Source organism: Helianthus annuus, chromosome 3 (assembly GCF_002127325.2).
Source record: "Helianthus annuus cultivar XRQ/B chromosome 3, HanXRQr2.0-SUNRISE, whole genome shotgun sequence".
In the NCBI taxonomy this organism is placed as follows: domain Eukaryota; kingdom Viridiplantae; phylum Streptophyta; class Magnoliopsida; order Asterales; family Asteraceae; genus Helianthus; species Helianthus annuus.
Genome location: NC_035435.2, coordinates 175,657,820 through 175,729,908, shown reverse-complemented (window position 1 = coordinate 175,729,908; position 72,089 = coordinate 175,657,820). Strand labels below are relative to the sequence as shown.

The window sequence follows — 72,089 nt, the reverse complement described above, 5'->3', positions numbered from 1 at the left end:
AACTACATAATTACAAATTTACACTAGTTTTCCGAAGATTTATGAAACCTAAGCATATTTAACACTATGAAATCCCATTTCAGTTTCATTAAGCCTCTACTCCTTCTTCTCCTCTCCTCATAAATATAAAGATTAAAAAAAGCAAGAAAGTTAAAAGGGGAAAAAAATTATGAAACCTAGAAGCATATTTAACACTCCCACAACACAAGTTACATGGGAGTTGGTACTCATTCGCGCAGTAACCCCAAATTAGTTGCAGACTTACTGTAGCGTCTCCTTCACACTTCCTTCAATTTTGGCGCTAAATTCCCTCTCACACATAAATTGGGGCTTTCTTCAACATCCCCCGCCACTTCCAACAGTTAAATCCTCCAATTCAATCTATGGCTACCAATGGTGACGACAACAATCTCCAAGTAACCCCTATATCTTCTAAACCTAGCCCTAGCCCTAACCCTAGCCCCATCTCCGGTGCTGATTCATCATCCAAATCTCCCAGCCCTCAAGATTTCATCCTATCCGTTGCTTCTAAAATCGCATCTCAACCATTACAGTACTCTGATCCCGATGTTTGGGCCGTACTCACTGCCATCTCCACTAAAGCCCGCCAACGCCGTCAGGTTTTCCCTTTTTCATCAAATTGTTCCATTGTTTTAAACTGAATTGTTTAAATTGTGTAAAATGTGGCAGTTACCTGCCAAATTGAGTAAGAAAGTTCTTCAATTTGTATCCAATTGTGTATTGGTGAAGTTGATTCGACACCGAATTCGACATGCACTGTTTGAACATAGTGTATAACTTGTTTACTAAACTGGTCATGGTTGAAAGTAGTTACTTTTAACGGTTTCGTATAGTTAATGAAGTTAGGCTGATGACTGTGTTGAACCATTGATAAACCAGGGAATAAATATGCTTTTGACTAGTGATGAACATCTCATCGGCCGAACTGTAGCTGACACGCGGTTTCAGATTTTGTCGAATCAAATTAGTCAACAGCATTGCAAAATATATAGGAAGAAGATTGCTACAGAAGATGCGGAGGGTCAATCCAGACTTTATAATTGCGGCTTTTTGAAAGACACCAGGTTGTTGACTTGTTGCCTTATACGTAAACGGAGGTTATCTGTTATGCATTGGCGTATGAGTTTTTGACATGTTAACTTTCTGCAGCACGAATGGAACGTATCTCAATTGGGAAAAGTTGAATAAAAATAGTCCTGAGTCGAAACTACATCATGGGGACATCATATCGTTTGCAGCACCTCCTCAACATGGTCAGTTCATTTTCTCTTTTGAATTTTTGTCTTCTGTGTTGTTGATGCTTTGTTTGAAGTGGTAGTTTTCTCGTGATTGCAGAAGTTTCTTATGCGTTTGTGTTTCGAGAAGTTCTTAAACCTACTTTAGGGGCAGATAGCCTCCCTCTAAAAAGAAAAGCCGGTATGTAATTCCTTTGGCTATTCTTGCATTATTCTTTATACCAAAATGTTAAATCATCACTGTTCTGTTTATTAAGTTATTAAAGTCTTTATTGCTAAAGTGTATAAAGCCAGTGTAGCACCCTATTGTATGAGAGTTGTATGTTTAGTAGGTTCAGTTTAATCCTTGTATTTTTATTCTCATCGACGGGAATCATTATTTTATAAGCTGTACACACACTCTTTTTTCTGAACTGACTTTTTTTTTTTGTGGTACAAAGATGAGTTTGGCTCCGAAACCAAGAGGCTAAAAGGAATTGGTATTGGTGCTTCTGACGGTCCTATTTCCCTTGATGACTTCCGGAAACTTCAACGATCAAACACGGTATTATTATTTTAGTTTGTAAATTATCATTGATGAAATAGATATTTGACTCGGTACGCGTAATCGACATGTAGGAATTAAGGAAGCAATTGGAAGATCAAGTTGCAACCATTAACCAATTACAGAATGAACACCGTGCAGCCACTGAGCTTCATGAAGTTGTATGTTCTGTTGCAGCATACTTATTAAGTTTTTTGTGTTATCCAACTTAACCTACATGCGTGTGTATTCTGTGGGTTGTATTTGGGTCAGGTGGTAACTGATCTTTCTCTTCCATATTTTCCAGGAAAAGAAAAACCTAGAGGAGTCCATTTCAAAAACTTATGTAGATGAACTCAAGGAGATACGTGATCTGTTTGAAGCAAAGCAGAAAGAATTAGTTGAAGTTAATAAAATAAATTCTGAACAAAAACATGCTATGGTGGACCTTAATGAAAGACTTAATGCATCCATTCAGTCCTGTACCGAAGCAAACGAAATAGTGCGTAGCCAGAACGCATCCATAGCTGAACTCAAGGCTCTTCTAGATGAAGAGAGAGAACAGAGAAAAGAGGACAGAGAAAAGGCTGTAGAAAACTTGACAGCCTCAATACAGAGGGTTAAAGCAGAAGCTCAGGAGGAACTAAAACGGGTTTCAGATGCTTCTCTTAGACGAGAAAATGAACAGCAAGAAATTATTAATAAGCTTCAGGTTTGAGAATTGTTCTCTGAGGATAAAATTGTTTATTTTCATTTATTTCAACCTAATGTCAAATAATAAAAAAATGAATGTTAATATTTTCAGGAATCGGAGAAAGAGAGGTGCTCATTGGTGGAGACTTTGAGAACCAAACTGGTAAATTTGCATACAATAGTGTCGGCATAGATTTACTATTTCTTCATACACTTTATCTTTCATCAGGAAGACACTAGGCAGAAACTGGTTGGCTCTGATAATAAGGTCCGGCAGCTTGAATCTCAGCTTTCTCAAGAGCAACGGGTTTCTTCCACTACTAATAAAGTACGGATATCTCTAGATACTGCTGCTATAACCAGTTGTCTTATAATTTTATGTTGTATATTTAGTTTCTTCTGTGATTATGCACTTGCAGAGGGTGCAAGAACTTGAGCAAGAAACTAGCAGACTGAGAAAAGAACTGGAGAGTGAAAAGGTAGGGATCTCTGTACATCTTAAGCCCATTATCTTCATAGGATGTTTTTGCTTCAATACTTATAATCAACACCATTAAGAACCTAAAATGAATGTCCCTCATGTACAATTTACCTTCTCGAAACTGTTGTATGCGTGACATGCTGCTTGCTGACAATGCTTCTTAGTATTTTCTATCAACCATTTTATTAGTTATTTAGATCATAGTAAACTAACTGACTTTGTAATCGAATGCAAAGCTGTGGGGGCAAGTTATGTGCAATTCATGCGAAGTTCCTGTGGTTAAAAGCGTTGAACTGAGGTTTCTTCTTTGCGTTTAGCAGGCAGCTAGGGAAGAAGCATGGGCCAAGGTTTCGGCCCTTGAACTTGAGATCAATGCTGCAATGCGCGACCTTGAATATGAAAAACGCAGGCTAAAAGCTGCCCGCGAAAGAATAATGCTCCGGTAAGTATTATAAATTTCGATTTGGATACATGTTTAGCGAGTGTTGATCTGTTTAACACTTCTGGCCCGTTTCATTTTTGTTTTTTGCTTTTTTATATTTACTCTGTTTGACCCTTTCTCAGTTGAAACCCAAATCCAACGTGTTCATAGTTCATACCAACTCTCATGTTGGATTGTTCTTTAATTGAGAGTTCATTTGTCTATATTGCATGCTATTCAGGGAAACTCAGCTGCGAGCATTCTATTCAACTACAGAGGAGATCTCCAGTTTATTTGCAAAGCAGCAGGAACAATTAAAGGCGATGCAGAGAACACTAGAAGACGAAGAGAATTACGAAAACATATCAGTCGATATTAATCCTAATACTGATAACACAAACCAGATAGATTCTCACCACCAAAATAAAGAAGCAATCGGGTCTCAATGCAGCGGCGGCATGAAGGTGGCAGATTCAACCACTTCCACCAAGAAGAGACGCGGAAATCAAGCTGAGACATCAAGTGATGAAGCTAGTGTAACCGAGAAGCATGAATGCGATGCCCGAAACCAAGAAACTTGTGAAGAAACACAAGAAGCAGAGTTCCCCAGCTTTGATCCTAGTGGTAAGGGTGCTTTTGGATCTGATATCGACGGCGGTAATGCGGCTGCAATCGAAACCGAACAAGTTATGGAAACCGAAACCCAAAATATCGACTTGAATAAGTTAGCCGGTGATACAATGGTAATCGACGATGAAGAAGAAAGGGTTAATAATACCAATGGCGGTGAGAATCTTAACCAATCTAAGGACCCGATTGAAGAAGATACAGAAGCAGGAGACACTATTAGAACAACCGACCTTTTGGCTTCTGAAGTTGCTGGGAGTTGGGCTTGTGATACCGCTCCATCATGTCACGGAGAGAATGATTCTCCGGGAAGTGGGGGTGGCACTCGTGCCGGCGGCGGCAGTGGCGGTGGCGGTGTGGTATTGCATGATTCCGCTAGTGTGGCGGCCGAGAGCCAGACTGGTGTTGTAAGGAATCCTGAGCATGAAAAGCTTACTAAGATGATAGAGATTGTTGAACCGGAAATGAAGGGCCAGTTTGGTGGTACTATAGAGAGTGATAGTGAGAAAGATGTTGCGTCTAACTCAGACACAGAGGATTGCACCGGGGATGATGGTGGCGAATCTGATGAGGAGATTGAGGGTCATCGTAATCTGTCAAAAAATGATCGTAAAGTGGATGAAACAATGGATGAAGATGATGATGACGATGAAGCAACCCAGCAAGATTCTGGGTAAATTTGTATCAAATGGTTTCGCCTGAGGTATGTTAAAATTACAAGTGCTTTTGAAGACGGTTTAATTGATTCTGTCCGATCTACTTATGAATGGATTGGTTTGGTTTATTTTTTTCCTAACGAGTCAAAACGAATAAAATATAAAAAAGGTAGGCTAAAAGGCATTGAGTCAAACTAGTCAATCGTTGGCTAAGGTGTGTATATTTGATGATAAAATCTCTTTAACTTATGTTATTAAAAAACTTAAATTCTTGTCAAATAATGTATGGTAATAATCATACCTGACATGAATTATTTATAAAAAAAACATTTGTTTCTGGGAAAAACTGTTTCAGAACAACGCTTCTTGACCAAAACCTTTTTGACTCGGACCCGTTCATTTTGTCATCTCGAATCTTAAAACAATAGATCAAGCTAAACCTGTGCCAAACCTCTTTATGTTATTAAAAAAAAATTATTTTTGTTAAAATAATATATTAGAATAATTATGTTTTACATTAATGATTAGAAAAAACTTTATTTATTTATTTATTTATTTTGGAGATGAAAGTGTTTTAGATCAACCATCCGTTTGGCTCAAACTTCTTTTGTCTCATACCGACTCAATTCATTTTGCTACCTCAAATCTTATAACAATAGACAAACCAGATCATGTCAAATTATTGGTTTGTTTCGGGCTTGCTTCCTTTTCAAAAATATTTTGGTAGTTGTCGAGCCTATAGGTTTGTTTCAGATCATGTTAAGATAAATTTCTGTCTTAGATACATATTGAACTTTATTTGTGGTAAAAATGATGTAAACCACTAAATCCTGCCATTGAACGGAACCAAACTGGGTCATGTTTTTTGGTTCGGTTCGAAGGCTTTTGTGGTGCGGCTTGGTTATAGAAGTTAGAGCCAAGGAATCGGTCTGGTCTTCGATGGTGATTGAAAGCCGAGCTAAGTTGATACGCATGCTTTGAAATGCTGGAAGCTAATATCTGTGTTGTTATGTAACAGATCTGATGCATCTTTCAACTGAAGAGTAGGGAGGGAAGTTCAGGGGGCTTATGCTACCTTTTTAGAAGCTTTGTTATGTACCCTTTTAATTTTGAGTTTGTGTTTATTCTTTGTAGCTTGTGAGTTGTAAATATGAAAGCCAAGGGAAATCCATTTTTTATGAATTATACATTCGTTGCAAACGAAAATAAACTGATGCATGATTATGAATTCTGTCATTGTTTTTGCAGAAAAGAATAATTTTAGGGAAAATATCACAGAATAGTAACCAAGTTTCAAAAGTGTTCTAATTAGGTCTCTCGTATCGTTTTTGTCTCAATTAAATAACTTAACATTGAAATTGAGTCATGTCTTTTTTTCCATGTGTCAAGAGAAAAATGGAGCACAAGATGCTAGGGTTTAATTATTTTAATATAAGAAACTATATTTATTAAAAATAAAAACACTTTAATTACATTAAAATTTAAAAAAAAAAACAAGTTAAAATCTACGTTATCACTCGACGTTAGCATCAAATACAAGGGAAAAAAGAAACAAAAATTAACAGCTACCTATGAAAACACTTTTGAAACTTAAATGACCTAATTGGAACACTTTTAAAACTTGGTTACTATTCTACAACGAATCTAAAAACCAAACATAAGATGATTAAGCATTTTCAGAAAGATTTTAATCATCTTATGTAAATCCTTATACGGGCCGTATTAATTAATGAACATGACAATGGGAATTAACCACTAACTCATTAAGGCATTTTAACAAACAGTTTACAAGCAATGTCCGAATCTATGAACCAAACACTAAACATCTTTTTTAAAGAACAGGCTAACCAACTTCACCTAGTAGCAGCTCTAGCGCTCATGGAGGAATGGTAATTCGTGCTTCTCTGTTTCCTATACGAACTGTAAACATCATCGTACTGCCCGATTTCATTCGGGTTAGCCGTTGCCCCAAGCCCCAGCCGACCCGAACTACTTGATCCGGGTTTCTTCTCCACACTTCCATCCGCAAAGGTCCCAGTCTCCGGGTCAACCTGTAGGTTAGGTGGTGGAGGTATACAAGCACCACCTTTACGAACCACGGGCTCTCTTTCATACTCTTCTTCATCATCACTGTTACTGTTACCAGCACGCATGGGCCCTTCAGACGGGTTCACTTCACCAATTTCCTTAAAGAACTTTGACACTTTCTCTAGTATTTCCGATGGGGGTATAGTGGATGGCGGTATAACGGTTGGAATATCTAACGGGCTCATCGGAGAGTACGGTACTCCACTACCAATCTGCATCTTTCTAACCATTCCCGGAATCAAACCAGGTGGGAACAAAGGGTATGGCGATAACTTCTCAGTGCCAGCTGGCGGTGGCAGAACATGAGGTTGATTCGGCAGTTGAACAGTCCCACCGTAACCGCCAGGTGGGATTGATGGTGGTAACACAGGTGGCACTTGTTTATCATGGTGATCTTGTTTATCAGGCTGCCAATGCACCGCATTTTGTCCTGCAAGAGACGGCAAAGTAAACAACCAACATTCATTCGACGATTCCAATTAAAAAAATCTACCGCACATGTGCGGTTGACAAACCTGGGATGGTAGATGACTCGATCTTATTTAACGGGCCATTCAGCATCTCATTCTCAAGTGCGCGAATTGTGTCGGGATCATAAACTTCTTTTGATGCCCAAAATTGGACAATTTTCTGCAATCGTGATTGATTTTCATCCTTATTTAAAGGATTGTGGTAAATTCTTGCAAGCATGGAACCTAAAACATGCCTAAACGCAAGTGCCTCGTTATCAATCTCATGAGGATTTACACGTCTTTGCAAGCTGCAGTTTCCAAAACATAATAGTATCAAAATTCAACGGAAGTTAATAATAACTAAAAATTAATAAGTAATAATAATATTGATAATACCTGTCAAATAGGATGTCATTAGCAAGGTAAATAATATGCAGCTGTCTTTCAGGGTCATCTAGTGAAAACACTCTATCTCTAAGTGCCTCTGCTAGAGCCGGTGCAAATGGAGATCTCTGCATGAACCACATTTTGGCACCTTTAATCGACTCTTTTGTGCCTGTGAGACTGTTGAGCACATTATTCATTTCTGCCGCCACGTCAGCAGGAAGCGGGCCAGAGAGACCTTTGAAAGTTCTAGAAGACTGATCAAACTCTGGCCGACCATGACCATCAAAAGGCTGCGAATGTTGATGCTGTTGTTGATCATAATACGGTGGATAAGAATGTTGCGGTATTTGATGTCCACCGGGACCAGGAGGTAAGTGTGGGGAATTGTAAACCATAGGATTCGGAGTATGCAACATGTTAACAGATGGTGACGGAAAAGGCGGTTGGTTGAACATGCCACCAGGCGGGCGGGTAGCTAACCAAAGTTTGTAGCGGTAATAACCGTGACCGTCACCGCCGAACAAGAAACTATAAGCGGGATTATCTTTCTGTTTTTCGCGGATCATAGCTTCAAACTCAGGACCGTTTTTAACAGCATACTCAACAAGTTTATCAATGCATTTTTGTTGTTCAGGGTCAGATGGTGGGGGAGCAGGTGGTGGAGGTGCATCATTTAGGCCATGGAACGGAGGCGGAATATGTGGCGGAAAAGATGGCGGCGGTTGCTGGTGAAGAAGGTGAAGATGGGGTGCAGGGTGAGGGTGCTGGTGGATTTGTGGCGCTTGTATGAGGGGATGGCGGGGAAATTGTTGCATAGGAGGATGCGGTGGTAGAAAAGGAGGGCCATGAACTGAAGGTAGGAACTGCTGATGTTGTGGGTGAAAAGCGTAAGGCGGTGGCTGCTGTTGCTGCTGCTGGATATTGGCAGCTTGTTGCTGTTGTTGTGCAAATGCCATGGCGGCGGCAGCAGCCGCAGCATAATCATGACCCTGTCGATCCATTAATCTTCAACAACAAGATGTATCCACCTAACATAGTTCAGCAATAGATGATTCATGATTACATTTTGGACTAGATGATTAAGCAATTCACAAGCGACCTTCAATTCTCTATCATTTCAAGTGTTAAAGCACTATGTTATACAATTAAAAACTTCCAACCGTAAACCGAATTCAAGCAAAATAATATCTTGATAGATAGGTGAAGTTATGCACACATGTTCCAAATCTATGTAAACAGTTATACCTAACAGATTTCATAAAATCATGGAGTAAACCAAAATAATAATTTCTTGAATTTAAGCATCATGTATGTACCTGATTGAAACTACCACACCGGAAGCTGTGAAGCAAGAGACCAGAGAGAGAGAGAGAGAGCGCGTAATCAATGTTTGATCTAGGGTTTGGGTGGGGACGATGATGGGGTCGAAGCCAGAGAGGGGGAGAGAGTGCCGATCTATGGAGACTTGGGCTCATTAAGTCAGTCAATTGGGCTACTGGTTATGGGCCGGGTCAATAAAAACTTACAAACAAAGTTACATTTATCGGTTAATTTGGATAATCACCGAATTACGAATTCGGGCACGGTTAGAAACCAGAACTAAGTCTAAGACCAATAGGGTGGTGGTCCATTGGTAAAGACAAACCCTTTAAACAACTTGAGAGGTGGAGGTCTTGAGTTCGAATCCCACAGGAGAATAAAAAAATTCGTCGTTCAAATAATAAAAGACAGGAAAAAGAAACCGGAACTAAAAGCCAACTTCATATTTTGGATTGCTTTGTTGGGTTATGGATATGATTTGGTTTTTGTTTTCGATTCTTTTGAACACCCCTAAATTGCGGATAATTAATTTATAAAGTTTTGATTGGTTAAAATTGATGCGTTGAAAATTTCGTAATAAAATTGAAGGTTAAGACGATTAGAACAACAAAAGAGTGGTTGTAGTTGCCATTGTTGAACTTTTTTTAATATATATATCTAGTCCCACCAATGTTTTTATATATCTAGTTCCACCAACTTTTTTAACATCAATTTATTTTTTTATACTACATGTTTTTCTTTTTAAATCATACCAGTGTAGCAGTCAGGAAATTCATTATGGGATTGTCATCTTTTCACGAGTTGTGGCTTGCTGTGTGTTTGTTGACTGTCCACAACTATTTAAGTACAAGTCATAAATATTATACCTATAGTTTGTTATGTTTTACCTTGATTTACATGATTGTAAATTGTTGACTATCTTAACACTAGTAATACAATTTCATTATAAGTAGGTGGCATCTTTTGGACGAAGCTTGATTTATCATCGTCATTTGTTCAGGAGAATGATGAAATTGCTCTTGAAGAAGAAAAGGATCTCCTAAAACAACAAATAATTGTACAACCCAATACAGTGAAAAAACTTTCTTGGTGAAGATCAAAGTGGTGGTGTATCCAATCAAAATGATAAGAAATAGAATGTGATACAAACAAATGTTGGATCAGTTCTGTTTAAACATAATGGAAAACATGAAAACATACCTGTCACCGCAGACAGTGCAGTGGAGAATCCAGTGAGAGAAGACGACATGGAGTTCGACATCTTTGTCAAGGTGATCTGGTTCCTCCTTAGGGTGCTGACGGATGATGGTAACTAAGAAAACCGAAAAGGGTATCGGCCGCAGGAGAGGGAGGTCGAACGTGATGATATTATGCTTATGGGGTATCTCTAATTGTGTAACTGTCTAACCCCTTAACCTCCACATAAGTCTCTTTATATAAGCACCCATGAGGAAACCTAATTAGTTAATAAGGGTAATATGGTCCATCAACAATTACCAACTAATTATTTAATAGGTTATTATATATTTTGATCTATATTATGTAAATGATTATAATGGCTATAGATTAAATATTAATACATAATATATTTAATCTTACATTCTCCCACTTAGCCGAGTAATCATTTACTATGAGTATTAGATAACCCTGATCAGGAGTTAACACTCATTTTAGCCTTAAACAAGTACTATAGAAGAAAAATACAGCCGTTGAATCAATATGCGACTCAGGACCCCCATTAATCATATTATAGCCTTAATTTAAAACCTAATCGTTATGATCAAAATACGCATAAGCCATTTGTTTGATTTGTAACTTTATTCGTCTATATGCCATTATACCGGTTGAACATATTCTAAGAGACATACAAAATCAAACTGAGGAAATTTCATTAATCATAAAACATAAGCTAGTACAATATGCTCAAATAAGGTCTTTGCTAAATCCCATATTCCGAACATGTTCTTCATAAACCTTAGGAGGGAGACCTTTAGTCATCGGATAGCATATCTTTAGTACTAATATACTCGATACAAAGATTATTTTCCTCAACTCGTTCACGTACGAACATATATTTTGTATCGAGATATAAACCAGCTCCAGTCGAACTATTACTGTTCGAGAAACTAACGGCAGCTGAATTATCACAGTAAAGCTTCAATGGTCTAGAAATGGAATTAACAATTTTGAGTCCAGTGACCAGATTTCTAAGCAACATTCCATGAGAGGTTGCGTTATAAACAACAATGTACTCTGCCATCATTGTGGAAGTTGTGGTCAACTGTTGTTTATGACTCTTCCATGAGATAGGGCCACCTGCTAACATAAAGATATAGCCCGAAGTGGATTTCTTGTCATCTTTGCATTTTGCAAAGTCAGAATCAGAATAGCCCACCACTTCTAAATGATCACTTATTCTATAAGTCAGTTTATAGTCTTTCGTCCCTTGCAGATATTGAAGTACCTTCTTAGCTGCTTTCCAGTGATCTAGGCCAGGATTAGTCTCATAACGGCCTAGCATTCCAGCAATATAAGCGATATCTGGGCGAGTACAGACTTGAGCATACATCAAGCTCCCGACTACTGACGCGTAAGGTATCTGGCTCATTTGCTCCTTCTCAACCTCTGTTGTCGGACACTGGAATGAACCGAAAACATCTCCTTTAACTACTGAAGTGACGGAGGGTTTGCACTGTTGCATGTTGTAACGTGTAAGAACACGATCTATGTAAGCCCTTTGCGACAATCCTAAGATCCCTTTGAGTCTATCTCGGTGGATTTCGATGCCAATGACGTAAGAAGCTTCTCCGAGATCCTTCATGTCGAAGTAATGCGAGAGTAACCGCTTCGACTCGTGCAACATGTCTAAACTATTACTTGCCAATAGAATATCATCTACATAAAGGACAAGTATAGTAAAGTTGCTCCCACTCATCTTGAGGTAGGTGCATTGATCCACTTGATTCTTCATAAAACCTTGCTTCTTCATGAATTCATCAAACTTGAGATACCAGTGACGTGATGCTTGTTTTAACCAGTAAATGGATTTCTTCAACTTACAGACTAGATGCTCCTGACCTTCAGGTTTAAAGCCTTCAGGTTGTTTCATGTAAACATCTTCGTCCAAGTCTCCGTTAAGGAAAACGATTTTAACGTCCATCTGATGCAGCTCTAAATCAAAATGAGCTACTAGGGCCATGACGATCCTTAATGAATCTTTACGAGAGACAGGTGAAAACGTCTCTTGATAATCAATTCCCTCTTTCTGAGTGTAGCCCTTTGCAACCAATCTCGCTTTGTAGCGTTCAACGTTCCCATTCGTATCCAGTTTTGTTTTGAACACCCATTTGCATCCTACGGGTTTGACTCCGCTGGGTAATTCGACCAAATCCCAAACGTCATTTTTCTTCATGGATTCAAGCTCATCAATCTTTGCTTTATTCCATTCAGAAGACTGATAACTGCTAATGGCTTCATTGTAAGAGATAGGATCATTGAGCTTTCCGGGATCCATTTCAGTCAGGTAGGTAACATAATCATCCCAATTAGTAGGCCTTCTTTGCCTAGATGACCTCCTGAGTAGATTACCGGGTTCAGTGTTGTCTTGGTTTTGAGCGTTTGATGTGCCTTCGTCATAAGGTATAATGGGTTCTGATTGTAGAGGTGAATTTGGAGTTGGTGCAGTAGCTTCAGGTGCAGTAGTTGCATTGGGTACAAGAGGAGTAATCGAAGTAATGGCAAGCGACGAATCTCCCCCCCCCCCCCCCGCGTCTTGTACTTCTTGCAATTCTTCGTAAGGGTTGGTACTGCTCCCACTGACCTTGAAATCCTCCAGGAACGCGGCACGCTTGGTTTCAACAATACGGGTGACATGGTGTTAATCGGTGAACCCATGTGTGTTTGTCTTTCTACTTGCTTCATCCCGGTTTGCTTGCTAGCTTGGATTCCGCACTCGCTAGTAGGTTTGTATAACAAGGTTTAGGTTCGTCATCCTTCGGAAAGGGACCTACAAGTGGTATCAGAGCCGTGGCTCTTTACCTTGTTTAAAACCAGGTTTGTTCAAGTTCTTGGTGTGTTTGGACACTAGGTTTAGCACCCGTTTTGGTGGTTTTTCCTGTATCTTAAAACTGAAAAACGAGTTTTAAACCTTTCGGGAGTGTTCAAGGTTGGGTTGGGTAACTTAAAAATCTTGTTCTAAAAGTTTTGGTTATTTCCGGCCAAGATTCCGGTTATCTCCGGTGACTGGACTTGTTGGATAAGGTTTGCCTTTTTGGGAAATCTTATTTGAAAGTCAAAAAGTTGGTGAACAATCGTGTGCAGAACATCCCTTCTGCCGAAAGTTGTGCACCAACCCATCACCTTTCCCACCTACCCGTCAACTTTTTGTCAGTGTGTCAGAGCATTCGAAAGACATCCTTCGACATCGAAAGATAATCTTTCGATCAAGGAGGCTCGACAGATATCCATCCTTCGAATATCTTTCGAAGCCTGTGTTCTATCTTTCGAGCCAAGGAATCTTTTCGAAGGATACATCTTTCGAACTACTATTACTCATCGAAAGATAAGGATCCTTCGTGTTGGTGAATCTTTCGAGATCTGTGTTCGAAATATAAGGAGAATCTTTCGAAATCATCTTTCGAAAGATAAGGATCCTTCGTGTGGTCAGTCTTTCGAAGTCAATCTTTCGAAGTCATTGTTCGAAACTCAACAGTGATCGTTCGAACACTGTTGATCATTCGAACAAGTATTGATCTTTTGAACCAGATTGTATCTTTCATTTCGGGTCTGTTTGCATTTAACAGTTTGTGTTTGTGTAGGTTATCTATTAATATTTGATCAAAATGAGTTGTACAAGTCCTTGGGATTGGAGTTTGAACTCACAATCTAGTCAAGAACTAACTTCTGCTGATGCTTGGGCAAAAAGTATGTTTCCACCGCCATCAATCAGTCCAAGTCAATGGGCTTTGGTATCCAATCAAAGTCAAAGCATTCAAAACCTTTTGATTAGTGAAAGCGAAACGGGAAGCAACAATCGTCCACCGAAGTTGAACCATATGAACGATTTTCCATCATGGAAAAACCGTTTTCACACGTATGTTCAAGGGCGGCACCGATCTTTGGACGTGTTTCATCAATGCGTTCAATACTAATCTTGAAACTGCTGCGTCCACTTCAGAAGGTTATGCCAACATGCTGGAAAATGACAAGAAGGCTTATGAATTGGAGAAAAAGGCCTTTGCTACACTTACACAAGCACTCAACAAAGATATCTATCATCAGTTCTCCTACTGCAAGACCACGAAAACGTTGTGGGATGCCTTAGTAGCTAGAGGAGAAGGCAATGCAGCTGCTCGAAAGTCTCGTCATGATTTGTTGAAGAAAGAGTTTGAATCGTTTCAGTTTTTGTAAAACGAAACTCTAAATGATATGACAACCCGTTTCTATCATCTGATCAGTGAAATGTGTGCTTATGGGGTTGTTTCTACTCAACAAGACATGGTGAATAGGTTTGCTGACGCTTTGCCTCCAAAATGGAGTTCATTTATTGAGTTGTTGAAGCACACTGGAACTCTAGACACGGTTAACATCTACGAGTTCATTCAGAAGCTGGAACATAAAAATGATGAAGAAATCAGGAAAGCAAGGCGTGCTCCAGCTCCTCAGAATACAGAAATGTACCTTCCAGGCTTCGATGCTTTGGCAAGATCCGCTGCAGCTCAGCAACAGCAACCTAAACTGCAAACTGCTTTTGTGTCCAACACAAGTTCCTTTCCGTTTCCTCAGTCAACAGCTGCTCCACCACAACCTCAATTCGATCCGAGGTCTTACATTCCTGTTCCAACACAGCCACAAGTTCAACCTCAACAACAACAACAACAAGCTCATTATACCAGCAATTCTCAACCTCAACCCCAAAATCCTAACACAATCCGGGTCGACAATTCAAATCTTTCACACCTTAGCATTGAAGTTGCTAAGGAGCATATGGAAATTATCAATACCATGGTCAGTGCTTACTGTGGTTTGGTAGCAGGTCAGCTTGGAAACATCAACATGACCAATGAAGATTATCAACAGATCGACAAGGAAGAAATGGAGTTGATGGATATTAAGTGGGCTTTTGCAAGTGCGGTTAGAAGGGCCAAAGACTTCATGGCTCGTACTGGTAGAACTTCGTTGGAAGGAAAGAAAGATACGAAGTATGGGTTTGATATCAACGCCGTTACATGCTTCAACTGTGGTAACAAAGGGCACTTCAAACGTGAGTGCACTCTACCAACAAAACATGGCAATCACAACCCTTTCAGAAACCAGACGAGTAATACAAATGTGAATGCCCAGCAAGAGAACCGTGAGAGGAGGATGGTGGCAGTTAATAACAATCAGGGCCAGCCTGGAACTTCAAATCCCAATCGGGCTCTGGCTGTTCAAGCAGATGAAGGATGTGACTGGTCAGTGCAGTTTGGTGATGATGATCAGAGAAGTGGAACAGCTTGTTATGCAAAGATCATCGAGCATGTTCATAAAGAAGAGTCGTCTGGAAGTGATGACAGTTCTGGTTATTCTGGAAGCTCAGATGAAGAAGGCTCTGTTTCTGGGGATAATCACTCAGAGTCTGATGTGAAGGAGGAAGGAGATGATGATATTCAGGATCTACTGAATGAAGCTGATGAGCTTAAATGTCAGAAATCAATTCTGATTAGAAAGGCGACTACTGCATCAAAGGAAATGGAGAAGTTATTTTCTGAAGATGGAGCTTTTTCTTTTCAAACTGCCTTTATGGCAAACGGTTCAGCCTCTTCTAGTCAGGTAAATTCTGAACCTCCTGCTCCTAGTGTTTGTAAATCATGTGCTGATATGAAGCTTGAATCAGAAAAGCTTCATAGTCATAATCAGAATTTGGTTATTGAACTGTCGAAATGCAAAGAGGCGAACATGGCTTTAACTCGGAATGAAAAAGAATTTAAATCTGTAATAGAAACATTAAAGAAAAATGTGTCCGAGGTTAACAAAGTAGTTTACCACAAGCAAGTAAGTATAAATGAATATATTAACATTGTGGAAGAAACTAAAAAGCAATTAGCCATTGCCCAATGCGAGCATGATGCGATCAAACAGAAATTGGATAGTTATTCTAACTCCCAATTTGTGCTTGATCACATCATCGATGTTCAACAACCGAAGGGAAATCAGAAAGGCATAGGGTACAAGAAATGTCCGCCCCCTTTGATGAACAATTATACCAAGATGCCTGATGAGGAGGAAATGCCTCGGTATGAACCCAGTGTGCCTCTAGATGTTGAGGAATTTGCTGCTGGCCTAGGGTTCAAACCGGAAAATTCATTCTCTAAGCAACCAGAAACGTCATCATCCGTGAAGCAAAGTCCTCCAATCATTGAGGACTATGATTCTTCAGATGATGAATCAGATGTGAATGACAAGGATGAATCACTTGATGAAACAAAAGGAGTAGAAATTCCAATTGAGAATCATATTCTTTGTGATCCTCCTACACCTGTCGTGCAATCTTTTGTCAAGCAAGTGATAGATCCTGTCAAAGCTGTTAAAGATGTCAGGAATGACAAGGAAAGTATGTCTGCTGTTAAAGGTGATAATCTGTTGTATACTTTGGTCGGTGATAGTAAAATTTATTCAAACAAAGTTTTTCCAATCAAAAATGTCAATCAATCTTTGATTGACAAAGTATTTGAAGATACTACGAATAAATTTTTGGGAAAGACCATTCCAGGAGTTGTGGTAACACAATGTGATCCTGTTCCAAAATCAGAAATTAGAAAACAATTTGGAAACCAACAGTCACCGACAAAGCAACAACCAATTGCCTTTAAGGGTAAACAACAACAACGAGCTCCAAAGCCACAGGCTAATGTTGAATCAAAAGGAGCTCGTTACAAAAAGAAAGCAAAAGATGTTAAATTTGTAGTATCAAAAGGTACGGATAAAATTGAGACTTTTGAAAACAAATCAAACACTGATTTTGTACAACAAGTCAAGATTTTGAAACGTAACAGTGATAACAATTACACCCAACACACAAACGGGTGTGATGAAAGAGCAAGTACCTCAGGTTCTACAGGTTTGACATCTGCTAGTCAATCAAGTTCTCCTAAGTTTGTTGAAAGGAGAACTTGTTTCAAATGTGGGAAGGTTGGGCACATCATTAAAGACTGCACAAACTTGCCCAAATCAAATTTTGTTGAAAGAATCCCTTCTGAACAAGGTCACTCACAACGTCGTCCTGTTTCTCCAAAACATGATAAAAGAACTGTTAAGGAACAAGAAACGAAACAACGACGTCATAACATCAAAGCTGTTGAAAAGGCTTTAAAATCTGAAGTCAAAACGGTTAAAAGAAAACCTAGTTTGTCACAACCATTAAAGTCAGAAACTGTACATAATACACAATCTGGTAAACAAAGACAAACTTGGAGATCTAAAAGGAGTGATAGTTCAGGGGGAGTTAATGTGTTTGAAAACCATCAACAGATCGAGCTCACGTTTCGAGATGCTCAGGGACGACCCAAGACCACTAAGGCTTGGGTCCCCATCCTCAACTGATGTTTTAAATGACATGTGCAGGATGTTCTAGGAGGAACTATTAATAGTCACTGGATTGTTGATAGTGGAGCATCCAGGCACATGACTGGCGACCTACGGCTCCTATACGACGTGAGAAATATTAGAGGAGGGTATGTTGCTTTTGCGGGTGACAAAGGAGGATTTATCACTGGAGAGGGAAGTATCTCCAATGGCATCGTGTGCTTCGATAAGATCAATTATGTTAAGCAAATTGATCATAATCTTCTCAGTGTGTCGCAAATCTGCGATAAGAAATTTACCGTGCACTTTGATGATGCCGGCTGCTATGTGCTGAAACCTGGATTCAAAATTCCACAAGAATGGATTCTCTTATCGGCTCCGAGAGTTAATGATCTTTATATTCTCGACATGAGCCAAGCGATTACTACATCTGCACAAGTCACTTGCTTCGTCTCAAAAGCCACGGAAAAGGAGTCTATATCTTGGCACAGAAGAATGGGACACATTCACTTGAGAAAGATGAACCATTTGGTGAAATATAATCTTGTGAATGGTGTGCCTGTAAGAAGTTTTCATTTACAAGATATCTGTGTCTCGTGCCAAAAGGGGAAGCAAACAAAGAAGTCTCACCCTTTGAAGAAAATCAACACTGTCAGCATGCCTCTCGAACGTCTTCATATGGATCTTTTTGGACCTATGAAGCACAAGACTACGTTCGGTGATGCCTATTGTCTAGTTGTTACTGATGATTATTCTAGATTTTCTTGGGTATCCTTCATGGCACACAAGAGTCAAACTCCTGGCATCCTCAAGGATCTTCTTACAATGTTGGAGAATCTCTATTCGTTGAAAGTAAAAAGGATCCGAAGCGACAATGGAACCGAATTCAAGAATCAAGTTATGGATGAGTTTTGTACTTCTAAAGGCATTCTTCATGAGTACAGTTCTCGTTATACTCCACAACAAAATGGTGTCGCGGAGAGGAAGAATCGGACTATTATAGAAACTACAAGAACAATGTTAGTAGAGTCGGAACTCCCTATTCAATTCTGGGGGGAGGCTGTATCGGCTGCATGCTACACGTTAAACAGAGTTCTTACAGTAAAGAGACATGGCAAGACTTGCTTCGAACTCCTTCAGAAAAGGAAACCGGATCTTTCTTACCTAGAACCGTTTGGTGCTCCATGTACTATGATTGAGCCGGATGGAAAGTTTGGAGCAAGAGCTATCGAGGGTTTCTTCCTTGGATATGCTACTCCGAATTTTCGCGTTTGGAATCTAGCTACCAAAAAGATTGAGCTATGGAGTGAAGTTAGGGTTCAAAGGTACACGAGTCCTGTTAGGGCTCCGGGTGATCCGTGGATGTTCGATTATGATGGACTATTTGACTCCTTCAATCTGCCAACCTTTGACGAAGAATCAGCAGCGGCTAGGATGTTGTTGGAAAGTGACAACGCTGCTGTCTCGCCTTTGGTTAGACCTATTGTTGTTGACCCCCAAGTTTCTTCGTCTGTCAACAATATGGTTCAAAATGAGGTTTATGAAGATGCTGCTGATTATAATGATTCTTCTGAAGATGATGAATATCATGATGCAGCTGAAGGATCTTCAGCTCCAGCTGCTCCTGTTCAAGGTGCCTCTGGTGATACACCTCATATGCAGAATGTAGACACTGCTGAAGGGAATGCATCCACCTCTACCCACATTCCGGGTGTGGAGTTGGTTGTTGATCTTAATCTTAATAATTTGGGTATCAATGCTCGTGTGCCAGATAATCCTGAAATGAGGATTCACGATACCCATCCCCAGCAGAACATAATAGGAGATGTCCATCGCGGTGTGCAGACGCGTAATCAGCTGAGAAACAACCGGAATGCTGGTTTGTATTCAGCTATAAGAGAATCTGGCCAACAAAATGACTGGTCCTTCGCGTGTTACGTGTCACAAGAAGAACCAAAATCGTGGAAAGAAGCATTGAAAGACAATGCTTGGGTTGAAGCCATGCAGGAAGAATTGCAGCAATTTCAAAAGCTTGGTGTTTGGAAGCTTGTTGAAAAACCTGAGAACTACAAGAAGATTGGCACTCGATGGGTCTTCAAATGCAAGAAAGACGACCGTGGAGTGGTTATTCGGAACAAAGCTCGTTTAGTCGTTCAAGGTTTTCGTCAGATTGAAGGGATCGACTACAACGAAGTGTATGCACCTGTTGCACGTCTCGAAGCAATTCGAATCTTTCTAGCCTATGCGTCTTTCAAAGGATTCAAGGTTTATCAGATGGACGTCAAAAGTGCATTTCTACATGGTGTGGTTGAAGAAGAGGTATATGTCGAACAGCCTCCAGGTTTTGAAGATCCTGTCCATCCCGATCGGGTTTGGTTGCTCAACAAAGCTCTCTATGGTCTTCATCAAGCGCCACGAGCTTGGTATGCAACCTTATCTACATATCTGCTGGAGAACGGTTTTCGTAGAGGTCTTATCGACTGTACTCTTTTCATCAAAGAACAAGATGGAGATCTTCTTCTGGTTCAGGTATACGTTGATGATATTATTTTTGGTTCTACTAATGATGTCTTGTGTAGGAATTTCGAGCGCATTATGCAGGATAAATTCGAGATGAGTGCTATGGGGGAAATGACCTTCTTCTTGGGCCTACAAGTGCAACAAACTGAGTCTGGGATATTCATCCATCAGACTAAATATGTTGGTGACATCTTGAGCCGGTTCCAGATGTCTGATGCAACGCCCATTGGTACCCCATTGCCAACTAATCACGGAATTACTCCTGACTTGAAGGGTGAAGCTGTTAGTCCTTCATACTACCGCGCAATGATCAGATCTCTTATGTACCTCACAGCATCAAGACCAGACATAATGTACCCAACGTGCCTGCTTGCCAGATATCAAGTCAACCCGAAGGCCTCACATCTTGCAGCTGTAAAAAGGATTTTTCGTTATTTGAAGGGTTACCCTGACACCGGTCTATGGTACCCTAGGGATAATAACTTTGACTTAGTCGCATTCAGTGATTCTGATCATGGCGGATGCAAAATCGACGGCAAATCCACAACGGCTGGATGTCAGTTTTTAGGAAATCGCCTAGTCACATGGCAGTGCAAGAAGCAGACATGCGTCGCTACATCAACATGCGAAGCTGAATACATTGCTGCCTCAAGTTGTTGCTCCCAAGTTCTTTGGATCCAACAACAATTGCGGGACTACGGTTTTGAATTCCTAACTACTCCTATTTACGTTGATAATTCTGCTGCTTTACAGATCACTAGAAATCCGGTGCAGCACTCAAAGACCAAACACATCGAAATCAAATATCACTTCATACGTGATTGCTTTGAGAAAAGGCTAATCGATGTTGTTAAGGTCCACACCGATGACCAACGTGCCGACCTTTTTACCAAAGCGTTTGACAAATCTAGATTTGACTTCTTATTATTGGTAAACGGCATTAAGGTCAAGCAAGAGTAAACCAACATCGGAAAATCATTTTTGTAAATACCTTTGTGTTTTAAATTTGTCTTAGTTTGTTGATTTTAGGGGGAGTAAATCCAAAAATCGGAAAATCCAAAAACATTGAAAAATTTCAAAAACACAAAAACAATAGAAAAACAAAAATGAGTTTCCTGGCGAGCAAAAGAGAAAATGATAGTACATCAGTGGTCTATCCAAACCTCTTTAAACCTTAAAATGAAAAACGATAAGCAGCTCTATATAAGATGTATCGGTAGGCTCACAATCATTTTAAAGTGTGCAGGGTGATATAAATCTTAATCGACTGAAGACCAGGTGGGAACCATTCATTGGCATATGGTCTTAGTACCGAAATTTCGTTTGATAGATTGCCGAGGTTCTGAGATATTCGGTCTTTATGCTGCTTATCATCTGGGTATCATGGTTGTATCTTTTACCGAAAAATAACGGGGACGCAAGTCTAGATCTTCCATGATACTATACATACGTGTACATATTACATACTGCATTCGACCTCAATAAGTGATAAACAATCACATGTCCAAACTAATAAGTGATAAAATATCACATTTATCCGGGTGTCAAGTTCGTCTCTCTGCTGTACGGAAGTACTGACCTGTTCACGGACTTGCACCTGTGCCCTCATGCATATGAAAATCAAGTTCCTCATCAATAAGTGATTATATCACATAGGGCTTGTTTTCAATCAAAATAAGTGAGAATCTCACATCATATACGGTCAAACAGATGATAATCGGTATACTCACCGGTAAGATGAACCCTCGTGCATACCTTGATACGGGAATGTGTCGTGATGAGGATGAACACCGGTCGGTAAGTATAAATCATACCTTAACGTATCCCCTCGCCATGATTACATCTGATAAGTTGAGCTTAAGTGGACAACAATACCGATAATTGTTATAGGATGCTTATCTTAATATTAACTAACTGAACAACAAGAGTGTTTTGACATGACCGTACACTGATATGATTCTCTTACCCTCGAAACTCGCAAAAAGAATGTCTGTATATATTTATTTATTTACTGCTTAACTTTTATTGTTTTCTTTTAAACAGTTTCGTCGTTTGGTGCATATCAGCACGACATTAGCGGTGATGTCGTTTGATAACACTCAAAGGATATTAAAATTGTTGCCTTTTAATTTCAAAAATACCAAAAAGATTTTAAGTGAGTTTTAATATAAACTTTATAAAAGCCAAAAAGATTTTCTTTCTACTTTATTTTCGATCGTACGATGTTGGAGCTCGAGTCTTCGTTACCTGAAACCTGAACGAAAACCGAATTGACTAAATCTTCATAAACGGTCGAAATTTGCAAGTTTTGAAAGTTAAATCTAAAATTGAGAAATTTATAAAACTTTCAAACTGTCGGACGGTGTTTGATTGTGACATGGTCATACGTGTGTCATTTGTTTATGCTAATAATTCCAAGCAGTTGTTCTCATTATGCGTTTAGATTTCTTGCATGTGCAGATTCTAAAGGCTAGGAGAACATGGTCGATGACAAGCTTTGGAATGAAGACACGACGAGAAGGCGCTCAAAAGATGAAGATGATCGAGTTGCCGCTGGCCATCATCAACACCACAAGGATCTCACTTCATAAAGATCAAGTCATTCACGAGCATAACTCAAGGGGGAGCTTATGTTAAGGGGGAGTTTGTCAACACACTTCCTACATGATACGGGTAGTTTGTAGATACACTCTCTGCTTTCAAGACGTGAAGACTTTGAAGATCCTCCGACATTGAAGACTTGAAAGGACATCAGAGTTTTGAGAACTCGAAGACCAAAGACCATCGAAGTTCGAGACAAAGCTACAGCCAAGGGGGAGTTTGTTGGTGCACTTGTGTCTGTACTTTGTCTGTATTCGGTCTATATGTAAACGATGCCTAGTTAGTCTGTAAGTTGACCGAGTCAACCATCCTCCTGATTGACTTGGTCAAACAGTTAGTTATTGGTTGTCATTTGTCTGACTCGAAGGATGCACATCGAAGGATAATACTGATCCTTCGATGAACTCGAAAGATGAACCTTCGAATGGATGATCGATAGATCATCCTTCGAGGTGAATACTGATCCTTCGAAAGCTTTGTAGTCGATAGATGATCCTTCGACCATGTATCGAATCCTTCGGACATGACAACCTGGGCTGGGTATATATATACCCATGCAGTGTATGTGAGTAGGAGATGCACACATAGAGAGTTGAGAGCATTCTGTCCGAAACACACACACACACTTTGAGAGTTTGCAAGTTATATTTGTAAACATTGTGCTTGTAACCGAAACCTTCATACGTATTAATACAGTGGTGTTAATCGGTGAACCCTTGTGTGTTTGTCTTTCTACTTGCTTCATCCCGGTTTGCTTGCTAGCTTGGATTCCGCACTCGCTAGTAGGTTTGTATAACAAGGTTTAGGTTCGTCATCCTTCGGAAAGGGACCTACAAATTGATCTTAAATGCTTCAAAGGACGAAGGAAGCGAAGTGATGATAAAATGAACGAGGAAACCATCACTGATTTCCATTTCCAGCTCCTTCAGCTTATTGGCCATGTCATTCATCATCATGATGTGCTCGCGAATGCCGCCCCACCCATCATACTTAGTTATCACCAGCTTGAGGATAAGGGTACTAGCGTGTGCTTTAGACGTCCCTTTGAACTACGCCTCCACATGTTCCAAGTAGGTTTTAGCATCTTCAGAATCCGGAATAGCTCCCCTGATTGCATTGCTTATGGACTGCTTCATAAACATGAGAGACATGCGGTTACACCTAGTCCACTTTTCATGAGTTAACTGCTTAGCAGCAGTACTTTGAGTGGTAAGGTCCGCTGGCTTATTCTCTCTTAGAGCATAATCAAAATCCAGCAATCCAAGTGTAAGCATGAGAGCATCCTTCCATGCAGCAAAGTTATCACCGGTCAAATGTGGAATCCCGCAATTGGGCGCTGATTGTGGAAATAAGATGAGCAAATTATGATACTAAGGAATAAGTCCTAATGTGATCTAAAGGCACGTTAAACTAAGGCAGGTGAAGAAACACTGACCTTAACAACACCAATAGCTTCAATGATTAGTGACTTGAACGAGTGGCTGCAAAACAGAAACACCGTTAGGACTCGTTACAGGAATGGGGTTATTCCTGTAACCACCCTCCGGCGTGAGAATAAGTATTTGTTCTTGGGAGAAGTATATGGGAGGAAGATGTAGGGGAATTAGATAATCATACCTTACGCATTTGTCTCTATTTATAGGTTTTCCATTAGGGTTTCCTTTATTTCAGGATACGTTCCGATAAACTGGAGATTTACACGATCTTCCCAAAAAGTGGGAGATTTAGTTGTGCACCTTCCATGTAGATATGGAAGATTCTAGAATAAATCTTTGTATTTATACTAATGTAAAAGGTTGTAACCGGGTCGGGTGACCGATGCGGGTCACACCTCGTCATGTCCCCCCAGTCCGAGCTCATGGAGGTAGTCCATTAGGTCGGACTAAGAGAGAAAGAAAAAGGTGAACTCATGATGATTCTTACAACGACCTTTGGAAAATACGGCGAAAATACAGGATGTGACAGTTGGGTCACCATGTGAGTGACAGCTGTCTTTTCCCTTGGTTGACACGTGTGTCGGTTCGTACACATTTTTGAATTTGAAAAGTTTCTGTAGCTTATAAAGGACGATACCTTATGTGGGGGTTCAAGAAATCTTCCCCAAATCACTCCATCGTCATCCTCTCTATTCCATGGCTTCGAAAACGAACGAATCATCTTCCGCCACTGCCGCCTCTACGGACGTACTACTTTGCAAGTGGGGCGTAACATCCTTCAACAATCTTGTTCATGATTACGGTATTAGGGCTGAGTGGAATCCTGTGTTGCCGTCGAAAACCGACCCTGCCTTCCCCCTGAAGGTGGGTAAAATCACTTTATTCAGTGATTTTTTCAAATTTTGCAATTTCCGACTACCCATCACCAAATTTTTGAAATTGGTGCTTGATTTCTACCGTATCCACATTTCTCAAGTACATCCCCTTGGCCTTGTAAAACTTCGACAATTCGAGTATGCCTGCGTAGCTCTGGGCCATATCCCGGAACTAGTTGTTTTTAGGGCTTTCTTCGTACTTGTGTGGAAATCCCCTTTCTTTACGTTTGATCGGAGGGATACAGATGTATCATGCCTAAGGGAGATTCCCACTAGTTCTAGGGACAAAGATTGGAAGAAAAGTTCTTCTATCTGGACGCCGTTGCCATCCCTGGGGAGATGCATTGGCAAGAGAAAGGACCGAAGGATAAAGTGAAGGATGATGCTCCTCCTGAGGATTTGTACGCGTCGAACGCGCTATATGTGAAGTTATGTGGCCGCCCCTTCGAGTGCACCATCATTCCAGAAGGTGCACTGGTGATGGCCGGCATGAGTCTGTTATGGCCGGATATAAAGCGTTATCCCTCATTTCAACGGGAAGATGGAGGTATGCTGTCATCATCGTGCCTGGTTAACTTTCATGGTGTGTTTTTTGCGTATTTATTATTATTATTTTTAATCACCTATTTCGCGCAGGGGAGTGGGGGATGTTTGACTTTATCGATCCACCTCGTCATCTCGCGTTGAAATCCACCGATCGGATGCTGAACGAAGGGGAGCCTGATGTGCTACAAGTGCATTTGGAGCAATTTCTTCTACCCGCTGTGCCAGCGGACCCCTTGGCGTATATTGCTCCCCTATCGGGCATGACGATCGCTGTCGTGTCGTCGTCAGAGAAAAAACCTGCCCGAATAAAAACGTCTGGGAAAAAACACATAGCAACTCACGCGAGTGTGCCCACAATGGAGGAAACGCCCAATACGGGGCGTGATGTTCCCTTGGTCTCCGACCTGACCAGTCCTGGTCGTGTCTCGAAGAAAAGGAAAATCTTCGTAGCACCTACTCTGAGCGCGTTTCAAGCAGTGCAAGCCGCGTGTGCTTTTTCACCAGGTATCTATTGCTAATTATCCTTATGGCGTATTGGCGCTCATATTGATAACGTCCCTCTGGGTTTATGGTGCAGGTACCTTCGTGGGAGTGTCATCCGGAGTTGTGACATCCGCTATTGTGTCGACCATAGCGGCGTCATGCCCTGGTAGTAATGTCAGCATGTCTATGGGACCACAATCTTTATCTTCCGTTGCTCCCGCTGTGAGCTGTGTCATGCCACCCCCTGGTCCTGCGGCGTCGGTAGCTGTATCTGTTGAGCCGCTTCGATCGGGCGGTCTGGACACAGTCTTACTTGACTCGCCCAAAGACATTTTTGCTGGTGTTGACACTAATGCTGCTGCCACGTTGACCGCGCATGAGGCGACTAGCATGGGTGGAGGTGACAATCGCGCGTCAAGCAGCGGTATTGCTGACGATGGTGCTCGTTTGATTGACGACCTGTTTATACCCACCGTTTGCTGGGATCCTCATGCTCAGGATAAACGTTACCAGCCTCAATGGAAAATTGCTGAATCCTCCCGACTGATCTTTCCTCCAGTGGTTCAACATTGGATCGAGGGGGCGTATCCACCTGCCGAAGCGGCGTATGTTGAGGGGTTAAATAATGAAGATTTGATGAATTCGTCCATATCAGACTCTGTGACCCTACCTCGCAGGTTGGTAGAGATTCGGCGTCGGTGGGTGCGTGATAACACCCAACTTCATGAGGCCCGGGCGACTATCCAAGAACTGAGGGATGACAAGCATCGCCTCGAAAGTCAACTGCAAACTGCGGGTATGAAAGAGGCCCGATTTTTGTCAGAGAAAAATAAGGCCGAAGAAGATTTGCGAAGGGTGACCAATCATCTTGCTGAGGAAAGGATCTTATGGGCCCGCGATATGGCGGAAAAAGATCGGGTTTTGGCTCAGGCGAAAAATGTGCAAGAGGAGTTAGAACGTAAGGCTGTAGCGGAGGCTCAGAAGGTGAGACACGAGTTATCAGCCCAACTGGAAAAATTTCGTGTTGACACTGATTTTGTGTCCCAGGTTTAGGAGCGGTACCAGGATTTGACAGCTGAAGTAGAGGCTTGCCATACCAAGATCCGACTGATGCAAGGAGAGCTGGAGGAGCGTGAAGCAAAATTCAAGGAGATGCAGGATCATTGTGACTCCCTTGTCACCCAGAACAACAAGCTTGCTGCATCGTCGTCTTCAAAGTTAAAGGAGGTGGAGAACGCGCTGGTACAATCCCATGCAGAGATCGATGATTTGACCAGCCAGCTAGCGGCTATGCGGGGAGACAGGAATTGGTTGATAACTAATGGGCTAGTGGGGGCGTTCGAATATCTGCGTGAGTCGTCCCATTTTACTAGCCTGATTGACCGTCTTTCCGCCGCTGCCTACCAATCCGGGCATCATGATGGTGTACTTAAAGGTTACATGGATTGCCAGCAAGTGGAAAGAGTGCCGCCGGATTTCCAAACTACCAAGAATAAGTTACAGGCTGATATGGCGAGTGCTCTTGAAGCGGCGTATACCGAGCCTTTACCGTGTTATGGCGATCTGATGGATAAAGTTAATGAGGATGGAATAGAATCTCTGCGTCTGATGCTGGACACCGCGGACGAATCTGAAGAAGACTAACTACTCCGTTATGCATTTTGTTGCTTGTTGTGTACTCTTGTTGACACTGTTTGAATTGGGTTTAGTGCCCATTTTCTGTTTTGATTTGACAGTTAAATTAATGCAGATGTCATGATTTCTGACACCGCCGGCTTGTAAAATATGGCTCTGTGACTTGTGATGATTACTTTTAATTAATATATCTGATGTCACCACTGTCAAAACTTTTTAACTATTGCTATAAATTTACCCTTCGTTTCCATTTTTGGTTATGTTTGTGCAATGGAAAGAAAGCGATACAGGCAAAGACTTTCCGAAATCTTTCGGGTGCTTGATGCTGCTGATGGCCTGTTGATGTTACAGCATCCGGTAACAAGATCGATGCTTAGGGGCAGGCGACCCATTCCAAATGCTGCTCCGGTTCGTGCCAATCGAGCATGTCAAAGCCTTGTTATTTTGGATCCTCAACCAGAGGATCCCGGAGTGCAGCTATCGGCTGATGTGCTGACTGGTTTAATTCCGGTGGACCCTGAATGGCGATATCGTCTGACATACCAACGTCAGTCCGGTGGTCGGACGAGGAGGCAGCAGATGGATGGCTCTGGCTCGGTATCCCAAATGGTTGGTGGCTCAGCTGGTCATTTGGCCGTCAACCCTGTGGTGGTGGTGGAGGAAGACGACGGTGATGAGGTGGGGGTGCCTACCCCTGCAGTGGCGATGGCACCCAGCCTTCCTCAATAGGTGTTTATGAACATGTTCTGTATTTTGGTTCCCTTATGTTTGGTTTTTTTAAAAACAGGGACAAGTACTTGGTTTTTAATTTTTTGAGATAGGTTATGTATATGTGACGATGCCTATCTATTTTTGGGGCGGTTTATGTATCTATCACCAAGATACCCGCCGTAAGCGCTTGTTGTGGTTACCCTATGACTTATAATGAAAGATATTTCGTGTTTAAGGGTTTTATTTTTACCGGTTAATGCATTCATTGTGCGATGGTAACTTTTGTAGTAGATGAATTTAAATCTTTATTAAACTTGCATTAAGCAAAAAAGGAAAAACAGAGAAAAGTCCCGTCACGGGTTACAAGTGTGAGCTGGAGGAGGTGATTAACTCTTGCTGTTAGGAGCAAGGCATTACAAATAGCATTTCTTCAGCTGGGCGATGTTCCAACTGCGCGGGACCGGCGTGCCATCTAGTCGGGACAGGCGATAGGCCCCTTTGCCCAGGTCTTCTTGTATGACATAGGGGCCTTCCCAGTTGGGGCCCAGTTTTCCCGCCGGTTCCATTCGACTTGCTTCATTATCGCGCATGACGTAATCGCCTACCTTGAAACTTAGTTTGGCCACCCGTTTGTTGTAATATTTTTCCAGAGCTTTTTTGTATCGCGCCTCGCTGATAGCGGCCGCCTCGCGCCTCTCTTCCAACAAATCTAGGCTCTCTCTCAGCGATTGATCATTGTTGTTGTTTACCTTGAGGCGGCGTAACGACGGCAACCCTGCTTCAGCAGGTATCATCGCCTCCATTCCATAGGTAAGGCTGAATGGGGTTTCGTTGTTGCTAGTCTTGGGCATTGTTCGATGCGCCCAAAGGACATGTGGCAACTCCTCCACCCACGAGCTTCCCTCGTGTCCTAGCCGCTTTTTGATACCCTCTAGCAAGCTCCTGTTCGTCCGCTCCACCTGCCCGTTACCCTGTGGGTGTGCTACCGATGTGAAGATCTGCTGAATGTGGAGGTCGGCGCACCATTCCTGGAAAATTCTATCCGTGAACTGCGTCCCATTGTCACTCACCAGGTAGAGTGGTAAGCCAAACCTGCATACAATGTGTTCCCAGAGAAACTTTTTGGCGTTTTCCGCCGTTATCTTAGCCAAAGGTTTCGCTTCCACCCATTTGGTGAAGTAATCAACCGCCACGATTAAATATCTTAATTTCCCGGGAGCTGGTGGGAAAGGTCCCACGATATCTACAGCCCATTTCTGAAAAGGCCATGCTGATGTCACTGGTACCAGACTATTTTTGGGCCGAATTGTTTGAGGGGCGAACTTCTGACAGCTGAGGCATCGTCGCAATTCTCTGACAGCGTCTTCGTGCATCCCGGGCCAGTAGTACCCCGCGCTATGAATTTTGGCGACCACTGCTCGAGGCCTGGCGTGTATACCGCATATACCCTCATGTATTTCGCTGACGAGGTATTTCGCTTCTACCGGGGAAACACATCGCAACAGCGGACCCAAGTAAGATTTTCGATACAGGACACCATCGTTGACTTCATATTGCAGCGCTTTCGTTTGTACCTTTCGTGCTTCGCCCTTGGCGGGGGGTAGCTCGCCTGTTTTAAGAAAAAGTAGGATCGGGGTATACCAACAGGGTTCTTCTATTGTGACAGCGGAAACGCTCCGTGGTTCGATTGAGGGTGTCTGTAATGTTTCAACTTTGACTTCCCTCTCCATGCCGGAGGTGGCGAGTTTGCTTAAGGCGTCCGCTATCTGATTCTTCCCTCTGTGCACGTGGTTAAGTGTGACTTTGTCGAAAGAATTCATGAGCTCTTTGGTTTTTGCCAGATATTTTGCCATTGCCTCGTCTTTTGCTTCATATGTTTCGTTGACTTGATTGTTGACCAGCAGCGAGTCGACGTACGCGTCTACCCTGGCTGCCCCCATGGATTTTGCCATTCGCAACCCTGCCAGTAACGCCTCGTATTCCGCCTCGTTGTTAGAGCACTCGAAGTCAAAACGTAAGGCGTACATTAGCCTGATTTGGTCCGGACTTATCAGCATCAGACCTGCCCCGGATCCCTTTCCACTGGATGATCCATCTGTGTACAACTTCCAAGTCTGCCTCGCTGTGCTGGTCTCTGGTATATCTTGGATGACCGGGTCCGTAACTACCTCTCCTTCCGGTATTTCGGCTAAGAAATCAGCAATTACTTGCCCCTTAACCGCCGTTCGTTTCTGATATTCGATATCTAGGGCTCCCAGCTCGATAGCCCACTTGGCCAACCTACCCGAGACCTCCGGTTTGTGCAGGACCTGCTGTAGCGGATAGTTAGTTAAGATCTGTACACGGTGTGCCTGAAAGTACCTTCTTAATCGCCTCGTGGCGTGTACCAATGCTAAAACCAGCTTTTCCAGCGTAGGGTAACGCGTTTCAGGCCCTGCTAATACCCGGCTTATGTAGTATATTGGCGTTTGTTTTCCTTCCCGTTCAACCATGAGCACGGCGCTTACTGCAGTGTGGGCCGCCGCTAGATACATTTTTAGCACTTCACCGTGTCTAGGTGCGGTCAGCGTGGGTAGCCTTTCTATGAAGCGTTTCATCTCCTGCAGAGCTCGTTCCGCTTCGCCGGTCCATTTGAAATTCTTTTTGTCGAGGCAATCTTTTAGCGTTTTGATGAATGGCAATGATTTTTCAGCATGCCTTGCTAGGAACCTGTTGATTGCTACCAGTCGTCCATTTAGGGCTTGAGCTTCCTTCAGCGTTCGGGGGGAAGGCATTCGCGATATGGCGGTTATTTTTTCTGGGTTAGCTTTAAAGCCGTCGCGGGTGACTACCACCCCCAGAAATTTTCCCTCTTCCACCCCAAAAGAACACTTTTTTGGGTTCAACTTTATGTTGTACTCTCTGAGCCGCTGGAAAGTTTCCTCTATATCTGCCAACATTTGTTTTTCTTCGCTGCTCTTTATTACCAAGTCGTCTACATAGACTTCCAAGTTTCGCCCGATCTGTGTTTCGAACACTTTGTCCATGAGCCTCTGGTAGGTAGCTCCTGCATTCCGTAGCCCAAAAGGCATTTTGGTGTAACAAAAGATGCCAACGTCAGTGTGGAAGGCTGTTTTCTCTTCATCTTCTTTGGACATTTTGATCTGGTGGTACCCTTTATACGCATCCAAAAAACACTTGTATCGATACGGCACCAGGGAGTCAACCTTTAAATCAATCTCGGGCAACGGGTATGCGTCTTTTGGACACGCCTTGTTCAGATCTTTGAAGTCGATACACATCCGCCATGTGCCGTCGGGTTTCTTAACCATGACCGGGTTAGACACCCAAGTATGGTACTGTGTTTCCCTGAGGATTCCAGCTTCCACTAACTTGCGTACTTCCTTAACGACCGCTGCCCGACGATCCGGGGCCATGCTGCGTTTACCCTGGGCGACTGGCTTAATGCCTGGGAGCGTGGCGAGTTTATGTTCCGCTTTATCGCGAGGGACTCCCGTCATATCAGCGTGCTCGAAAGCGAAAATGTCTGCGTTTCTTTTTAGCAATTGTTTCAAATCGCTTTTTACTTCTGGGGACAGAGTGTCGCCGATGGTGACCATTTGGTCCGGGTGGCGTGTGCTCAATACCCACCTTTCTGGTCCTGTGGCCCCCGCGGGCCCTTGGCGACATCGTTTGGTATCCAATATTTCTCCAACTCTGTCGCGAAATACGGTAGCAATACCTTGCGGTGTTGGAAACTTCATAAAACCTCTCGCCGTGGAGACTATGGCATCTAACTTTCCCAAGGTGAACCTTCCGATAATCACATTGTGGTATGACTCGGCGCGGACCACGAGGAAAGTTAGTAGTATTGTTCTTTCTTTGGGTGCTTGCCCGAAAGTTACCGGGAAAGTGATTTGACCAATAGGATCCACCTTTTCTCCTGTGAAACCCTTAATAGGAGCATGTACTGATTTGAGCAGCTTTTTATCCTCTGGTTGCATTCTATCGAAGCAATGCTCGTAGATGATATCTTCCGAGCTTCCGGTGTCGACCAGGATTCGCCTCATACGGTAATCTCCTACCGCCGCAGAAATGATCAGGGCGTCCGTGGTGAGATGTAAATCTTCCATTCGCGGTTCGATAGTCATTGTTGCCAACATCCAAGGTTCGAGCGTGGAGAAACTCCGCTTCGCCCCTCTTCTTATACCGGCATGAACCATGTTCAACTCGCGCGGCCTTTTTCCTGCCGCCTTATCGTTCTCCTCCTTGACCACGGGCGGGCCCTGCTTGATATCTCGCACTAGGTGTGCTAATTTTCCTGACTTCACAAAATATTCGATCTGTTTCTTAAGCTGGAAACAATCGTTAGTGTCGTGTCCGCTCCCCTTGTGATACTCGCAGTATTTGCTCGTATCTTTGTTCGGGTTGTCTTTTAGTGGTTTTGGTGGATTGAGCCTGAGGTTTTCTGAGGCAAGAATTTCTGCCGGGGTCTTGCTTAGATTGGGATATTCAGACCGAGGTTTTGACGTCTCATTCCTTGAGTAGGAGCTCCGGTGTCTATCATACCGCGAGTCTTTGTCGTTTCGCTGATATCGGTCTCCCCTGTGCTTGCTCTTGGACCCCCGGTTATCTTTTTCCTCCTGGTTCTTCAGGGCTTCTTTCTTTCTGTTAGCCGCGTGGCTGGCCGCTACCGCTTTTTCCTGTATAACGTAGACTTTGGCTATCCGCAGTATCTCGTCTATGGTCGGGGGTACCCCGTCCCTTCCGTGCAACGTTCTCAGTAACTCGTCATCATTAACCCCTTGGAGGAAAGCTCCACATGCCAAATCGTTGGTGACGCCTGGTATCGCCAGGCTTTCTTTGTTGAATCTGATGATGAAATTTTCCACCGTCTCATTGTCTCGACGACGGATATGGAGTAGTTCGTTCCTATCTTTTGTGTGTCGGCGCTGTTGACTGAACTCTAGGATGAACTTTGATTCCAAATCTTCAAAACTATCTATTTCACCCGTGGGAAGGCTGTCCCACCATACTCGTGCCGCTCCCACTAAAGTTTGTACGAACATTTTGCACCATAGGGGCATGGGCCAGCAGGCCACTTCACCCGCGCTCTTAAATAAATTAAGATGATCGTCCGGGTCAGTGAGGCCATCGTACTTGCCGACTGTTTGGGGCATCTTCGGTTTTTCTTTGATAGGGGCTTCAGCGATCCTACGCGTGAATTTGGATCGGAATGTTGCATCTACTGGTTTGTACGGCTTGGTTAACTCGTCATCTTCTACATTCACTGGCTGTGTAGGTGGGATGTTCACACCCGGGGCGGGACCTGTTCCTAGACCGGAGTTTTCCAAAGGAGTCAACCGGGGTCTGACCGTATTTTCTCTGTTGTGCACAGGTTCAGTTGGCGCTTGGGTATACATTGGCTGTGGCGTCGGGAAGTTCCACCACGGCGGCATGTAGGCCGCGTATGGCGATTGAGAGCTTCCTTGCGCTGTTCCCTGAGGCGGATAAGTTGTTCCCCCGTATGAGGGTAGATACCCAAAAGGGGGCGCGTAGCAATACCCCGGGAAATACATTTGGTTTCCTGGTGTAACAGGGGCATTCATTACTCCGGTTGGCATGATGACCGGCTGATGAGGTGGGGTAGATAACGCCGCCGTAAGTGCGGCTGAATACAGCGGTGGCATTGGATTGGAGACCAACGGTTGGTAGTATTGGGGGGTATTGGTTTCAGATACTAAGATACTGGGACTCGCCGAGGTGATGACTGGAGTGGAGTAAAGGCGCGAAGTCTGTGAGAAGACAGCAGTCCCTGGGGCAGAGATGCTACTGCCTGTCCCCTCCATCCTCCCAGGTGGTGTTTGTGAGGGCATATAGAGGAAAGGGTTTGTAACCACGGCCTGGGAAGAGACGGTGGTGATATTATCAAACCCCGGTGGCGGCCCTTCTGCCTCGAACTCTGGATCTAACGATCTGGTAACGGCCGGGGACGATAGTGGGGTGGTTCCGCTTCCCGCCCCCAGCGCCAAGTTATTATTTGTCAACCTTTGACCAGCCATGTTCTGATCACTTGCCATGAAGTTCTTTGTTGCTCTTGTGGTCCCACGGATGGCGCCAATGAAGAAACACTGACCTTAACAACACCAATAGCTTCAATGATTAGTGACTTGAACGAGTGGCTGCAAAACAGAAACACCGTTAGGACTCGTTACAGGAATGGGGTTATTCCTGTAACCACCCTCCGGCGTGAGAATAAGTATTTGTTCTTGGGAGAAGTATATGGGAGGAAGATGTAGGGGAATTAGATAATCATACCTTACGCATTTGTCTCTATTTATAGGTTTTCCATTAGGGTTTCCTTTATTTCAGGATACGTTCCGATAAACTGGAGATTTACACGATCTTCCCAAAAAGTGGGAGATTTAGTTGTGCACCTTCCATGTAGATATGGAAGATTCTAGAATAAATCTTTGTATGTATACTAATGTAAAAGGTTGTAACCGGGTCGGGTGACCGATGCGGGTCACACCTCGTCAGCAGGCATAAATAATGACCATTTTACGTTATGAAGCTGTGATATTGTATATTACTAACATCAAAATAATAGACTTAGTTAAAATTCTACTTAAACGAAGACAAAACAGCTTTGGCCAGAAGTGTAATCATTTAAGCATATGTGCAAAGTGGTTGTAACAAATCAGCTTTGGCCAGAAATTGAGACAATCACTTTAGTTATGCACTTGTTAAGTATGCCATCTATGAAGGAATTAAATCAGCTTTGGCCAGAAATTAAGACATTCATGTTTATGATGCACACTTAACATAGCTTTCGTAATACTTGAATGATAAGTAGATGTATCAAGTCAGCTTTGGCCAGAAATGATACATCAGAAGCTGATTCAAGTTAAGCTATTTTGGTTTTGCAAAACATTATCTGATTCTGATTAATTAACTAAATAATTACAAAACCAATCATTTAATAGCAAACCACCCGTTAGCGCGGATCGAACTGAGTTATGAAATCTCGAGTCAGTTATGAGGTCTCGAGTCGCAACCTTTGTCTCGAGTCGGAACCTTTGTCTTGAGTCGGAACCATGGTTCGGGGCGGAGCCCCGAGCTAAATCTTAGTTCACATTAAACAGCCTAAAATAATGAGGTTTCGAGTCAGGTCTCGACTGAGTTATGAGATCTCGAGTCAGTTATGAGGTCTCGAGTCGCAACCTTGTGGTCACGAGTCGGAACCATGGTCTCGACTACTATATCTTATGAGATCTCGAGTCATGATGAGGTCTCGAGTCACAACCACGGTCTCGAGCCGCAACCTTATGATCTCGAGTTATGACCTTATGGTCTCGAGTTGTAGACTTTTGAGCCCTTATGATTTCGAGTCGAGACTTTATGGTCTCGAGTCGAGATCTGTTGGTCTCGAGTTGTGAAGGTTTAAAGACCTGATGATTTCGAGTCAAGACCTTATGGTCTCGAGTCGAGACTGATGGTCTCGAGTCGTAATCTGATGATCTCGAAGCTTACTGTTAACAGCTGTGAATGTGAAAGCATAACCGAAAATTCGAATTTTAAGGGATTGTATGATAATGTTTCCTATTTTAGTGCTGATCTAATTTTACCAAAATATTTCGAAAATCATAATCTGTTTATCTAATAACAGTTTTCGAAAATCTTTAGAGGACAAAATCAGATCAAAATAGGAAAAAACACTTAATAATCCGAATCATATTCCAAAACATAACAGAATTTTCGAATTTTCCTAAGAACGTGATGAACCCTAAAAATAAAACATGAATTCTGGAACCCGAAACCTGAATTTTTTAAGGTTTTAAAACAGATTTCGGTCATAAACATAATCCAGTTGATTTTGAATGAACATATAATTAATCCTTTTTCCCGAAAACAGAGATCTCGAGTCGATCTTCATGACTCGAAACCGGCTGTCACCGTTTTAAAGTTACAAAAAAATCCGTTTTCCAGATTTCTATCCCAGAATTGATGGATACGAAAACAGGACTGACTGATCAACATATGCTCTGATACCACATGTTGGATCAGTTCTGTTTAAACATAATGGAAAACATGAAAACATACCTGTCACCGCAGACAGTGCAGTGGAGAATCCAGTGAGGGAAGACGACATGGAGTTCGACATCTTTGTCAAGGTGATCTGGTTCCTCCTTAGGGTGCTGACGGATGATGGTGACTAAGAAAACCGAAAAGGGTATCGGCCGCAGGAGAGGGAGGTCGAACGTGATGATGTTATGCTTATGGGGTATCTCTAATTGTGTAACTGTCTAACCCCTTAACCTCCACATAAGTCTCCTTATATAAGCACCCAGGAGGAAACCTAATTAGTTATAAGGGTAATATGGTCCATCAACAATTACCAACTAATTATTTAATAGGTTATTATATATTTTGATCTATATTATGTAAATGATTATAATGGCTATAGATTAAATATTAGTACATAATATATTTAATCTTACATTCTCCCACTTAACCGAGTAATCATTTACTATGAGTATTAGATAACCCTGATCAGGAGTTAACACTCATTTTAGCCTTAAACAAGTACTATAGCAGAAAAATACAGCCGTTGAATCAATATGCGACTCAGGACCCCCATTAATCATACTATAGCCTTAATTTAAAACCTAATCGTTATGATCAAAATACGCATAAGCCCTTTGTTTGATTTGTAACTTTATTCGTCTATATGCCATTATACCGGTTGAACATATTCCATCAACAATTACCAACTAATTATTTAATAGGTTATTATATATTTTGATCTATATTATGTAAATGATTATAAAGGCTATAGATTAAATATTAATACATAATATATATTTAATCTTACAACAAATACTTGTGGGTATCCAACTTTAAAGGTGCGACAACAAAATAAACAGGATCCTGCGAGGTTCATTCATGAGCTCGCAACAAGGTAGGTATGACCCTGCAAGGCAGAGTTCATTCATGAGCTCAGGCAAAATACGCGGATTTCGACGAGGCATTGTTCATTTATGGACTCATACGATACCCGAAGACCAAGTTCAGTTATGAAGTCTCATTCTCATGAGCACGCAATGCAACACAGTTATTCAACATTTTATAGAAGAAGAGGATATGATTTTATGTGGTTATCACGAGAGGCTTTTAGGTTTTCATCAATCCGGGGGGGGGGGGGATCATAAATAATAATGACCGATTTAAGGATTTTATTCCATTGTGGTTTTCGGGTTGAAGTTGTGGGTTTAGGGTTTCATGAAAGGTAGTGGCTCTACGTTTGGAAGGCCTTCTACATGAGATATACCAAAATGAATTTACAAGTGTGTTTTCGAGGACGAGGTATTTGATGATATGCGTTATTCCTTAGATTGGTTTGGCACAAAGTTTGCCCCGGAAAAATATTGGATGTAGATTCTGGAACAAGTGTGTAATTGATTGCTAACTGCTTTAGTGTAATGGATCACTTCTTAAGCAATAACTAGATGAAACTCTAGATTTAACCACCTTGTATATTTTTTACATGGGCCTTTGTTTTATAGAAGTGCAGGGCGCTTCACTTACGCGAGGCTTTTGGTATATAAAAATAGTAATACATTATTTATTGATTACAATTTAACTTGTTACTTTTCAAACACAAAAAAATAAGATACTAATCTATGCAATTAATGTCGGTGATATATTGGTGGTGTATCGATAATCTGTCCTCATATAAAATATCGGTCGGAATATCGGGACCGGTATCATTGGCGATATTAATTTGATATTTGACCGATATATCACCGATTTTCCCGATATGAGTACCCCCAAAGCACACCCCGCGTTGCGGCGGGGCGTAAAACGGTGTCAAATAGTACTAATGTCACACAACCGTCATCAACCACCAACACTGACTCAACGTAGGGTATGCGTGCTGCGACAAACCTGTCAAACATAGGAAAATAGAGGTAAAAACGTTGAACCACACATGCACGTTGCGTCGTATTAACTCGAAAAATTTAGAACTAGTATTTATTAAATATTTTATTAAATATTTTATTAAATATACAAGTGATATGCAATAAACTAGTATTTATTAAATATTTTATTTGTGAAAATTTTGAAGTATTTAAATAAAATATAGAAGTTAAAAACCCTATTCAACAGTCGAACATAGACGAACATAAATGAAAATAAATAAACACGTTACCGAATGTTTACGAACATAAATATATTGACACAAAATCTGTTTATGTTTGTTCATTTAACTAAAAAAACAAAAAAAAAATTATTTGTGTTTGTTCATTTATTAAACGCACGAATACAATTGAACATCCCGTCAAACAATTCATGAGTTGTCTTAGTTCGATTCGTTTGTAACCTAAAGGTAAGCCTTAATGATACTTCCATGTTGAACTTTTACAAATAGGTCATGTAATTGTTAATATTCAAAATGTGTGAAGTGTAAATTGAAATGATAATATTTTAGGTCTCTTATAAAAAGTTATTTGAGGGTATATTATCAACATGTAAACTATAACTGTAGGTCTCTTAGAAAGAGTTAGGCTGTTTGTTTACTTTTTAATGGTACTCTTAATGTTTTAGACATCTTACTGATTAAGCACTTAATGGTTCAAACTGTTTGTTTCATGAGCAGATGTTTGAATAGTTCAGACATTTGCCTCTGAATGGTTAAGCATTATACTGGCTCTTAATGGTTCAGACCTCTTACTGATTCAGCACTTAATAGTTCAGACCTCTTATTGGTTCAGCACTTAACCATTCAGAAGTTGCCAAACAACCCTTTATTTTGGTTATTTTATCAACATAAAAAGAAAAGCATATCTAGGGTTCAACAAAGCATCTCCCTTCCTCACTCAAGACAACCCAATCACTTTCTTCTTCAGAGAAAGCACATAGATTGCATGTAAAAAAAGATATCAAACATATATATATATATATAGAGAGAGAGAGAGAGAGAGAGGATAGAAGTGTAGTGATGAAGCTGAAACTGGGGGTTGCATTTGCAGTTGCCTGCAGCCTCGGAAAAGATACAAGTTAAGAACCCTTACATTTGCACGTGTAATCACCCCCATCTCTCTCCAAACCCTAGATATACTCGGTCAAACAACACACACACACAGATCTACATATACTGATTTAGTTAAGAGTAGATGAATCTGCATGTATATATAGAGTGTTTACACACTAAGCCTTAAAGAAATCCATAAATGTTCGTTTTTTTGAACACCCATATACTTTACCATAATATTCTGCACACCACCTTCAAGACTCATTTCCACCATCAAAACGATTTAATTGTACCTCAAGACTCTTTCTTACAAATTATACAAAATAAGTCATGGACTACTAATTAAACAAACAAACAATTTGAAATACAAAAACATGATTGCAATTGTCTGTTTGTACTTTACTTGTGAGGTCTCATATGTATCTAAGAGCTTTACAGTTAAGATTTTGAATGGCTCTAATGATTCCTTATACAACTTAAAAGTGAACCATTGAATATATAATAAATAATATAAAGCATGATCTAAATTAAGGCTGACTCATTTACCTTACATTCAGGAACTCATTACACCACTAAGAAAGTTTGAGTCATTACTCATTACTAGAATATTAGTGTTCTGTCCACCTTATTAGTCCTTACAACCTGTCTGAGCATCTTCAAGACAGTTTCATCAGAGGTTGTTAATTTGAATAGCTAGGTACTTGTGTGTGGTTAATAGAAAGCAACCATTAGTTTTATTAAATATTAATAATATGACAAGTTTTGTACATTGTACAACCTCAATTTTTGATCAAACATGCTAGCTAGATATGGAAGCCTAATCATTTGAATTCATTAACATCACAAACAAACTAATGTCTTATGTTAAAGTAAAAAAAAAAAAGAAAGAAAGAAAGAAATCTAAGAAAAATCAAAGAGAATTGCACAAGTTTAGGTAGTATAAGGACGAAGAAGAATGAATTACGATATATCGGGTGTGTTTGATTCGATCATTCCTCTTAATCCTTGTCGTCAAAAAGGAGGACGATTAGCACCCCAATTATAACCTTCAGTTGGCAAGTGACCCGAATTCATCATACTAGCCGGCAATCCATGGTACAAAGACGGATTCGCCTCGTTCATGAGCTGTGGTTGACCACCATTGATCCGAGAAGGCGATCCTAACCCTTCATGATTACCCGAACCCTCTTCAACATCCTCAAGTGGAAGTCGTTCATATGCCGCATTTCCAAAAGAAGCGGCCATAATCACCACGGGCCCTGATGCCACCAAGGGCCCGGCAACACTCCCTCCCACCACTTGCCCTTGTCCACCGGCTAAATAAATAGTTAACCCTGAAGCAGCCGGTGGAGCAGGAGGGGGAAGAAATGAGCCTGAAAGCGATAAAATCTCAAATCGCCCGTTCAGGCTCAAAACTTCCCCTGACGCCGTTGGCTGCTTCAGGGTTACATTTACAACGGTTCCATTACCACTTAGAATACTAATCCCTCTTTGTCTTGTTATAGCGAAATTCGTTATACTCTCTTGAACATCACACCCGTTGGCTACCTCCATCACGTGAGACCGGAGTGCATTCGGACTGTCTCTAGTGACTATAACTGGAGGTTTGGGCTTGTTCTTTGCTCCGGGAGGACGGCCACGTGGCCGCCTTGTACCACCACTGGTTTCATCACCTCCTCCTCCTCCTCCTGAAGCTATATCTCTGTTACCATCATGATTATTATTATTGCTATGATCGTTACCGTCGCGATCCCGCTTCTGGCCGTGGTTGCGGCTGCTGCTTCCACCGCTTTGTTCATCCTCCTGATCAGGTGGCTGCTGTTGAAACTGATGGTGATGGTGTAACTGATGATCTCTAGTGAGAAACGGAGGAGGTAGAGGATGACCATGTCCATGAGCTGTTACTGGATTCATTTTCTTCCCTAAGTAACAAGTTTTCTCTAAATCTTGGATGCTTTTTGTGGGTGTTTTGGATAGTTTTTGGTGCCGTTGGATGCAAGCTTTTCATTGAAAAAAGGATGGATTGAAGTGATTGACGAAATTGATCGGCATACTGAAGTGTTTGTATGTGTAGAATTGAATTGACAAGTAGGAATCTGCAAAGCAAGAGGGTGTAATATTTGTGTTTTTTAGGGTTTGAAGGATGGAAAATGGTTTTGTTTTGTTAAGAAGAAGACAGCGTGCGCATGGAAGGCGGTGGGGGGACCCACGTTTCTCTCTCCTTTGTCTCCCTCACGTTCTCCCCATCTTCCTATTTTTCCTATTTTGTCCTTTTTTGTTTTTTTAACCGCCAACAAATCCTCTAAATGGTCTGTCAAAATTTATCATATCGAGATACACTCGCTTTCGGACTGAGAAAACCCTCACCTAGAGCCAAAGCCCGTGAACACTTACCCAGACGCACGACAGTGCAGTAAAATTACTCTTAACATGTATGTAATCGTAAAAATACACATAATAAATGATAAAATTATCCTAAACATAAATATATATAAATAAAAAGATTGTTTATTAGGAGTTCTGCGAGTTCTGTAAATATTTATGGTTCTGAAATGATCTTCGTCCTAAAAAGATTTAAAGTAACTATAACATATAGAAAAATAAAACGATAATAATATTGGTGTATCACTAATACTGTAATACACTATCGGAATATCACCAGGTGCCGCAAAAAATAATGGGAGAACAAGAATTAAATTTGAGTCCCTTAGAATACCAAGTCTCTTTCTTACCACTCCACCAACACATCATTCACCTTTTTCTCGTTAACTAAAACATTTTTTTTTATTTGACTAGCTTTTATACTAATGAAATAGGTTGTAAATTTATGGTTTTAATTTGTTCTTTCATAATCCAGTGTAGGATACAATATACGAACACCGAAGTGGTAAAAGGTTTTAATCCAGTTATTTTATGAGTTTCTCATGCGGTGTATACCGTGTGTTAAGTGTTCAAATCATTTGTATAAGCAATTTATGTATGAAAATAGCATAATACATCTGTTCCAACTTCCAATGATCTACACGTCACCCAACCATTGAAATGACTAGGGAATTCACATTGTAAGCTCCGATGTCTTTTTTTTTTTTTAAACGGCCAACAAACTCAATCCCGAGTACTCTCGGGGCACCCACTGGACAAACGGAGTACTCCGAGAGTAACCCGAGTCCACCACCAATTCCGGGGAAAACCCGGTAACCCACCCGCCCGTAGGCACGACGGTGAAATTACCGGTAAAACCCGTTTGGCTCAAGGATCCAACCCAGGTTTCCCTGGGTCTCCTATCATTGCCCACCAATGCCTCACTCTGCACCAAGTGGGAGTCGAACTTGCATCTCTCAAGAGAAATGCAAGCCCTCCACCACTTGATCTAGAGATCATTGGCTAAGCTCCGATGGGCAAGGGCGGATGTATGTGGATGGTAGGTGTAGTCCGGGCATACCCCTCAACTTTAACCGCAGACAGCGCTGGATAACCCAAGCCCACCATCTCTCATTTCGGGAAAACCCGCCATAATTACGATAAAACCCGGTTAAGATCGGATTCGAACAAGACCTATAGCCGCAATCCTAAATTTTCACTTCCCCTCCATTGAGAGTTGAGTAAAATTCTAACGAAACTAACTCGCCAACTTAACATTGTTAAATCAATGGAACATTGATGAAATCATATAGTGTCTTCATTAGAGAATCCATAAAACTTAAATTATAGACGAAACCCATAATTTGATATAAACTACATGAACCATCTGTTTAATTTACTCTTAAACAAATGAACTTAGACCACGTAACCTGTTTCTGAATATTAAATTATCGACGGCTTTATTAAACATCTTTATTTATTTATTTAATTAATTTTCGAGATGTGATTTCTTGGTCAAACGTTTAATAAGATATGAAGTGAAGGCAAATGAGGGCATGGGCTCCAGCGAGTCTGACACCAAAGTCCCGAGCCATGCGTTTATTGTTGGCGTATTTATTACCCACGCCTATCACCACCACAAACGGCCTTAAACCACCACCACCGCCACGCTCAAATAAATAAATAAATAAATAAATAAATAAATAATTATTATTATTATAATAATAATAATAACTAGAAATACAACCCGCCGCAATGCGGCGGGGATTCTTTATTTATAACTAAGTCGATTTAGGACGCGCACGTTATGTTGAACCTATCAAACGGGAAAAAATAGACGATGTAAAAACGTTTACCCACACACGCACGCACGTTGCGTCATGTTAACTCGCAAAATTTAGAACAAAACGTAAAAACGTTAAACTAAAGACGCATGTTGCGATGTGTTAAGTCACAAAATTTAGAACGAAGCATAAAGCGAAAATTTTGCGGAAAATGAAAACTATAAAGGACCAAAGTTGAAAGTAAAAAAGTTGTGAGGATAGATTAAAAAGTTTTGTGTTAAAGTAAAAAAACAAATAGTTTTGGGTTAAAAGTGATTTATGAAATACTTTTTGGTGAAAAGTAAAAAATCAATTAAAAAAAACCCAAAGCCAAGGTTACAAAAACCATATGCATAACCATTTTTTCTTTGAAAAACCCTCAAAGCCAAGATTACAACACATAAGTAAAAAAAAAAAAAAAATGGTTAAATCGCAAAAGATGGAAACTTTTGAATAGAAGTGAAAAATCAAATTAATCAAAGTGGTTAAATTGTATAAGATGGAAACTTTTGAATTAGAAGTGAAAAATCAAATTAATCAAAAGGGGTTAAATTACCAAAATTGAAACTTTAAACTTAAATTGTCAAATATTAAAACTTTAGGGTTAAAAAGGAAACAAATATTAAAACTTTAAACTTAAATTGTCAAAGACTAAAACTTTAGGGTTAAAAAGGAAAATTTCAAATTTTTTTTTGAAAAACACCCTAAACCAATGTTACAAGTCATATATGCATAAACATGTTGGTTCTTTATAATGTTTAAATAATAATAATAATAATAATAATAAAATCACTTAACATATCATTTTCTCCCAAAACATATATGATTGTTGAAATAGTTTGAGTTTGGTGTATATAAATCAACGTTTATATGATTCTTATTCATGAAGAAAATATACCAAATAACATTTAGGTCAAGCCCTAAAAAATTATAATTTAAGAGTAGTGTTAGGGGACTAGGGGTGGTTCACTAGTGATAGAATCTATCACTCCCACTATCCAATCAAGTCATGCCATGTGCACAATCAATATTCTATCACTAGTGATAGAAATGTAGGGGGTGGTATCACTAGTGATGGGATTCCAATGTACAAGTATTAATGCACAATGTACAAGATACCATTTATTCACTCATTCACAAAACAACAAACAAGTTCAATATACAACGCGTGATAGTGGCCACGCGTTGTAAAGTTAACGCGTGATGGTGGTGACCGGCGCCGGTGTATCACTCGTTATAAATGTTCATCACGGGCTAAAATTGCTCCACCCCGGGTCCTCTTAAAGAGTGTCGTTAAAAAAAAAATATAATGTCTAAGCCGTTAATTTTTTTAAAGATATTACTATTTATATATGCAAGATTTAAATACTTTTTCTTGTAAAGTTGTTGAATATCTATTGAGCATTTCTTACCTAGCTATTTAAAATAGCTTAAAATCACACTTGATTCCCACCTAACAAGGTTCAATTTGAAAACTCAAATAGCTCTCGAAAGTATTTTTAAGATCGAACTACGTACTATAAAGCAAGCTCAATAGAATCCATTAGAAAACGATTATCAAATGTATAATCACAAGTCAATGGAGTGGTGGTCCATTTGTAAAGGCAAAGCTTTTAAACACCTTGCGAAAGGAAGGTCTTAGATTTAAGTCACATAGACGACATGAATAAAAGAACTTTGCCGTTCAAAAAATATGTATACATATATAACCACAAAAAATATGACGAGATTTTACTATGTCAAACTCGCAGTGGCGGAGCAACACTTTGAACAACGGTGTCGTTTGACACCATTGAATTGTGAAGCAAATACAACGTATAATAGGAAAAATTCGAGCGACACCATTGTTTTTTTACGAGTGACACCGTTGTCTTTTTACAAACGACACCATTGTTTTGTTTTCTTCTAAAAGAATTACATAATAAACAAATTTATATTTCAAAAACTAAACCCAATTGCTTGAATTTAATTAGCATACTTTAAGTCATTAAGGTCTATGCTTAATTTTTAGTTTTTCTAATCCAGTAAGCATTATTGCCCCATGTCTAAGACCACCCGTAGTCGTGCCCAAAGGGGCGTTTTTTGCGCCGGAAAACGCCCAAACACGCCGCCCCACCACCCCCCTCGGCGTGTTTGGCAGGAAATGTTGATTTGGCGTGGTTTAAATCACGCTATGGGGGCAAAGGTTCGACCAATCACAGCTGCGATTCTTTCAGGTTGACCATTTACATTTTTTTGTGGGTTTGGTCGGAATTTTTGGGTTTGGCCGGATATCTTGCAGGTCAAACGAAGAAGAAGGTCAGAAGAAGAAGAAGGGTTTTAAAAGTTTGCTCAGTTGTCACATTAGGCCCCTGTGGTTTTAAAACTTCAATATCTTTAATATTTTAAGTTTCAAAATACTATATCAGTCCCTAAAGTTTTGTTTATTAAATGTCATCTTTTATAAAACTTAAAATTTTGCAATGTAACTTTTAAGTATTGTAATTTTTTTAATTTAATGAAGTATTTTAAGTTTTTAATTTAAAAAAATAAATAATTGTGTAATGATTGGATGGGGCGTTATTGGGCATTATTCCCACTACGCCACTTTTGCAAAAACGCCCAATAATGCCCCTATGCTGACTGGACTGCCACATGGTAGAAAACGCCCCAGGGTGGGGGCATTATTCAACAAACGACTACGCATGGTCTAATTGGTTTTGTTTCAATTGTTTAACCTAACAGGATGTTTGATGATCATATGCGTGCACTTGTTTGTTATAATGAAAAAGATGTTTTTTTTGCAAGTTGCCATTGAAAACATTATGAATCGTTTTCAAAACATAAAAATACGTGTAGAGCAACTATTAAATGCATTTTTTTATATATTTTAAATGACTTCGTAATTTTATTATGTGCTTTTATTCAATGACATTGTACTTTAATGTGATATTTGTTTTTATTATGTGATTTGACCCGACTAGATCCAAACCAATCCAAAAAGTTCGACTCTGGATATATATATAAACCGAGGTATCCATAAAAAAAGACATCATAGGAAAAAATTTCTGACTCCGCCACTGAAACCTCGTCTACCTAATTAAAATCAACAGCTAACAAAATTTCACGCATGAGAAAATGGATAAAAACTCATCTTTCTTTCATAAAATACAACAATAATATTACCTAATCACAATCAATAAGATTCTTAATTCGATGACCACTTAACAAGTAATAATGATGAGATGGAAAAATTGTTATTTTAGATTCAAAGGTCATTTGGGATGAAAATTTGAGACTTATTTTGCAAGTCCGTCGCAAAATCAGTGACAAATGTGGACTGTCATATCATTTCTTTCTATAAGTATGTATTTTTTTTTTTCTGAATAGCTTATCAATAAATCAAATCATTATTTAATAACAAGTAGTGTTCTTATTCTCAAATTTAATACAATAATAATAACTTAAATATTTTTAAAAGAGATAAAAATGTTAACAAATGAACACAACTTGTATTTAACCCGTAACCTAACGTGTTCAGTTCACTTGGTCACCTCTTTGCTTACTTTTTATTAACTCTTATTATTTTATAATATTTATGTTCGGGGAAAGATAAATCGAAAACCCATGTGAGTTGAGAAAACCCAAATAAACCCTATGTAACATTTTTATTTTTTTCTAAAAAAAATAGGAAATGTAATATAAATGTACACGGACCTATTTATGAAAAAAAATGAAAAAAACGCTTACTATTTTTTTTTTTTAAAAAATGTTGAAAATTTATATGTTACATTTTTTTTGGACATACATATTATGTAACCTGAAATTTTGTAACATTTTAAAAAAAAAAGTACTTGGTGTTTTTTTGTGTTTCTTTTTTTAAAATGTTCAAATATATGTATATTACATTTCCTAATTTTTTTAGAAATGTATCTTGAGTTTACATGGTTTTTTTACTTGGGTTTTCAGGGTTTAGTCAACTCAAGTGGGTTTTCGATTTATCCTTCCCCATTTATGTTCTTAATAATTAGTTGGTAATATGAACTAATCCAAAAGAAGGGATGGGATGAGTGAAGGGGTATGGTCCCAAATCGACCATCACCCGCATCAAACAAACCCCCGCCAGTAAATGAACCGCACCCATGCGGTCACATCCTTCGAATCTAATCGGTCAGAGGATGAGAAGCCTTACCTTAACCATAGAAGAAGATGAACATATCGATGCGGCTGGCACCGCACCATATGGGCATTTTCGTCACGACAAGGGATGCAGGCAAATAAGTCTCCGCGTACGACGATGCGGCCAACACCGCATCTAGCGTATTTCTTGATCACAAGTAGGAGACGCGGTAACTTCAGACGTTACCGCATGCAGCGATGCGGCGTGCACCGCATCCTATGCATTCAACAAGTGGGACTGACACCACAGTGCAAGTGGCACCAATGGCAGTAACCTGTCAGGGCTACGTAAGCAATGGACTGACGTGGCGTAACCTCCACAACCGACAAGCCTGACACACCTGCAAGGGTGCAGCACGTCGTCAGTCCATCCATCAATCTCCTCCTTCACTCCTCGGCTATAAATACCAACCCCAAACCAGGTTTGAGGTATCTCTTCACAACTCTCTCACTACTACTACTATCTTACTTTGCTTCCCAAGCAAACTACTGATTCTCACGCCGGAGAGTGGTAACAAGGAGCACCCCCCACCCCATCCTCCTTGTTACGAGTCACGGCTTGTTTCCTTGTGCAGGAGATCGACCACCGGTGATCCAGCCAGCGATCCTCGAGAGGAAGAGATTAACCCTTCTTGACGAGACCAGTGTGTTAACCCTGCCCGGTTAACCATTGTTTCATCATTGGCGCCCACCGCTACTCTTAGCATCTTTTAATCCATCCTTTTCCCTCTCTCACGATCATGACTGATCACCAAAACAACCATGCGGATAATCCAAATCCCCCAATCCCACCTCCGGTAGGGGTCAATGCTTCGACCTCCCAACCCGGACACATCGGCACGTCCACACAAAGGATTCCATCCTTTACGTTTGGACATGACTTATCACAGTTCGCATCTATGATCCCACCAGGTATGGACGTTCATACCTGGTATGAGCAGCAGGCAGCCCTACTGACAGCAGCATACAACCGTGCTTGCACGGAAGCGAATATACAAGCTGGGCCTACCCCAGCACCGCACACCCCTGCTGAGCGTATTTTACAATACGCCGGCAGGAGACATTCACGATCGGCTTCAAGAAGCCGACGTGATGACCGCGGATCATCTTACTGTTCGGTCCGCACACTCAACGAGGACGATTCCTCGTACGGGTCCCATACCAGGGGACCAGTGCATACCCGCCTTGGCTCCCAGGGCGAGTACAGGAGGCGGTCAACCTCCCGACGCGGCCCAGGCATTAAGAGCCGATTGGGCCCACTACCATACACCGAAGGGTACGGTCATACCGACCCTGACGACCGTACCTACCGCGGGGAGTCGCACGACACCAGCAGTAGGCCAGGAGGACGCAACTTTGTTCCTCCCAGTCACCCCCGCAGCACATACCTCAGGGCGGCAAAACGCCCTGCCAATGAACCATACAGGCCAAAGGCAGCGGCCGAAAATTCCAAGTTCGGCCCGCGGATCGCCAACGCCCATATCACCACAACGAAGTTCCCATTCAACGTTGGGAAATACAGTGGTTCGACCGACCCGGACGACCACATGAATATCTTCATGGGTGCGGGCATCAACGGCCAGTGGGACGAACCCACTTGGTGTAATTTTTTCCCCCAGACCCTTACGGGCCTGGCGAGGGCATGGTTCGATTCTTTGCCAGTGGTGGACTACTGAACCAATAGTCCATGACCGACCTGTAGAACCAGAAGAATGGTGGACTAACGATTCGGTAAGAAAGGAAAACTGAGTCAGATTCGGTAAGAAAGGAAAACTGAGTCCCCGATATATTGGACCATTCCCAGTAATCCAACGAATCGGACCAGTTGCTTATCAATTACAATTACCAGAAGAACTTGCTGGAGTACATGATATATTTCATGTATCCAACCTCAAGAAATGTTTATCAGATGAATCTCTGGTAGTACCTCTTCAAGACATAGAGGTGAATGAGAAATTGAAATTCATAGAAAAAACCTCTACAGATAGAAGATAGGAAAATCAAGTTTCTCAAACACAAACGACTTGTACTGGTAAAAGTCAAGTGGAATTCCAAAAGAGGACCAGAATACACCTGGGAACTGGAGTCAGAAATGAAGCGCAAATATCCTCATTTATTCCAGTAAATCTCGAGGACGAGATTTTCTTAAGGTGGGGAGGATGTAACAACTCTCACTAAAATTAATAAATTAGAATAATAATTAGACAATAAGAACATTCTAATTGAGACACCCAAGTGATTTGGCACTAACCCTGAAATTTCCGGAATAATCAGAATCAGGATCAGGGCCCCTAAAACTCAGGGGGGCTAAACCCTGTTTAATATTTATCTTTAAATTCGTTGTGTAAACTGAGAATTGATTTAATTGAATGATTCACCGAAGCTATAACAGTGAGGAGGCTAGTCTACAAGTCTAAAACCATCCCTTACGGACCGTAAGGGTGATGGCTTACGGTCCGTAAGCAAACCAGGTCCCTTACGGACCGTAAAGCTTAAGTCATACGGTCCGTAAGCGAGACAATTTTCGAGCTATAAATAGCCGACATTGGCAGATGAATTCTGATGTTCACTGTTCGATCAAAAGAGTTCGGAGCATCGAATTAAGCTTAGTATATCACAATTAACACACACGCACTAATCGAGGTGCTGCCGCAGAACAGGGTAATTACTCGATCGCTATTACGATTCATTTCCGGGATCAATATATCCAAGGAATGCCTAAGTGCCGCCCACATTGGGCTATGCTTTATCGTTGTCGATAATTCGATAATGAGCCGAAGCATTGTACTTTGTCGTTGTCGATAATTCGATATACGAGTTGAAGTACTATACTTTGTCGTTTGTCATTTTGATAAATGAGCTGAAGTATTGCACTTGGACATTCATTGTAAAAAAATTAATCTCGGGGAATTATCGTAATCGTTGTATTGATCACTAATCCTGTTTTGTGTGCTTTATTGTGAAATTAGGTTAACAGGGATTAAATCTTATTCTGTCCATACTAAATCTGCAATGTGAGTCATTCTCTTTTTATCAACTGTTTTACAATGCTCCAAATCATTTTTCAAAGTTATAATTACAGTGATTAAGTTTATGTAATCACCAAATTACAGCCGGTATGTGGGGTATTGTGCACAGTATTATTGTTTTAATCACATTAGGTGGGCGAGCCTAAAAGAAAGTGATATACGTCACTCATTGGGCCAGCCAATGGTGATATGACCACAGTCACAGAGCTGGTCTGTGACAAATACCTATTCTTGAAATGTTGGTTGATAATAAACATATGTAAAAACCCTTAATACTGTAATTTATAACAAACGTGTCGTTTTCAGTAAAACGAATGATTCACTCAGTATTTCCCCGCTGACAAAACCTTTTTCAAACATGTTTCAGGTGATCTGCTGTAAATCAGGAAAAAGTGCTGAGGAGCATTTAAAGCTTAAAATAGTGGCTCAATGTAAAATAAATAAAGATGTTTTGAAATAAGAATTTATCACTAAACTTATGTACTGTGAATTATCGGGGTTTTATCCCGAATTGTGAAATAAGAATAATCGGGAAAAGTTTTAGCTGTACAACGATCCTGATGTTTAAAATTTTCCGCTGCAAAACTCAATTAAACAAATACCGCAGACTTTCTGTCTCACGGGTCCTGAAACGGGTAAAACCGGGACGGGGGCCGTGACAGAAACAAGGTGGTATCAGAGCCACTGAGTTAAGCTAATTAAGTATTTCAACGATACTTAATTTTTCTTGATTACTATATATGATTATGTGTTTATGTGCTTCTAACTGATTATTTGTTAGTTACAGTATGAGTAAACAAAAGTTGCAAGATATCTATCTTAAATTAGATAGATCAATTTACGAAGAGGGCAGTTCGTCTAAAACTAAAATTTCAAAGCTCCCTACGATTCCTGAGGAAGGAATATTTGTGCAAAAAGCGAATTATGAAAATCCGCTTTCTCCTAGAAAAAGGAGTATGATTATTAAGAAAAGTAAGGAGCAAATCAGGGAAAAGAAAATTAAAAAGGAAACCCTGGAATTACTTAAGAAATCCCCTTGGGAGGATAAACTTGATGAAAAATGGGCTAATTTATATATGTTAGCTACTGTAGCAGAAAATGCCAATCTTTAAAAAGTATTCCAAATATAATACTGGTAATTCTCAGTAAGTAGATAAATAAAACTGAGTGTTTTCTGTATTTTGTACGAATAAGTATGCAATAAAACTTCTGTGTTTATTTGTTAAACTTGTTCCAAAGTTTTAACTTGATATTTTGTGCATTTTGCATATATGCTACACAGCATGAACGAGATATCTGAAGCTTTTCAGAACCTCAATCTGTACCCAGTAAATATTGAAGTTTCTCATGAATTTACGGGATACTTTGCTGATGTGGATGAACCTGTAAAACTCCCTACTCCACCAGTGACCAAACCAAAAAGGAAGCCAAAGAAAAATTATGTTTGGGGAAGCCGTATACGTAAGAGAAAGACAGTTACAAAATCCCCTAGAACTAGTAAACCTTTAGACAAAGGAAAAGCAATTATAATTCAGGAAAACCCTAATAATGAGGTTAGGCAAATGGAGGAACAATTTGATCAGTATTCTCAGGAAATAGAAAGAGAAATAGGGCAAGGTTCTAACCCAACTCAGGTAGAAGTCGGAGAGAGTTCTAATCAAACCAGGAAAGTTACTTTTCAGGATCAAATAGATATTTTACTAGAAAAGTGTGAAACTATGCAACCTATTAACTCAGGCATTTTTACCTATCCTATCGAAAACCCAATTCCCATGAATTTTGCACCAACGACTACTGAACCAATAGTCCATGACCGACCTGTAGAACCAGAAGAATGGTGGACTAACGATTGGCAAATTTCAAAATATTGTCAACAGTCCTTACTCGTTCCTTCCACAATTCGACCCAGAACCCCTACCTAATCCACCAATGAGCAATGAAAACCTGGCTGAACTTCGCCACTTTGGTGAAGAGTTAATGGATGCAGGGAATAGAATTAGGGAAATAGGGGGACAGATTGCTTGGAAATACGACGAGAGGGAATTCCGTTTCTGAAACAACAAGTAGGAAAGTGGTGAAACTATCTTTGTATAATAGTAAAAGAAAGTAGCAAAACCAGTTGTACATAATGAATAAAACGTTGTAAGATATTTGTGTGTATTGATGCATATTATACGAATATAATATGAAATCGAGAAATCGATAATTTTGGCTTTATGTGTTATAAATTATTCAATTACTTGTATCAACTGCTAATTGCTAATTATTCATAATCAATTATCATCAGATGGCAAATAACGATAACGAACCAATAAATGAAGTTAATCAGTCGGAGCAACATCCAGAGGATCAATATATGACTAAACAAGATATTGAAAATATGGTTGCCCAAGGAATAGCCAATGCAATTCCAATGTACGTTGCTGCTATGAAAAATCCAAATGATCCGCAACATATTGTACCAAGCAGACATACTATCGAAGATAATTTCAGTAATAGCATCAACGGGGGCAATGATCATATAAATCATGACAATGAATCTCAGCACACACAGCGCCCTAAAAAGCGAAAGTTTGCAACGCCTGGTTGCACTTTCAAAGAATTCCTTGCTTGTAAACCCGCAGAATTTGCAGGCAATGAAGGAGCAACTGCAACGCTGCGATGGTTAGAGAAAACCGAAGCAGTTATTGCAATAAGTAAATGTGCTGAAGAAGATCAAGTCATGTATGCCTCAAACCTGTTTAAAGAAGGAGCACTAGAATGGTGGAACACAGTGCTACAGGCAAAAGGCAGACGGGTGGCTTATGCTATGACTTGGGACGAATTTAAAAGTCTTGTCGAAAGAAAATTCTGTCCTGAGTATGAAAAGGAACAGATGGCAAATAAGTTCCTCAATCATCGAATGACCGGGGTGGATTGTCGCGGTTATACTTCGACATTCTTCGAACATGCGAGAGTGGTACCTAACTTGGCTTCGCCAGAATCCGTACTCATTTCTCGATATATTTGGGGATTAATTAGCGAAATTCGCAATATCGTCAAAGCGGCGAGACCTCGCACTATTGACGATGCAGTAGAATTGGCTAATACCTTAACTGACGAACTAATCCGCACAAGGGATGAAGATAGGAAGAAAGAATTGGCTCAGAAAATTACCCAAGGATTTAGGGTAAGTAATAGTAGTACCTTCAAGAAAAGAGGAGCAGGGCAATCTTCAACTGTGCCATTCTGCAAATTTTGCAAAAAGAGACATTTTGGAAAATGTAATAGGATTTGCAATTTTTGCAAAACAACCGGGCATCGGGAGGAAAACTGTAGAAAGAAGTCCATAATTTGTTACAATTGTGGAGAAACTGGACATATCAAACCAGAATGTCCTAAGTTAAGCAACCCAGCAGACAACAAAACCAAGACAGCTGAAGGAATTACTAAGAAAAATGTTAGAGCATTTCAGCTAACAACCCAAGAAGCAGAACTCATTCCGGATGTGATCGCCGGTACGTTTTTAGTTCACAACGTCTATGCCAAAGTATTATTTGACTCTGGTGCAAACCAAAGTTTTATAAATACTTCATTCTGTCAAGCTCTTAAATTGCCATTAACTACTGTTAGGCAAATCTTTACAGTCAAAACTGCAGATGGGAATTCAGTTGAAATCAATCAGGTTTTGCAAAAAGTAGACATAGAACTTTTAGGTCATAAATTTACTGCAAACCTATTTCCTATGAAATTAGCTGAGTTCGATGTTGTGCTAGGAATGGATTGGTTAATAGCCAACCATGCGCAAATCATTTGTGATAAGAATTCTATAGAAATTCAAACACCTACAGGAGAGATAATTAAGATTTCAGGAGATAAACCTCGGAAGCCGTTAAAGTTCATATCAGTAATGAAAATTGCTAATTATGAACGAAACCAAGGAATAGTATATATGATTTCTGTAATCATTTGTACTAAAGGCAAGGAACTCAAGGAAATTCCTGTAGTCTCAGAATACCCAGATGTCTTTCCCGAAGATTTACCTGGGTTACCACCTGATAGAGAAGTAGAATTCAGAATTCATCTAATTCCAGGAACTACACCGATAGCCAAGGCACCTTATCGATTAGCTCCTACCGAAATGTTAGAATTGAAAAAGCAATTAGATGAGTTACTAAGCAAAGGATTTATACAACCTAGTTCATCCCCTTGGGATGCACCAGTGTTGTTTGTGAAAAAGAAAGATGGATCAATGAGAATGTGTATTGATTATCGGGAATTGAATAAGGTCACAATTAAGAATCGATACCCATTACCTAGGATTGATGATCTTTTTGATCAATTGCAAGGAGCTAGATATTTCTCTAAGATAGACTTAAGATCCGGATATCATCAATTGAAAGTTCAAGAGGAAGACATACCTAAAACTGCTTTCAGAACTAGGTATGGTCATTATGAGTTTACAGTCATGCCCTTTGGATTAACCAATGCCCCAGCTGCATTCATGGACATGATGAACAGAATCTGTAAACCCTATTTGGATAAATTTGTAATCGTGTTCATTGACGATATACTCATTTATTCCAACAGTCAAGCCGAGCATTGTCAACACTTACACGCACTCTTAACTTTGTTAAGAAAAGAAAAGTTGTACGCTAAATTCTCAAAATGTGAATTTTGGTTACAAGAAGTGCAATTCTTAGGCCACATGGTGAATCATGAAGGTATTCATGTAGATCCTGCTAAGATCGAAGCAATTACTAACTGGAAAGTTCCACAAACTGCAATGGAAATTAGAAGTTTTATAGGTTTAGCCGGTTATTATAGACGGTTTATTAAGGATTTTTCCAAGATAGCTGTACCATTAACTAAGCTAACCTGTAAAGCCACTAAGTTTGAGTGGGGACCAAAGCAAGAAGAAGCCTTTAGAATCCTAAAACAGAAATTAACCAATGCACCAATCTTAGCCTTACCAGAGGGAACAGAAGATTTTGAAGTATATTGTGATGCTTCAAAATTAGGATATGGATGTGTATTGATGCAACGCAAAAAGGTAATCGCATATGCTTCCACACAATTGAAAAAGCATGAAGAAAACTATACGACTCATGATTTAGAACTAGGAGCCATAGTTTTTGCCCTTAAGATTTGGAGACATTATCTGTATGGAAGTAAGTTTACTGTTTATACAGATCATAAGAGTTTAAGGTATATATTCGGGCAAAAAGAATTAAACATGAGGCAAAGAAGATGGATGGAAGTTTTGAGTGATTACGACTGTGATATTCAATATCACGAAGGAAAGGCAAACGTAGTCGCTGACGCGTTAAGTCATAAGTATCATGAAAAACAAAAGCGAATCCGTGCTCTTAGAATAAATCTACAAGTAGATTTAAGGGAACAAGTGAAAGAAATCCAGAAAACGGCCATCAAGGACGACGCCGAAGAAATGAAAGGTTATCTAAAAGAATTAGAACAAGGAAATGATGGAATTTGGAAATTCCACAAAAACAGAATTTGGGTACCTAAACAAGGAAATTTAAGATCGAAAATCTTAGAGGAAGCTCATAAATCTAGGTATACCGTACACCCAGGAAATAACAAAATGTACCAAGATTTAAAGAAAAATTTCTGGTGGATTGGAATGAAAAAGGACATAGCTGAATATGTATCTAAGTGTTTAACCTGTTCACAAGTTAAAGCCGAACACCAGAGACCCTCAGGCTTGCTACAACAATTAGAAATGCCTGTGTGGAAATGGGAACTCATAACAATGGACTTTGTTACTAAGTTACCCAAAACCAGAAAAGGTAATGATGCAATTTGGGTAATTGTGGACCGATTAACCAAATCAGCTCATTTTCTACCAATAAAGGAAACCTTTAGCATGGAAAGATTAGCCAAGCTGTATGTGGATGAAATAGTATCTTTACATGGAGTCCCGCTTTCCATTGTATCGGATAGAGATAGTCGTTTCACTTCCCGATTTTGGACAAGTTTCCAGGAATCCATGGGAACTCGACTCAATCTAAGTACTGCATATCATCCACAGACAGACGGACAAAGTGAAAGAACAATCCAAACTCTGGAAGACATGCTCAGAGCATGTGTAATTGACTTTGGAGGTAATTGGGATAACCATTTACCATTAATTGAATTCTCCTATAACAATAGTTATCATTCAAGTATTGAAGCAGCTCCATTCGAGGCACTATATGGACGCAAGTGCAGAACACCCGTATGTTGGGCAGAAATAGGAGAAAGTCAATTATCAGGTCCAGAAATTGTGCAAGAAACTACAGATAAGATAACTCAAATCAAGGAAAGATTGAAAACAGCCAGAGATCGTCAGAAGAGTTATGCAGACAATCGTCGCAAACCTCTAGAATTCCAAATAGGAGACAAAGTACTACTGAAAGTATCTCCTTGGAAAGGAGTAGTCAGATTCGGTAAGAAAGGAAAACTGAGTCCCCGATATATTGGACCATTCCCAGTAATCCAACGAATCGGACCAGTTGCTTATCGATTACAATTACCAGAAGAACTTGCTGGAGTACATGATATATTTCATGTATCCAACCTCAAGAAATGTTTATCAGATGAATCTCTGGTAGTACCTCTTCAAGATATAGAGGTGAATGAGAAATTGAAATTCATAGAAAAAACCTCTACAGATAGAAGATAGGAAAATCAAGTTTCTCAAACACAAACGACTTGTACTGGTAAAAGTCAAGTGGAATTCCAAAAGAGGACCAGAATACACTTGGGAACTGGAGTCAGAAATGAAGCGCAAATATCCTCATTTATTCCAGTAAATCTCGAGGACGAGATTTTCTTAAGGTGGGGAGGATGTAACAACTCTCACTAAAATTAATAAATTAGAATAATAATTAGACAATAAGAACATTCTAATTGAGACACCCAAGTGATTTGGCACTAACCCTGAAATTTCCGGAATAATCGGAATCAGGATCAGGGCCCCTAAAACTCAGGGGGGCTAAACCCTGTTTAATATTTATCTTTAAATTCGTTGTGTAAACTGAGAATTGATTTAATTGAATGATTCACCGAAGCTATAACAGTGAGGAGGCTAGTCTACAAGTCTAAAACCATCCCTTACGGACCGTAAGGGTGATGGCTTACGGTCCGTAAGCAAACCAGGTCCCTTACGGACCGTAAAGCTTAAGTCATACGGTCCGTAAGCGAGACAATTTTCGAGCTATAAATAGCCGACATTGGCAGATGAATTCTGATGTTCACTGTTCGATCAAAAGAGTTCGGAGCATCGAATTAAGCTTAGTATATCACAATTAACACACACGCACTAATCGAGGTGCTGCCGCAGAACAGGGTAATTACTCGATCGCTATTACGATTCATTTCCGGGATCAATATATCCAAGGAATGCCTAAGTGCCGCCCACATTGGGCTATGCTTTATCGTTGTCGATAATTCGATAATGAGCCGAAGCATTGTACTTTGTCGTTGTCGATAATTCGATATACGAGTTGAAGTACTATACTTTGTCGTTTGTCATTTTGATAAATGAGCTGAAGTATTGCACTTGGACATTCATTGTAAAAAAATTAATCTCGGGGAATTATCGTAATCGTTGTATTGATCACTAATCCTGTTTTGTGTGCTTTATTGTGAAATTAGGTTAACAGGGATTAAATCTTATTCTGTCCATACTAAATCTGCAATGTGAGTCATTCTCTTTTTATCAACTGTTTTACAATGCTCCAAATCATTTTTCAAAGTTATAATTACAGTGATTAAGTTTATGTAATCACCAAATTACAGCCGGTATGTGGGGTATTGTGCACAGTATTATTGTTTTAATCACATTAGGTGGGCGAGCCTAAAAGAAAGTGATATACGTCACTCATTGGGCCAGCCAATGGTGATATGACCACAGTCACAGAGCTGGTCTGTGACAAATACCTATTCTTGAAATGTTGGTTGATAATAAACATATGTAAAAACCCTTAATACTGTAATTTATAACAAACGTGTCGTTTTCAGTAAAACGAATGATTCACTCAGTATTTCCCCGCTGACAAAACCTTTTTCAAACATGTTTCAGGTGATCTGCTGTAAATCAGGAAAAAGTGCTGAGGAGCATTTAAAGCTTAAAATAGTGGCTCAATGTAAAATAAATAAAGATGTTTTGAAATAAGAATTTATCACTAAACTTATGTACTGTGAATTATCGGGGTTTTATCCCGAATTGTGAAATAAGAATAATCGGGAAAAGTTTTAGCTGTACAACGATCCTGATGTTTAAAATTTTCCGCTGCAAAACTCAATTAAACAAATACCGCAGACTTTCTGTCTCACGGGTCCTGAAACGGGTAAAACCGGGACGGGGGCCGTGACAATGGATTCAAGGTAAACCCGGAGAAAGTCCAGGCGATCGAGCGCATGCCATCGCCTTCATCGATGAAAGACATGCAACGACTAGCCGGCAGGCTAGCGGCACTCAACAGATTCTTAGCTAACCATGCAGCTAAGTGTTATCCTTTCATCAAGACCCTGCGGAGCTGTTCAAAAAAAGAACAATTCCAGTGGACCGCAGAGGCTGAAAACGCCTTCCGGGAAATGAAGGAGTGTTTGATACAACTCCCGACTTTAACCGCACCACGAAAGGATGAGCCACTCATCTTATACCTGTCCGCCGCAGACAACGCGGTAGGTGCGGTATTGATAGTGGAGCGGGAGGGGGTTCAAACACCCATCTATTACATCAGCAAAATGCTCAACGACCCAGAGACAAGATACTCAATAATGGAGAAGTTGGTGCTAGCACTAGTGCACGCTTCAAGACGGTTACGACGCTACTTCGTAAACCACGTCATCACAGTGCTAACCAATTACAGGATCGGCCCGATCCTATCCAAACCCGACATCTCTGGAAGATTAGCAAAATGGGCAATCGAGCTGGGCGCGCACACGATACACTACAAACCGCGCCCCGCGATTAAAGGCAAAATCTTAGCTGATTTCGCCGCCGAAGTACCAGTGGATCACATCCAAGAATGCGAAGAAGCACAAACTCCTGCGCCAACGCCATCCTCCTCAGAAACATGGGCACTATTTACCGATGGTGCCTCCAACGAGGAAGGCGCGGGCGCAGGTCTGCGACTCGTCAGCCCTGATGATGGGTTGATAAAATTCCTTAGCTTAATGGTTTTAATTTCGGTTAATTACACTAAGTTACTTTCTAGAATACACTACTTTGATATGGTTTGTGTTTTGCAGGCATTGACGGGTTTAAGGTGTATTTTGGAGAATTACCGAAGCTTTGGGCGGATGCTAGAGAGAACATAATTGAAGAAAATGCAAAAAGAGGCAAAACTGAGCTGAACTCTGCGCCAGAAACAGTCCAAACTTCATTTTGGCTTATCCTGAGCTAGAAAATGAGTTTCGGGGCTTATAATATATGCATTTGGGGTAGCTCGACGAGACGAATCAAAATATAAGGTTTTTAAAGGCCAGAAATTATCGCATTATCTGCTGCACACTGGCTGATTGGTAAAAACGGGATTTTTTAGAGAAATAGTCAAAATTGGAAAAGGGGGAGTTACACTTTGTTATTCCTTCAACTCCCATTCATTGAAAAAAAAAACCACTTCATCTTCATCCATTCTCCACCATCCAAACCCTAAGCCCTAACCCTCAACTCTCCTTCAAGACTCAAGATTATGGTTCGGTGCTCGTATTCATCCTCCGGTGATCGTGCCTCTTCGACCATGAACGGCTAGCCTCTTCGGTTTCACCCCGGTGTAGATTATTGTAAGAATTCTAGGGTTTATGCATTCGTATTTGATTTGATTTTGTGACAAATTGTTTAGTATTTGAAACCTTCGATAATTGTCTTGCATTTGTTTCGAATTCGTAAATTGTCGAACGATGTTAAAAGTTATGACTTTGCGAAATGGTTATGTGCACTTATGCCTTATCGTAGGTTAGGATTTACATGTCCGAGGTAACGAAGTGCATTACGGTCCGTTGTCTATGACGTCGATAGCAATTGGCACCTAAGCTTCGTGATAGTAATCCGTTAATCACTATATGCAATTGAATCAAGTTAAAACATGTAGGAACCCTAGGTCTTGAAATAATCGAACCGGGTGTGGAACTTGTCTCTAATTTCTTGTTTTAGTCATTTTAGTAATTTAGTTGCAATTTTAGTTAATCACAAATGTTTTAGATAATACCAATTGTCGGGTCACTCCGATTTATTTTCCAACCCAATAAACTTATAAAAAAATTAGCAATCTTCATAATCACATTGTACATTTTTGTAAATAGTCTAACTAGTCGAACAGGTCGTGCAATACTGACCACAAGCTCTTCGTGGATTCGATACCCGACTTACCCTAGCTACCTAGGTTTAATTGGGTTTTTGACTGATCGGGACGACACGGTCACGTCAAAATGGCGCCGTTGCCGGGGAGCTAGTGCGCTTAGTATTTCATTGCTTGTTCGATTTTAGTTTAGTTTTTTTTTCTCTTGTATTTTTTTTTTTTGTGATTTTACTTTGGGTGGTCGAGCTTGTTTGTGCAGGTACATGTTTTGCAGGTACCATCTGTCACACCCCAACCAATGGCGGAAACATCGGGATGAGACGAAGTGTGAAGATTGCTAGAGACTTCATAACACTATTTGTGTCAATATTTAATAAACCGATTTCATTTCATAATTAAATTGTCAACAATACAAGGAAATTCAAATAACAAGTTCAAAAGAAATACATAACGACATAATCAAAATTGATACAACATTTAAACCTAAACGTCTATATGTGTATCTAGGCATCATTGCTACTTCATTTCATAGCATCATCATCATCAACCTGTAACATGTTAAAATAAAATTCAATGCAAAAGCAAAGGCGAGTACACAAGGTTTAAATAGTATAGCATAAGTATAAAGCATTTTACTCGAATCCACATGGCAATTTGTAAGCAAGGTAATTAGCATGCATATCATTACGTCTAAACCCAAAGTGTCCACTAGTATTTAGCATCCCTCGCCACAAAAGTGACGAGACCGTATTGTATAATGACCTAACAATCCCCCGTCGGGTGGTGTGCTACTCCTATAGCGCTATAATTGTTAAGCGAGGGTATAACATAGTAATGGCATAAAGCATGTATTATCTAGCATAACAAGTAGCATGTATAACGGATTGAGTTCATAAAGCATGTTTATGTGTGTGTAAGTGTAATTTTGTATGGTAACATGTTACAACCCAAAAGTGGTTTAAAATGTAAATGGGTCGAGTGTACTCACGGTTTTGCAAGCTTTCCCACTTGAATCCGTGAAGAGTTGATTTGATGGAGGGAACACCAAGTTATCCTACAAGAGGAAAGTCAAGGTGTATGAGTAATTTGGAAGAAAGATGGGATATTCGGACTTAAGATTCAAAGAATGAAAAAGTAAATATAATGAAAATATTCACTATGGTATTAGCACTTGTCTTGACACTATAGTAATCCCTAAGGATTTGTATGTGATTTCATAGGTTCAAGACCTATTAGAATCGTGACAAGGAACTACACACATAGTGATAAACTTATTAGCTCGATAGGGGATTTATATAATCACTACCAAGGGTTCGGTTTTAAGGTTTATCATAGTTATAATATATATAATAATATACTTAGTCATGTAGGAGGCGGGAGGTTGGACCTTCCACTTTAGTACCTCTTGGTGTCATATAAGTCAAGTAGGAGGTGGGAGGTGAAACCCTCCACTTTGGTACCTCGAATGATTTATTAACATGTGGTCATGTAGGAGGTAGGAAGACGAATCTTCTCTTTAGGAACCTCATAGATATGTACAAGAAATAATACAACTAACTAAGCAAAACATCAAGTGGTGTGTGGACATGTATGTAGGTTAGCCTAGGCTAGCCAAGTAGTCACACCATCTTCAAGTTCAAGACTTGACACCACTTGTGAGCTAAGAACTCGATTAAAACAGAAAGTTTAGAGTGTTTAGACACTCCTATTAAGTGTAAAACAACCTTGGTTTGGCTTTACTAATCATACAAGAGACTAGAAGCATAAGAACACAAGTTTGTTTGAAGTAAACAAGAGTTTAGAAAGTTTTTAAAAACACAACAGAAAGTTTATGGACACTTTTAGGGTATTTCCAGGTCTGATTTCTCCAAGGAGAGATCAAGGAATCAAGCCCAAAGATTATCCAAGCATTTAGAAAGAAGAATCAAGTGATTTGGTTGACTTTTGAGCAAGTTGTGCTCACTTTTGTAAGGAGGTATGAATCTGTCCGAATTTCTGATTTGCAAGAGCTTTGAGAGTGAGATTTGAGTTTGTAAAGTGTTAAGGGGGCTGAGCTTAAGTTGTATTTATAGGGAGTAATTAGGGTTTAAGTAGGTTGCAATTAATACAAGTAGTTGAGACATTAGCATAAAAAAAAAGAATAAAACCAAACACCCTCAAAGGGGCCGCGGACGTAAGGCTGCTTCGGCAGCCACTTGATATATATATTTTTTTGTCATATATTAGTATAGGTTTAGGGTATATACTACTATTAATTAAAATATCATAAAGTTGAAACACATTTTCATAAGTTTGGCAGTTTGCCGTCGCTGCATACATTCTTTCTTCATATTTTATTTAAAAAAAATATATATATCACATAACCTAAATACTAACCTAAGTGAAACATTAGTAGTGGAGGTAATGCTAAAAGACAATTAATAAGTATAATTATTATTATATAACTTAATCAAAAGCTATGTAACAACTTTTATTATATATATATATATAATAGAAATGAACATAATACATCAACGTAAAGTTGATGTTTACTATTTTATTATTATTATTATTATTATTATTATTATTATTATTTAAATCACATAATTAATAGTTACCAAGTATGTATAAGTCATGAGTATCATTATGTCGCGTATCAGTCACACGTATCCATTTGACATTGGTAACGTGTAACCCAAGTATTTTGCAAAGCGTATAGGCATGTATAAAATGTATAATGAATCGAGTATAAGTATAATTTGCCCGAAATAACAAATTTTATTATGATCAAAGTCTCGATTACACAACGATACAACGAAAAAAAACGATTATAAGAACACAAGACTTCCAAAAATAGAAATACGAACAAGACTTGCTATAATTGGAAAGTACAAAATAGCTGGGCGTTACAGTCTCCCCTCCTTTAGGAAATTTCGTCCCGAAATTTAGGAAGACGTAGGGAAAAGGTGAGGATATTTCGACTTCATTTCGCTTTCGAGCTCCCAAGTAAATTCAGCGCCACGTTTTCCTTCCCATCGAACCTTGACGATAGGAATTCGACTGCGCCTCAATTGCTTGGCTCCTCGGTCCATGATTTCGACCGGTTTTTCCACAAAGTGAAGCGTTTCGTTGACTTGCAAGTCTTCGAGAGGAACGTGGAGTCCTTCGTCAGCTAGACATTTCTTTAAGTTGGACACGTGGAAGACAGGGTGTACATTGCTGAGTTCTTCGGGCAGGTCCAGTCTATACGCAACCTCGCCAATCCTCTCGAGAATTTTGAAAGGACCAACGTAGCGAGGCGCGAGTTTCCCTTTCTTGCCAAATCGAACCACGCCCTTCCAAGGGGATACCTTGAGAAGCACGAAGTCACCTGTCTCGAATTCCATAGGTTTGCGTCCTTTGTCAGCGTAACTCTTTTGTCGGCTCCTGGCTTTCAATAAGTTGTCTCGAACCTGTAAAATCTTGTCCGTCGTCTCTTGTATAAGCTCGGGACCGGTGATTTGGGCTTGACCGATCTCGTGCCAGCAAATAGGCGAACGACACTTGCGACCATACAATGCTTCGAAAGGTGCCATTTGAATACTCGCGTGATAACTGTTATTGTACGAGAATTCGACCAAGGGCAAGTGTGAATCCCAGTTGCCACCAAAATCTATTACGCATGAACGAAGCATATCCTCTAAGGTTTGGATAGTACGCTCGGTTTGACCGTCAGTCTGAGGATGGAAGGCAGTGCTAAGGTTGAGTTTAGTACCCATAGCAGATTGAAAAGTTTGCCAGAGACGAGACGTAAAACGAGCATTACGATCAGAAATGATGTCGATGGGAATACCATGGCGACAAATTATCTCCTTCATGTAGACCTTAGCCAATTTCTCGACTTTGAAATCTTCACGAATAGGGAGGAAGTGAGCTGACTTGGTCAATCGATCAACGATCACCCAAATGCTGTCATGACCAGCAGTAGTGCGAGGAAGCTTAGTGATAAAATCCATGGCAACGCTCTCCCATTTCCAGATAGGAATTCTTGGTTGTTTGAGTAAGCCAGAGGGACGTTGATGTTCAGCTTTCACTTTGGAACATGTGAGACATTTTGAGACGAAGGTGGCTATATCCTTCTTCATTCCAGGCCACCAATAGGATGTACGCATATCATGGTACATCTTGTCGGCACCAGGGTGAATAGAATACTTCGTGTTATGGGCCTCCTTCATCAAGAATTTGCGAAGATCATCACGGTTGGGAATCCAGATGCGATTGAGATAGTATAAAATGCCATCAGATTTGGACACGAGACTATTTTCAGCACCACATTGCATCTCGTTGTAGAGGTTACCCTCATTAACGGATGTATACTGAGCGTTACGTATGCGATTTTGAAGATCGTGGACGAGTTGGAAACAACGGATACTTTTGACATGAGTTTTACGACTAAGGGCGTCGGCTACTACATTTGCTTTACCTGGGTGGTATTTGATTTCGCAATCGTAGTCGTTTAACAATTCCACCCAACGACGTTGACGCATGTTTAGTTCCTTTTGGTTGAAGATGTGTTGAAGACTCTTATGGTCGGTGAAGACCACACATTTAGTACCATAAAGGTAGTGTCGCCAAATCTTCAATGCAAAAACGACTGCACCAAGTTCAAGGTCGTGGGTAGTATAGTTTTTCTCATGAATTTTGAGTTGTCTTGATGCGTAAGCGATAACCTTGTCACGTTGCATAAGGACACAACCAAGGCCGAGGTTTGAAGCGTCGCAATACACGACAAAATCATTGTTACCATCAGGAAGCGTTAGGATAGGAGCATTGCATAGCATGTCCTTGAGCGTTTGAAAAGACTCTTCTTGTTCGGGACCCCAAACAAAAGGTTTCTCTTTTTGAGTCAAGGAGGTTAAAGGAACGGCAATTTTTGAAAAGTTGGAGATAAAACGACGATAGTAACCAGCAAGACCAAGAAACGAGCGAATTTCAGACGGAGATTTAGGTGCGATCCAATTTTTCACAGCTTCGATTTTAGCGGGGTCAACGTGAATTCCAAGTTCGTTGACAGTATGACCAAGGAATTGAACCTCTTTTAGCCAAAATTCACACTTGGAGAATTTGGCGTATAGACGTTCAGTACGAAGGAGTTCAAGGATAAGGTGCAAGTGTCGCTTATGCTCTTCTTGCGTCTTGGAATAGATGAGAATATCGTCGATGAAGACGATCACAAAACGGTCCAAGTATGCTTTGCACACGCGGTTCATTAAATCCATGAAAACAGCAGGTGCGTTGGTCAAACCAAAGGGCATGACCACGAACTCGTAATGACCATAACGCGTGCGGAAAGCGGTTTTTAGGTACATCTTCTTCGAGTACTCGAAGTTGATGATACCCAGAACGAAGATCGATCTTTGAAAAGCAGGTCGCGCCTTGCAATTGATCGAAGAGGTCATCAATGCGAGGAAGAGGGTATCGGTTTTTGATAGTAAGCTTGTTGAGCTCACGATAGTCAATACACATACGAAATGATCCATCTTTCTTTTTGACAAACAAAACGGGAGCGCCCCAAGGAGAAGTACTAGGGCGTATAAAGCCTTTGTCAAGAAGCTCTTGAAGTTGACTCGATAGCTCTTGCATCTCAGAGGGTGCTAAACGATAGTGGGACTTAGCGACAGGTGTAGCACCAGGCACTAAATCGATGCGAAAATCGACAGAACGAGCAGGAGGCGGACCAGGAAGATCGTCGGGAAATACATCCGGAAAGTTTCGTACAACAGGAACGTCGCTTATGCTTGGGCCTTTGTCCTTCTTTTCCACAATGTGGGCGAGAAAGGCGAAGGTAGCCTTGCGTAAGCACTTGTTTGCTTTGATACACGACATAAGCTTAAGGCCTTGAGAAGGCTTTTCACCATAGACGTGTAGGGAATCACCGTTTGGAAGAGGAAGGCGGATAAACTTTTCAGAACAAACAACTTCAGCACGAACTCGCCTAAGCCAGTCCATGCCTACTATGATGTCAAAGCTACGCATTTGCATAGGTATAAGGTTGATCGAAAACGTATGATCGTTGAGAATCAAGGAACAATTGGAGAGAACGGAATCGACAGTGACGGTTTTACCATTAGCGACCTCGACAGCGAAAGATTTTGGCAACTTAGAGCGTTTACACTTGAGCAAGGACTCGAATTCTAACGACACAAAACTTTTATCGGCGCCAGTATCAAATAAACAAGAAGCATAAATATGGTTCACAAGGAACGTACCAGTAATGACATCATTCGCGTTTTGAGCTTGAGCAGTAGTGAGAAGAAAGGCTCGGCCTCGAGCGGGTTGTTGAGCCTGTTGTTGTTGCTGCTGCTGTTGTTGCTGTGGTTGCTGTGGTTGTTTTCGTTGAGGACAGACATCTGCCATGTGGTTGACATCACCACACTTATAACATGCTCGCACACGAACAGTTTGGTTCTGAGGTTGATTGGGAGCAGGGTGTTGAGCTACCATAGCCTGGTTTTGATCGGGCTTCAGGTTGTTGCGACAACGGTTGGCAAAATGTCCTAGTCTGTTACAGGTGGAGCATCTGCGACATGGGGTGCCAGTAGGATGATGGTAAAAGCATTGGTTGCATTTGGGCCACGACCCAACGTAGTTTCCTTGTGGTCCAAAGGTTGTGGGATTAGTGGCTAGTACGGTTTGTAAAGGTTGTGGGTTTGGCGGAGTGACGACCGCACAATTTTGGCTCGAAGCCTTCCGCTTCTTGCCTTGGTTTTTCTTAGACGGTTGGGAGGGTGAGGGTTCAACAATGGCAATATCAGTCGTAGCTTGGCGTGCATTCTTCGTTGAAACCTTATCAAAGACTCCCTGAAGGACACAGTTGTTGTTAAGTTCAGTGGCTATGGCGTAGGCTTCCTCTATGGTCTTAGGATTAGCAGAGGCAAGGTGATTGGTCAAGGAAGGTGCAACACATCGAATGAACTTGGCTATGGTTTTGGGAACGGTTTCAACTTGTCCAGGACAAAGAACACTAAGTTGTTTAAAGCGCATAATCAGTCCATCCATGTCACTCCCCTTCTGAGTAAGGTTCCAAAATTCGTTCTCCAATTTTTGGAGTTCATGAGGAGGACAGAAGTGGTCTTTCATAAGCTGTTTGAGATCGTCCCAAGGCATAGCATGTGCGACCTCGTTTCCCCTTTTGTTGCGTTCAGTCGTCCACCACTCGAGTGACTTTTCACGAAACACCCCAGTTGCATTCAAGGTTCTTAGTTCGTCAGGGCAACCACTTTGCAAGAAGGTAAGCTCGATGGCATCAAACCAGTTCATCATGGCGGTAGCGCCATTCTTGCCAGTAAATTCTAAGGGTTTACAAGCCATGAATTGCTTAAAGTGGAAGGTCGATTTGGGTTTTTCTGCCTTTGAGTCAACGGAGCCATGCGGTGATTCGGTTTGAATCTTGCTAACGATGTCGGGTAGGACTTTAGCAAATTGCTTGGCCATAAATTTCATGCAATCTTTTTGAGACATGGCGGAGGAAGTCGAACCCTTCTTAGACTTGAGTCTCTTGGAGGAGCTAGCCGACATCTAAAAGATTGAAGGAGAAGGAAAGAGTGAGACTTTGATCATTAATTGAAAACAAGATTTTGTGTATGTAAAAGCAAGTAAATGTTCATGTATCAAGTAAAGTTCACATAGAGCATAAGATTCCAACATACATTCAACAAGTACAACACATAAGTTGCGTGAAGGGGTATAAATTTAGTTCGTTCACGAGAATTATTATTGTTTGTGATTGCGGTAACGTGCGAAATGATTAAAACGACATTTCGAAACGAATGAACGTTCAAGTATAAAATCACATATAAATTGAGATACATAAAAGAGAGGCTCAATAAAACATAGGAATGTTTCGGGTAGAGAAACGTCGACAATTCCAAAGTGGGTCGAAAGTCCTTTCGATTTAGAGATATTGTGCTTTGGCCTATAAGTAAGATACTCTCGTCGAGAAGCGATTAACGGTATCTTACCCTTCCGGTTACTACACATCTCTAAATGATTGGAACATTCGGGACTTTGGCGAGAATAAAAATCAAGGAATGGGACTTAATCGACAAGATGCGGGTTTCACCCCTAACTTGACGATTTCGTACCCTAAATGTGGTTGGTACTTGTCGGCCAAAATAAAATTTTGACACTTTGACAAGGGTCCACTAGAGTTGAAATGGAAATTACCATTAAGTTGTGGATATCACTCCTAGCTTAATGGTGAAATTTCGTGCAAAATAGATAGAAGGTGGAATGAGAGTCGTTTACCAAATTGTGGGTTTCACCCCTATTTTGGTAAAGTTGTCTCGTTGATGTTACAAGAGTATAAAATAGCATAAGTGTATTCGTGTTAGCCTTAGGAAAGGCATATAAATTTAATAACAAGAAGTGTAGCTAGGAAGCATGTAAGGTAGAGTACAAATGTTTTAAACAACAAATAAGAGACAAAGTTCCTAAAACTATAGACTAGGGCAAAAGCATGGCAATTTTCCTAATTCCCTATAGTTATGGCTCTGATACCAATCTGTCACACCCCAACCAATGGCGGAAACATCGGGATGAGACGAAGTGTGAAGATTGCTAGAGACTTCATAACACTATTTGTGTCAATATTTAATAAACCGATTTCATTTCATAATTAAATTGTCAACAATACAAGGAAATTCAAATAACAAGTTCAAAAGAAATACATAACGACATAATCAAAATTGATACAACATTTAAACCTAAACGTCTATATGTGTATCTAGGCATCATTGCTACTTCATTTCATAGCATCATCATCATCAACCTGTAACATGTTAAAATAAAATTCAATGCAAACGCAAAGGCGAGTACACAAGGTTTAAATAGTATAGCATAAGTATAAAGCATTTTACTCGAATCCACATGGCAATTTGTAAGCAAGGTAATTAGCATGCATATCATTACGTCTAAACCCAAAGTGTCCACTAGTATTTAGCATCCCTCGCCACAAAAGTGACGAGACCGTATTGTATAATGACCTAACAATCCCCCGTCGGGTGGTGTGCTACTCCTATAGCGCTATAATTGTTAAGCGAGGGTATAACATAGTAATGGCATAAAGCATGTATTATCTAGCATAACAAGTAGCATGTATAACGGATTGAGTTCATAAAGCATGTTTATGTGTGTGTAAGTGTAATTTTGTATGGTAACATGTTACAACCCAAAAGTGGTTTAAAATGTAAATGGGTCGAGTGTACTCACGGTTTTGCAAGCTTTCCCACTTGAATCCGTGAAGAGTTGATTTGATGGAGGGAACACCAAGTTATCCTACAAGAGGAAAGTCAAGGTGTATGAGTAATTTGGAAGAAAGATGGGATATTCGGACTTAAGATTCAAAGAATGAAAAAGTAAATATAATGAAAATATTCACTATGGTATTAGCACTTGTCTTGACACTATAGTAATCCCTAAGGATTTGTATGTGATTTCATAGGTTCAAGACCTATTAGAATCGTGACAAGGAACTACACACATAGTGATAAACTTATTAGCTTGATAGGGGATTTATATAATCACTACCAAGGGTTCGGTTTTAAGGTTTATCATAGTTATAATATATATAATAATATACTTAGTCATGTAGGAGGCGGGAGGTTGGACCTTCCACTTTAGTACCTCTTGGTGTCATATAAGTCAAGTAGGAGGTGGGAGGTGAAACCCTCCACTTTGGTACCTCGAATGATTTATTAACATGTGGTCATGTAGGAGGTAGGAAGACGAATCTTCTCTTTAGGAACCTCATAGATATGTACAAGAAATAATACAACTAACTAAGCAAAACATCAAGTGGTGTGTGGACATGTATGTAGGTTAGCCTAGGCTAGCCAAGTAGTCACACCATCTTCAAGTTCAAGACTTGACACCACTTGTGAGCTAAGAACTCGATTAAAACAGAAAGTTTAGAGTGTTTAGACACTCCTATTAAGTGTAAAACAACCTTGGTTTGGCTTTACTAATCATACAAGAGACTAGAAGCATAAGAACACAAGTTTGTTTGAAGTAAACAAGAGTTTAGAAAGTTTTTAAAAACACAACAGAAAGTTTATGGACACTTTTAGGGTATTTCCAGGTCTGATTTCTCCAAGGAGAGATCAAGGAATCAAGCCCAAAGATTATCCAAGCATTTAGAAAGAAGAATCAAGTGATTTGGTTGAGTTTTGAGCAAGTTGTGCTCACTTTTGTAAGGAGGTATGAATCTGTCCGAATTTCTGATTTGCAAGAGCTTTGAGAGTGAGATTTGAGTTTGTAAAGTGTTAAGGGGGCTGAGATTAAGTTGTATTTATAGGGAGTAATTAGGGTTTAAGTAGGTTGCAATTAATACAAGTAGTTGAGACATTAGCATAAAAAAAAAAGAACAAAACCAAACACCCTCAAAGGGGCCGCGGACGTAAGGCTGCTTCGGCAGCCACTTGATATATATATTTTTTTGTCATATATTAGTATAGGTTTAGGGTATATACTACTATTAATTAAAATATCATAAAGTTGAAACACATTTTCATAAGTTTGGCAGTTTGCCGTCGCTGCATACATTCTTTCTTCATATTTTATTTAAAAAAAAATATATATATCACATAACCTAAATACTAACCTAAGTGAAACATTAGTAGTGGAGGTAATGCTAAAAGACAATTAATAAGTATAATTATTATTATATAACTTAATCAAAAGCTATGTAACAACTTTTATTATATATATATATATATATATAATAGAAATGAACATAATACATCAACATAAAGTTGATGTTTACTATTTTATTATTATTATTATTATTATTATTATTATTATTATTATTATTATTTAAATCACATAATTAATAGTTACCAAGTATGTATAAGTCATGAGTATCATTATGTCGCGTATCAGTCACACGTATCCATTTGACATTGGTAACGTGTAACCCAAGTATTTTGCAAAGCGTATAGGCATGTATAAAATGTATAATGAATCGATACGTATAAGTATAATTTGCCCGAAATAACAAATTTTATTATGATCAAAGTCTCGATTACACAACGATACAACGAAAAAAAACGATTATAAGAACACAAGACTTCCAAAAATAGAAATACGAACAAGACTTGCTATAATTGGAAAGTACAAAATAGCTGG

General features: G+C 40.2%; 3 protein-coding genes and 2 long non-coding RNA genes across 6 annotated transcripts; 1 reads left to right on the top strand and 4 right to left on the bottom strand.

The window, feature by feature from the left end:
• The first annotated feature begins 161 nt into the window (after positions 1-161).
• LOC110931090 (myosin-11) lies at positions 162-5,893 on the top strand. 2 transcript variants are annotated; one of them, XM_022174492.2, is made up of 13 exons: positions 162-620; positions 901-1,085; positions 1,171-1,274; positions 1,357-1,437; positions 1,697-1,800; positions 1,875-1,961; positions 2,087-2,491; positions 2,585-2,635; positions 2,702-2,800; positions 2,892-2,951; positions 3,274-3,395; positions 3,616-4,704; positions 5,676-5,893. In XM_022174492.2, the coding sequence occupies exons 1-12, from the start codon at positions 384-386 to the stop codon at positions 4,676-4,678; spliced, it is 2,598 nt and encodes an 865-aa protein (XP_022030184.1). In that variant the 5' UTR covers positions 162-383; the 3' UTR covers positions 4,679-4,704; positions 5,676-5,893. The 2 variants fall into 2 exon arrangements, with proteins under 2 accessions (XP_022030184.1, XP_022030183.1); XM_022174491.2 differs by having other exon boundaries at positions 3,271-3,395.
• Positions 5,894-6,383: 490 nt separating this feature from the next.
• On the bottom strand, positions 6,384-9,042 carry LOC110931091 (calcium homeostasis endoplasmic reticulum protein). Its single transcript, XM_022174493.2, has 4 exons — positions 8,901-9,042; positions 7,594-8,612; positions 7,261-7,505; positions 6,384-7,175 (listed from the first exon to the last, which is right to left on the bottom strand). Exons 2-4 carry the CDS (start codon positions 8,583-8,585, stop codon positions 6,511-6,513), a joined length of 1,902 nt encoding a protein of 633 aa, XP_022030185.1. The 5' UTR covers positions 8,586-8,612; positions 8,901-9,042; the 3' UTR covers positions 6,384-6,510.
• A 30,953-nt stretch (positions 9,043-39,995) lies between these two features.
• On the bottom strand, positions 39,996-41,419 carry LOC110931092 (AT-hook motif nuclear-localized protein 22). Its single transcript, XM_022174494.2, has one exon. It carries the CDS (start codon positions 41,199-41,201, stop codon positions 40,299-40,301), a length of 903 nt encoding a protein of 300 aa, XP_022030186.1. The 5' UTR covers positions 41,202-41,419; the 3' UTR covers positions 39,996-40,298.
• Positions 41,420-61,453: 20,034 nt separating this feature from the next.
• On the bottom strand, positions 61,454-62,971 carry LOC118490290. The gene is made up of 3 exons (XR_004889002.1): positions 62,911-62,971; positions 61,936-62,001; positions 61,454-61,495 (listed from the first exon to the last, which is right to left on the bottom strand). It is a non-coding gene; the product is annotated as an uncharacterized LOC118490290 (long non-coding RNA).
• A 6,722-nt stretch (positions 62,972-69,693) lies between these two features.
• LOC118490289 lies at positions 69,694-71,211 on the bottom strand. The gene is made up of 3 exons (XR_004889001.1): positions 71,151-71,211; positions 70,176-70,241; positions 69,694-69,735 (listed from the first exon to the last, which is right to left on the bottom strand). It is a non-coding gene; the product is annotated as an uncharacterized LOC118490289 (long non-coding RNA).
• Positions 71,212-72,089: the final 878 nt, after the last annotated feature.

Bases quoted from the DNA above. Each gene is read 5' to 3' on its own strand.
- LOC110931091 (XM_022174493.2), bottom strand. From the start codon at position 8,585: ATGGATCGACAGGGTCATGATTATGCTGCGGCTGCTGCCGCCGCCATG. The intron at 7,506-7,593 runs GTATTATCAATA...TGGAAACTGCAG, and splicing joins AATGACATCCTATTTGACAG to CTTGCAAAGACGTGTAAATC. The intron at 7,176-7,260 runs GTTTGTCAACCG...CGTCTCTTGCAG, and splicing joins CGAGTCATCTACCATCCCAG to GACAAAATGCGGTGCATTGG.
- LOC110931092 (XM_022174494.2), bottom strand. From the start codon at position 41,201: ATGAATCCAGTAACAGCTCATGGACATGGTCATCCTCTACCTCCTCCG.
- LOC110931090 (XM_022174491.2), top strand. From the start codon at position 384: ATGGCTACCAATGGTGACGACAACAATCTCCAAGTAACCCCTATATCT. The intron at 2,492-2,584 runs GTTTGAGAATTG...TAATATTTTCAG, and splicing joins AAATTATTAATAAGCTTCAG to GAATCGGAGAAAGAGAGGTG. The intron at 2,636-2,701 runs GTAAATTTGCAT...ATCTTTCATCAG, and splicing joins AGACTTTGAGAACCAAACTG to GAAGACACTAGGCAGAAACT.